The sequence below is a fragment of the Macadamia integrifolia genome, chromosome 4 (genome assembly GCF_013358625.1).
Source record: "Macadamia integrifolia cultivar HAES 741 chromosome 4, SCU_Mint_v3, whole genome shotgun sequence".
In the NCBI taxonomy this organism is placed as follows: Eukaryota; Viridiplantae; Streptophyta; class Magnoliopsida; order Proteales; family Proteaceae; genus Macadamia; species Macadamia integrifolia.
Window position 1 is genome coordinate 2,785,738 of NC_056560.1, and position 72,089 is coordinate 2,857,826.

The 72,089-nt window shown below is 39.3% G+C and overlaps 3 protein-coding genes and 1 long non-coding RNA gene across 4 annotated transcripts; 1 reads left to right on the forward strand and 3 right to left on the reverse strand.

Annotated features, from left to right (window-relative positions):
• The first annotated feature begins 17,850 nt into the window (after window positions 1-17,850).
• LOC122077450 (protein FAR1-RELATED SEQUENCE 1-like) lies at window positions 17,851-18,735 on the forward strand. The gene is made up of 2 exons (XM_042643402.1): window positions 17,851-18,387; window positions 18,451-18,735. The coding sequence occupies exons 1-2, from the start codon at window positions 17,851-17,853 to the stop codon at window positions 18,733-18,735; spliced, it is 822 nt and encodes a 273-aa protein (XP_042499336.1).
• A 16,548-nt stretch (window positions 18,736-35,283) lies between these two features.
• On the reverse strand, window positions 35,284-37,851 carry LOC122075656. Its single transcript, XR_006139316.1, has 3 exons — window positions 37,685-37,851; window positions 37,108-37,178; window positions 35,284-35,417 (listed from the first exon to the last, which is right to left on the reverse strand). It is a non-coding gene; the product is annotated as an uncharacterized LOC122075656 (long non-coding RNA).
• Window positions 37,852-40,306: 2,455 nt separating this feature from the next.
• On the reverse strand, window positions 40,307-47,128 carry LOC122075949 (putative B3 domain-containing protein REM15). The gene is made up of 10 exons (XM_042641179.1): window positions 46,901-47,128; window positions 46,719-46,775; window positions 44,282-44,357; window positions 43,801-44,158; window positions 43,627-43,724; window positions 43,278-43,495; window positions 43,017-43,161; window positions 41,335-41,549; window positions 40,923-41,043; window positions 40,307-40,800 (listed from the first exon to the last, which is right to left on the reverse strand). Exons 4-10 carry the CDS (start codon window positions 43,979-43,981, stop codon window positions 40,564-40,566), a joined length of 1,215 nt encoding a protein of 404 aa, XP_042497113.1. The 5' UTR covers window positions 43,982-44,158; window positions 44,282-44,357; window positions 46,719-46,775; window positions 46,901-47,128; the 3' UTR covers window positions 40,307-40,563.
• A 20,436-nt stretch (window positions 47,129-67,564) lies between these two features.
• LOC122077455 lies at window positions 67,565-70,134 on the reverse strand. Its single transcript, XM_042643405.1, has 3 exons — window positions 69,736-70,134; window positions 68,577-69,678; window positions 67,565-68,313 (listed from the first exon to the last, which is right to left on the reverse strand). The coding sequence occupies exons 1-3, from the start codon at window positions 70,132-70,134 to the stop codon at window positions 67,565-67,567; spliced, it is 2,250 nt and encodes a 749-aa protein (XP_042499339.1).
• Between the last annotated feature and the right edge of the window lie 1,955 nt (window positions 70,135-72,089).

A 72,089-nucleotide genomic window follows, 5' to 3' on the forward strand; every position in this document is an offset into this window, starting at 1 on the left:
CTCGAAGAAAAGAATAGTCCGATGCTTTGTGATATACAATCTGAAATGGAGAAATATGATTGGATGTACGAGAAGGCATCCGATTGATGAGGTACACAGCTGTATCAAAAGCATACCGCCAGAATTGCTTGGGAACAGATCTGTGAGCAAGCAGGGTTAGGCCAGTCTCAACTATGTGACGATGGTGGCATTCAACCGCACCCTATTGTTCATGAGTATGGGGACAAGACTTGTGATGGGCAACCCCAAGTGGGGTGAAAAATGTGAGTAAGGTTCGGTATTCACCACCCCAGTCAGTTTGAACTGATTTTAATTTACGAGACAAAAGTCGTTCAACAAGAGGTTGAAAATTTTTAAAAATGCCAAAGACTTCAGACTTGTAAACCATTGGGTAAAACCAAATATATTTGGAGAAGTCATCAACAAATATTACAAAATACCGATGTCCTTAAGGGGATGGGGTAGGGGAAGGACCCCAAACATCACTATAAACCAGATCCAAAGGAAATAAACTAGTAGAGGAAGAAAGATCTAAAGACAAATGATGGGCCTTCCCAAGTTGACAGGCAGTACACAAATGATGCAACCATGTGGACTGACACAGTAAATTATTGCTGTGAAGCATAAAACGAAGAAGACAATCGTGAGGGTGCCCAAGGCGATGATGCCACCCATCAATGGACGTTCTTTCGGCAATACTGACGGAAGGGCCGAGAGAACGTGCAGAGACCATTACTGCTCGGCCCGTAAAGAAGAGTCCTCTTGTGCACCTGATCCTTGACAAAGAAGTGAGAAGCATGAAACTCAAAGAATACATTATTGTCCTAACAAAATTTTTGAACAGAGAGTAAGGGTTTAGAGATATTAGCAACATAATATTAGATTACATAAAATATGGAAACCTGTCGTTGCTATACCGAATACGTAATACTGAGTCCAACCCAAGGGTAGTGAGGGGTGAGGAGAATGGGAGGATTGGGATGGTATAGTGAGCTATGGGGGCCATCATGGGAGGGTGTGGATAGGTGTGGTGATAGGGGTTAGGGTAGGCTTGGGGTTTGTAGAAGCATGTGGTGGCATTGTGGTTGGTGCGCTGACATATCGTGCAATAGAGACCCCCTTGAGAGGAACGACCATGACCACGGCCTGATTTGCCATGCCCCCCACGACCCCGTGAATAACCATGACCAGGGATGGTCGAGTCACCAAAGGAAGGGGAGGACCATTGAGCGGTATTGGCAGTTGGGGGCTTGGAAGATTTAGCAGTGTCAGAGACAGAGAGTTTACGAAAGGCCTTCATGCTTTCATGGCTAAGAAGCAAACCGTGAAGCTCATTGTATGAAGGGGTAACCACACGAGTAAGCAGGGATGGTACAATTTCCTGCATGTCCTCAACCAAACCACGAAGAACATGGATATTAAAATCCACAGGGAGAAGAGGCTTACCAGCAGTAGCCAACTCATCAGTAGTTGACTTAGCCTGGTGAAGGTACTGAGTGACGGTCTCATCGGTCTTTTGACAAAAATTGTGCATGCTAAGATTGAGAGACATGAGACGCGTGGAGGAGGTGGAGCCATAGGTCTCATTAAGGGTGTTCCAGATATCCTGGCTGGTTTCCTTGTCCAGAATAATAGGGACAATGGCCTCAGAGAGAGAGGCAACAAGGAGACTAACCAGTTGAGAGTCCTGTTGTTGCCAGATCAACGCTGCCTCTGAATCAGTGGGACAGGGAATGGCGCCATCGAGGTAGCCAAAGAGACGTTGGCCATGAAGGAAGGGGACTAGTTGTTTCTTCCAAAGAAGGAAGTTTGTGGGAGAGAGTTTAATGGAGAGAAGATGATGAGAGGAGGGAAAAGATGGAGAGGGCGATGCAGGTGTGATAGCAGTTGGAGGGGGCCGAGGGCAATTGAGGAGGGTTAGTGGCCATAGGGATGAATGGGGTTGTACCAAGAGAGCAATAGAGGGAGAGAGATAGCAGCATTGAGAGGAACACACAGAGAGGATCGATTCTGCTTTGTGGAGCAGGAAGAAGAAAAAGAGGAGAAAATCCTAAGCTTTTGATACCATGCTAACACAATATTCTGTAATGAGACTTTTTGTATTAATTTTTGAATTTCAATAGAGAATACTTATACATGGTGAATGGCCTAATCAACCAGCCACACTTGGCAATATTAGCAACATGCAAATATAGTTACACAATATTAGATTGCATAAAATATGGAAACCTGCCATTGCTGTACTGAATACGTAATATTGAGTTACCCAAATGGGTTGGACTCAATATTACGTCAATAAGGACCCATGTCTGTGGCGTAGGGGCTGCTCTCTGATAGAAAACTTTGTCCTATAATTGTATAGCATCACACAAGTGATGAGTTAACAAATATAGTTGACAAGGTGTCGCTAGGCATCCAAGAACTTTCTTGGGTCCAGGGTGACAACACGCCTTGTTTGATTCAAGAAAGGCAATTCCCTTCGATGCTAGGCTTAGCCTTGATCACCTTGGTGATGTAGTGTGGCATTGTGACAGCACACCTTATATTATATCAATTTCTTGACACTTCAAGAGTTCACATTGATATGTTTACAACATTGTTTTAATGAATATGCTTATATTATCACTTATGCTTTGTTTATTATAGGTTGGTTTTCTCATAGTAGGTCCTTACTAGCATAATTATATCATATTACATTGATATAGCTTATATGTTGCATATAATCATAATTATATGAATTTATCATTGCTATACTACATACATTGCATGCTTAGGGTTACCCTCCAATGCCTTAGCTTGCCCACTTGCCTTGACAATGAAGACAGTACTTTTTTGCTTTAAATTCTTTCATTTTTGTATAGTATCTATTCTACTTCTCAACTGAAGCCAAACTACAACTCTTTAAATATTACACTTATATTTATTTATTTATTTATTTTTTATGATAAAAGGAGTACATAAATTTATTTTTGAGGGGGAGGGAGAGTTAAGATTTGTGCTTTGAATCTGCCAGAGATAAGATTGTTTTATACCCACACAGGTGGCAGAAATAAGAAGAGATACACACTTCGGAAATTAGGGAGGGCCAAACTTAGATGAGTTTGCCTCCTCCACCCCCGGAAATTGAAAAAAAAAAATGTTATGGATCAGTTAATTCATACAAGATTTGGAGGCAGCTTGGGACAGGAATGGGTTTTATTTTTCTAATGAATAACAGTTTATAAAAAAGAAAAGGAATAAGTACAAGAACAAACACTTCCAAGAAAGAAGCAGAAGTCAGACCCTGGGTAAGACCCAACAATTGTAAATTCCTTATCCAAACCTTCTGTACATAATTGATATACAGAACTTAAAAATAAACTCAACCACAGATTGGAAAATGGATAATGAAACAATGTTTCAAGTTCCATACCATGCCACCCTTCATTCATCATATTTGAAAATGGATGATTAATAAAAAAACTAGTAAAAAACTAGTAACCAATGAGAGAGAGAGATTAACTCTCACCATTACAGATTTGTTAACGTTATGTTTCTCAAGATAAATCACAAAAAAAAGGATGTCTGGGTTCCATCCGATCAGCCAGTCGATATTGTCTCCCACACACATCAGCGTCCAACACCATAACATCTAAAAGACCACTTTTATGTCTGAAGCAAAGTCCTAACTTCTAATTCTAATCTACTAACCAATTATAGTTAGACTAAAGCACCCCTAAGGGGAGTCATGGCTTGCGCTAGACAGCTGGCCACGTCTCCCCTTTCTCACGCCATACTTCTAACAGTCAAAATACTGAAACAACACACAAAGATGTAGAGCAGGAGAGAGATACCATTGTTGAATATTTCAGGTTAAATCGCCTCACTAGAACAACAGAAGTATGCCTGGTCTTGGACAAGGTAGCATATCCTTCAGCTGCATTTTGTCCCTCAAAATGAACTGTGAAAAGTTTCCATAAGTGAATCATAAATAATGAAGGAAAACTGAGAGATTGTAAACAGACCATGATATATAGACATACCATTAATCTCTTCCACAACCATGGTCTTCTTTCCTCTTCTTTCATCTCCAGTGTCTCATCTTCTTTTTTGACATCAAATATTGGATACATTTTCTCACAGGCACTAGTGTTAAACACTATAGTGTCAAATACCAAACCACCTTCATGTCTGAACCACGAAATCCCCAACAACAAGATCATGGTCCCGAGCGAACTCTCCCCAACCCTCCTGAAAACGAAATCCCTTAACCTTCACATGCCAAGATTTCCCATGATGACTGTGGCTCTTCAATATAGCTTCTCCTTCCTCGCCATTCTCACCAATGAGGTGCTTGAGAAATGCACTAGGAATTGCCTGCAACAAGTTAAGTTGCATTGCTTACAATAAATAAATGTAGCATTGAATATAACATATTACCATAAAAGAGGGGGGAGAGAGAGAGACTCACAATTTCTTGAATTAAACCAGGTAGTATGGGCTTGAAGAAGCATGGTTTCCTCTTGAGTCATTCTTGTAACCACCATTCTGAGGAAGAATTCATCTTAGTCAGTTCTATGTTTTTGAACTCCAATTTCTGTTTCATTAATAGAGGGTGTTCGGAAATTCAAATCTCCCCTTAGGAAAGTCATCTAAGTTGCAATGTTTAATTGTACCAGATAAGTTCATAACTCTTACCATTAAACAGTACAATTAAACTCAACTCAATTAAGCCGTTTCTCAACTAAATTGGGTCCTCTAAATAGAGTATGTTTCACCATTCTACTCTTTTTAAAGTCATGTTAGATGTCAATCAAACTCATCCATATCTTTTAAGATTATTTCCGAAGTCACTTTTGACTACCCCATGCAACAACAACGGATACAACAACAACCATAACCTTATCCCAACTAAATAGAATCGGCTACATGGATCTGATATTGAAGTTAGAAAATAAAGAAGCCCAAAAGAGAGGTTAAAATGAAGAAAAATTGAGATAACAGAAGAAGGTAAAGCAGTAGAGAAAGATGCATCATGGGAACATCCCCAATAAGGGGTCGGCAACACAGGTCTTATAATATGTCCTATAACACTCCAAACCAGTGCATGATGTGGATTGTATATTATCAACATCTTATTTAGGGAACCCAAAGCAAGACAACTACAAACACAAAAATACATGCACAAAATCTTATTATTCACGCAGATACAATTATCCAACTAGGTCCCCCAACCCTTTTTCATCAGGAAATCTCAAGACAGCAACTGCCATTTCATTAATAACACATATATATGATCCACTAACCTTGAGAATTCTCTGTTTTTGTAGGGTTACAATAATAAAAGCCAACGTTTCCTGATCCTAAAAATTAGTCATGAAAGCTTGGAATCCCACCCCCATTAAATGTTGATGAAAACCCAATGGTCTTCAGGCTGAGTAGTTCAATAGTCTGGCCAATGCGTCCCATCAATTGGTAGCTCGTGTTGGAGTTGGATGCAGTTGGACATTATCTCTCTCTCTCTCTCTCTCTCTCTCTCTCTCTCAAGATTTCCTTCGTGGAAGAAGAAACGATTCTTGATTTGCACATTTATTTGTGCCATATATGAGATAAAAATTGACGTGACAAAATGACAATTTCCACCATTAGAAGTTTTCACAAGGAATCCGGATAACCATCTGTCATATTTTATTGTTATTGGTGAAGACCATCTCATCTTAATACAGGAATTAATTTTTTTTTCCCCTTGACAAACAAAAAGTGGATGCTCTATGATAGTGATCATAGCCGTCAAATTGAAGTCCTCATATGGCAAGCATTTCTTTCAAGATAAACGAGTGATAATGGAGTATGCTGACTCAAACCCACATGCAACTAGCTTACTCTTTCATAAGTGCAACTTTATACTTTTGGGGAATTAGGATTTTTCTACATGTAATGCGTCTTATGCATTGAGTGTGACCTCATGCCCATGAAATAGAATTAGAACCTAGGCTCTTAAATTGGCATGATTTAAAGATCCCAGAAAATTGGCTTTTGACAGACATCTTGTCGAAGACTGCCGGGGCAAGATACAAACTTAAATTTTTACAAAAGGAAAATACTGGAAGAGAAGAACATACAAGAAGAGAAAGGCACTATGTCGAAAATAGATTGTTCTCAAACTGAGGAGGTGGTCTCCTTTTATAGACTCCGGAATTAAAGTCCTCTTAAGTCTGTGGACTTCAATGTGACTTAAATCCATAAACAATATCTTGCTACAGTTCTGATAAAAGTGCATAGTTCCGGTTAATAAATGGTGATGTCATCATGTGAGTCATGTGTGATGTCATGATGATGGTTCTGTATGGTTGGTCCATTTTATGCTTCCATCATATTATCAATGCTGTGCTCAGTTATAGAATCAAAACTTCCTAGTGAAGAGTGTCCTCCATAACCGAGTAAGTCTTCATCCATTGCTTCTTGTAAGGCAATAGTGGATTGGACATCCAAGAGTAAATCCAATGGTGCGTCCAAAGGTACCAAGTCCATAATATTATCAAGAAATTTGCTTCAGTTTCTTACTGAGGTTTAACCATGTAGTCGATATGAATGTCTGTGCAAAACAATCGTCGACCATCAGATACTTCGGTAGTAAACCGATCTCCTGCTGCTTCAAAGGCTTTTCTTCTTAACGTTATTACGGTATCTTTCCAAATTTGTCGATGATCGCTATCTTGGATTATCTCAAGACAAACATCTTCTTCAATTTTGGGGGGTCCAATATATGAATCTTAGTTAATAGTGGTAAGGATCCAGATTTGGTAAGGCTAATAAAAGTGTTCTCTTTTCCGCCAGCCCAAAGAATAATAAATATCAAAAACCAATCTAGGACAAAACTTTCAATTTTTTAAAGTATGATAAATCATGGTTTGCATCATCATGGGTAGATGATGGGTAAATTCCGTATTGCTGGGTTGAAAAACAATTCGTTTACAAAGTTTCCATTTGATAGTGTGTATATCCCATGAGTCAGTGGAATTTTTTTGCTAAAGGTCAACAAAAGTATAATAATAACCATCAAAGGTGAAGTTGCAAATGCCCTTCAAGCCTCTATTCCACCTTCGGCATGGCCATCAGAAGAAGAGAGACTCAAAGCAAGGAAGACAAAGTAAATTACATAAATCAAAATCTAGACCTATGTTGAAGGTTCTAATCAAGCTCATAAGTCATAAAAGATGGAGAAGCATCCCAAATCTTTGAAGTATGAGTAGTAGCAGCATGTTTGGCTAGCTTTTCTGCTATAGTATTTATTTCTTGATAGCAATGAGATATAGTACAAGTTATGATGTCCAAATAACCTTTATAATACCACCATCTTTGTAAAAAGCACCATGGAATATTCTGTCTTTTGATGCAAGAAACAACAGCCTGAGAATCACATTCTATCCACAAATTCCTGATTTCCTTCAAAAATGCTTAGTGTATTCCATGGAAGAAAGTAGCAAATTCAGCCATGAAGTTAGTTCCAATTCCCGCATAGATCTCATAACAACCCATCTGAGAAGATGCACTGCGAAGAATACCACCTGCGCCTGAGCTGCCTGGATTCCCTATAGAGCATCCATCTATATTCAGTTTCTAGACACCCCTTGGAGGCGCCTCCCAAGTTAATTCCAAGATGTGATTTGAAGCTACCCTTGGGGTACTATGAATATCAAGCTTCTTTGAAATGAGATCAGCCGTTGACTTGATATGCACAGGAACAAGGAAGGAGAGATCCTTAATGTCTTTCATAATATAATGCACCACATAGCCTGTCGGCAAACTCCGATTATCAAACCTTCTTCCGTTTCTCTCAGCCCAAAGATGGAAAGGAATAATTGTGAGAAGAGGCATCCAGATCTTGCCATAACGGACAACATTCTCTTTCCTTTTCCACCATGAAAATAGATTTTCAATAGAAGAAAAGCCCTCCCAGCGTAGGTCAAAAACAACTAAGAATGAAGAACACAGTTTCACAGAATACTCACATTGTAGGAAGAGATGTATGAGAGATTCTTCATGCTTGTGACAAAAGTTACATCTTGAAGCCATAGGAATAGATCTCTTGGAAATCATATCATCAGTTGGCAAGCATCTATGAATAAACCGCCAATTAAAAATAGAGTGCCTCAGATGAGTCAGTGGAAGGATAAAAAAGAACTATAAAAAAGAACTCCAATAAAATTTTCTTGAAAAAACAAGTCTTTTAAATAATTTTGTAATATCTATTTAAAATGAAAAATATTATCTTCAATAATTTTTCTTTTGATGAATTTGAAGCATTCCTTGGGTAGTACATGCCTCGCCTTTTCATAAAGAGAAATTCTTCTAATTTTATGAAAAATGGATTTATTATGAAAATCAGTTAGAAATTCGGAAAGCTTGTGAAAATTATTTATTTTCTCATATTCAATGTCATCGTCAAAATTCATTTAGGTAATGATTTTGAAGATCAATTCTCGAAAACATTTTTGTTTTTTTAAATATTTAGCAAAGGTTGTGGAAAGAGTATGTAAATCTTGTTTGAAAGCTTTTTTCTTATTGCCACAGTGAGATTTCCATACTTGATTAATCAAATAGTAGACATCGTTGGGGAGTCCTTGATGTCTATGAAATTCAGCGATTTTGAATTCAGAGACTTTTGTAGGCTTTTTTGGTAAGAGATTTCGAAGTCGAATATCATTTTGCATCTGAGTCACTTGTAGGTAAGTGAGAGGGGTTTCATATGGGTTTTGTGCCCACTGAATTTGACAGTATGGAGTTTGAAATAATGGAGTTGTGTACATTGAATCTGAGATAGTGGAGTCCATTGGAACATTCCTGGTGTAGGAGAACATTGAAATGATCCGCTTGTGGTAGATCAATCTTTTTAGCATGTTTTGTGTACGATGCTAAAGATTTTTTCCCCAAAGGCTTTTGCGCCATTGGTTTGCTAGAAGATTCCTTTGCAGTAGGTCTGCTTTAGGATTCTTTTGCCTTACCTTTTCCTTTTATGGTTATCCATCCATCATTGCTTTGTTGTTTATCCATTGTCTACTAAGATAATCTGCAAGAAAATTTCTTGAGCTGTTAATATATTTTACTTCTAATTTATATTGACTAATTTCATTATACCAATCAATTCTTTTGGCATTTTCTTCACATTTTTTAGATTTCAAAGGTCGTGAACTACCTGATTATCAGTTCGTATTAAAAATCATTTTTCTGGTATAAGAAAAATTTTGAATTTTTGTAATCCAAAAAGAAAAGCTAAAAGTTCTTTTTCAAATATAATATAGTGTATTTTTGTATATTTGAATTTTCCTGAATTGTATCCACAAACTTGTTCATTTGTTGGATTTTTCAGAGGACGGGCTTTTAACACTGCCCCCCAATGCTCGTTGAAAGCTTCGGTTTCTAAGATGAGGAAATCACCTGGAGCAGAAAAATATATTGGAGGAAGGTGTGTTAGCTCCCTCTTTATTTGTTGGACGACCTGTGTGTCAGAATCATTCCATGTCCATTCACTGTCTTTGTATAGTTTTTTTCAGTAATGGTCCTTCTTTTTTAGAGAGGTCCTTAATAAAATTTCGTCCATAATTGAGATTCCGAGAAACTATTGTTTCTTATCATACAGTCTATCAGAAAACTCTTTTATTTTTCCTAAAATATGATCTTGTAATTGTAACATGTTTTGTGTTAGAATGAGTCCAAGAAAATTGATAGAAGTTTTTTCTAATTCAATCTTTTTTGGGTTTAAAATTATTCCATGTTGTTGGAATAATTGAGAGATTTGTTTGAGATGATCTTGATGTTCTTTCTTAGTAGAAGAGAAAACAAGAATATCATCAATATATACAGCCACAAAAGGTAGGTCTCCAAATATAGAGTCCATCCACCTTTGAAAAATTTGAGGGGCTGTATTAAGATCAAATGGCATAACTATCCACTGATAATGCTTATTAAATGGGACACTAAAAGCTGTGAGTGGTTTACTCTCGTCAGTTAATTTGATTTGCCAAAAACCTGATTTACAGTCAAATTTGCTAAAATAGTTAGTGGTTTTGGTCTTATGAATAAGAACATCTTTTCTCGGGATAAAGTATCCATCGTAAATATTGTTTTGATTAAGCAGTTTATAGTTGATTACCATACGTGCTTTTCTTCTTACTTGTTTAGCATGGTTGCGTACCATAAATGCTAGAGTGGTATGAGGACTTGTTGATGGTTCAATTAATTTGAGTTCTTGTAACTCTTTTAATTGAATATCAAATTCTTTTATATCCTCATCAAAAGATAAAATTGGTTTTACTCTAATGATCTTTTGTGGATCACCGAGTTGAATATGATAATATCGTGGGCTTTTATCCCATAACTTTAATGGGTTGTCACTAAAGTTATCAGATAATTCTTGGTAGAACCAATGAGTGGGTTCTAATTTGCTAATAATTGGTTTTGGTTTAAAACCTTTCTCAATGAAAAAGTTGTGTCGAGGAAGAATTGGTATCATAACCTCAGTAGAATTTAAAGTTATTTTAATAGAATGAGGTAAAACTATTAAAAGAAGATGATTTTGTAAAAATGTATTTCCTAAAATAAAATCACCATGCATGAAAGGAAAACAAAGGATTTTAGGAATAATAAATTGTATATTATTCAAATAAATTGGAACTTTATGAGCTTTGTACACCATGGACGTAGATTGGTTTTTTCATCTTTTCCCAATAGTGTTCATGAATTACGTTCCATTGACAACCAACTTGTGTCACTCCTGTGTCAATGAGCACATCAAGGCTATATTCTTCAAATTGTGGGAATTGAAAGATGTCTTTTACTTAAATATGCTTATTACCCTGGTTTAGGGATAATATAATTTATGATATGAAAGCATATTTGATTCAGCTTCAGATTGGGTATCTGAGTGTTTAGAAGACTGCGTGGGGTCATAGCTTCTAAAAAGTTGAGAACTGTGAGGAGGATATTCAAAAATTGAATTTCTTCCTTGGGCAGGAGAAGATGTTGAAGAGGATCCTTTGCTGGGGGTGGAAAACAAAAATCTTCTTTTGAGATATAAAGTATCCCCAGTAGCCAAAATATCAAAAGTTTGGGGAATTCTTGGCGGTGCTTGAGGTTTTGGCAAGACATCTGTCAAAAGCCAATTTTCTAGGATCTTTAAATCATACCAATTTAAGAGCCTCAGTTCTAATTTTGTTTCTTAAGCACGAGGTTCAAAGATCTCAACTATTCGTTTATCAGCTGGTTGTAGCTTTGTATAAGTCATATTAGTAAGTTCATGAAGACATTTCCATGAGACAATAAGATTGTGACTATCAGATCTCATTTCTAGATTTTGGGTTTTAATCTTCAGAACTACTGGATCATAGATTGCAAGGTCTATGATAGAGACAAAATAGTTTGGTTTAATTTTGAACCAAATATGGTCATGTACCATATTAGATTCCATACCTCCTATGAGAGCTTTTATAGGATTTTTTATAAATCTTTTGTCAAATAAAGTGGCAATAATTGGTAAGTCCAATCCTTGCCTAAATAAAAATGTAATTTCAATTTGTATTAATCCTATATGAAAATATCATAGCTGAGGGTGTTTCTTTTGCAATCTTTTTATTTGATTAATATTAAAAATTAGAAATTCTAATGTATTTTCATCAGTTCCCTAGGTAGTGGTGTTTCCACTGGCTTGATAAAAAAATCTGGTGGTCCAAAGATTTAGTTTAGAGGATTTGTAAACATCAGAATAAGAAAGCTTTTTATGCTTGTTATATATACAAGATAGTATAGAAGAATCATTGATGGTGACGTCTTCTCTAACAAGGTCAAAAAATGCGACAGAGTTTTGTTCTTATTGTGGAACTTCTTGTAATTCTGCCTCTTCAGGGGGTTGAGAAGCAGTAATAGTGTTCATCATAACAACATATTCGACATTTGAGTCAAAACAAGTAGAAGTCGAAGCAGTTTCTAATTCATAAAGAATGTCTTCAGAATCGAAAATTTCTGTTTCAAAAATAATATCAAATTTGTTTTGTTCTAGAAATTTTATCATTTTTTTATGATTATTTTTCTGGTTGGGACATTCATTTGCAAAATGGCCTAATTCATTATAGAGGAAGCAATGACATTCTTTTTTAGATTTACGTTGTCCTATGGGTTTGGGTTTTGTAGGTTGTTTACATACAAAACACCTATTTGAAAATTTGTTTTTTGGTTGAAACCTATTTTTCCAAGGCTCCCAATTTTTCCGTCTGAATTTTTTAATCGGCTTATGCCTTCTTGAAGGCTTATAATGAGAAGGTGGTTTACCAAACTCATAATTGTCCAAATAATACCTTCGACATAAAGCTGGATTAACTTTATGTTTAATTGCTTTAGCTACTTTAACTTTGAGGCAATTATCAATAATGAGGCGAAAAACGAAATTGATTCGATTTCCTAGGGTATCTGAACTTCCTGAACTTGTAAGATATTCAGGATAAGTTTTTACACATAATTCATCCCAGGGTGGTGGTAGTTTTGGAAAGAATTGTCGTAGCCAATGGTTAGAATGTGTGCCATCTAACAAATGATAATAATGCATGTAGGCTTTTGCAAAGTTTTCAAAAGCATTCATGTCATGAAGTTTTAATTTTGTTAAATTAAAACTTATATCATCAATATAGGTATTAGTGGGTTTGGTACCATAAAAATCTGTTTTTATTATTTTAGTAAATTATTGGAGAATTTCTTTCCAGCTAGCAAAGTTAGCTAGAAGTTCAACCTTTTTAGCTTTTCCTACATCCGTGTTTTGATATTTTTGAATAAATTGTAGAATATCTCCTTGTAAGGTTCCTGCAATATATTTTATGACTTTTTCTTTAGACCATGAATTCTTTTGATTAGTTATCAGGATACCAAAAATTTGTGCCTAATCATCAATTGTAGATTCATAGTCTTTAAAGGGTATATGGGTCAGGTCAAGATAGGTTCCTTTTAATGTAATATTGGTCTTGTTTAAATCATCCCTTCTTTGGGAGAAGGATGTTGGAGTTGGGTCATTTTCTTCCTTAGTAGTGAAGATGCTGTTATCTTCAAAATGAGTTCCAGCTCCATATTGAGGAGCAAACTCGGGATCTTTTTCGAGATGATCATCTAATGAAATTTGTGGTATAATTTTCTTCATCAAAATAATGGAAACCCTAATTTATCAATCTATCGTGGACGTATTATTAACTCCTAACAAGGTCCAATAACAATAACTTGACATTCCTTTATATCAGGCAACTCTTTATTAATCCATGCACACTTTTAGAAGTATAAATTTTTTTGAATATTTGACTTACCACGTGACAAACTTTGGTGAGGCTGGAATTTGGCAATTGAGCAGAAGACTTTTGAACCTAATAGTTTGTCATGTTTCAGCATCATGTGTTAGAAATAGGCCTGTGAGATTCTTTCCTAGTTGGACCAACTAGAAAACCCATTCCCCTAAAGAAAACATCAATGAAATGAAATCTTTTGTTTTATGAATTTTTATGTCGAAAATGCATGCAACTTTTTTTTTTTTTTTGGGAGAGGGATAGGCATGCTAGCAGGATACCCAGGTATCAGGTACGCTAGCATGCCTAGACCATTGGATTAGAGGTGAAAAATCTATACCATTGATTTAAAAATTGTATAGAAGTGTATACAATTAACATACCTGACAAATACACCTGCAATTACCTGCGAGAAAAACACAGTTTGTCAATTTCAGACTTCCTTTCTCATCATCTGTCTTCTTTCTCTTCATCTCTCTCCTTTTGCCTCTCTTTTCACTGTCTCTCTCATCTATGGTAGTGGAAGCCCACATACTTGAAGGAGAAACTCACTGGGTCTGCTACCGAAAGAAGGAACATATCGTAGTCATCAGAACCAAAAAGCATCAGAAGTCCAAAGACACAGAAAATGAAATAAAAGCAACGATGTCGTTCAAGGATATAGTTGTAGACGATGAGGCTGTGGGTGCAGTGGCAACATCGAGCAAAGCCCAAATACAGAAGAAATGTAAGGTAGTTACTCCTGATTGGGAAACGACGGTAAAATTTTTCATCTAAAGGTAGTGAGCAAGGTTGATGCTGCTGCCGTTAAGGGTTTTAAGGACTGTAAGAGATACGGAAGACGAAGGAAAGATGCAAATTTTTCCGTTGATGTAGAGGAGATCTATTGCATCTCCCTCGTAAATTTATTATAAAATTTATATCCCTTTTATGTTTTTATTTTTTTTGTATTTGAACTGTTTAATGCGATTGAGTTGTAATGTTGTTGGTGGAATGCATTAGATTTCGGAGCTCGGAAGCCAAGTTCTGTATCAATATTTGACACAAAGAGAGGAGAAATCATGAATTCTCGATGACCAAGGGACAGGACGAGGGTTGCAAAGGTATTCCACCCTATTTTTGGTTTCTTCTGCGGTTAATTGCATATAAGTGTGATAGGGTCAGTTTAGATTCATGGTTAACTAAATACATTGAGAACTCTCATGGAAATGAATAATTTTGATAGTGTGGATGTCCAGGTGGGTATAGGTTAGTCCAAGGATGAGTAAATTGAGAAGGTAGCGCTAGAACTGAAGATGTAATAATTGTGCTTAATCATTATTTGAATTTGAGTTTGATTTTGAATGGGGCAAAACATGAAATAGTATTTTCCATTTTATTTGCCTGGTTTTTTTTCTTGCGTTGCCTAGTTTTGAGTGGCTCATTATATGACATCCTTTTAAAATGAGATTTGTAGATAAGTAGTTAGTAATGCATGAATGTTGTGGGAAGGTTATGGTTGGTGTCGTGGTTAGTGATGCATGATTTGATAGAGTTTTCTAATTTTGAAATTGATGGAATTAAGCAAATTTGTACCGTAATCATCCCTTTATAGGTTCACAATATTTTATTCTTTAAATGTGAACATGGAAAGGAAAAATTGTTGATGAGAACTTATGAATCTAAGGGAGAATGCTATTCTCAGTATTGGATAGTACCTTGTCCAGCAGTGATGCAAAAAGAGGAGCTGAAGTTTGCTTTCTGGAGGTAGGACAGGTAATCCTTGGGCTGATTCTTGACCAAAGTGTGGTTGAAGATGCGTTGATATGAATAGAAATAAGAGAGGGAAGAATAGAAGGAAATAGGAGTGGGCAATCATAGTCGATGTTCCTTAGCAATAGAAGTTGGGACTTGTAAAAGACCACACTTGTATAGCAGGAAAAGCATACTGCAAAGCAATAGTACAGTGTTCCGTTACACATCTTGTTAAGAAACAACTTACCAGTTTGTATATGTAATTTAATAGGTCAACATTCAACATAAATTATTTGCAATCATCTTACCAACCAATTTGAGAAATGTACGTGGTTTGAATCCATTTTTTCTTGGTTAAACCATGTTACATGATATTTAGAAGCCTAGGTTTGGAACCTGCTTAGCATAATATTAATTTTTATTTTTATTTTTATTTTTATTATTATTATTATTATTATTATTATTTTATGTTTAGGTGGGAAACAAAAGATGGGAAAGGTGGAAGAGAATAACATCCCACTCCAATGTCAATCATCAGATTCGTTATAATTAGTAGTTGAAAATGTAAGATTATTGTTATGATGTTTTAAACTTGGTAAACAATTATAGGCTTGTAGTCAATTGAAAATTGGTATTTTTGGCAAACATATGACAATGAAAAAGTAAAATTCTCTCACTCTCTCTCTCTCTCTCTCTCTCTCTCTCTCTCTCTGTCTCTCTCTCTCAACGTTAAAAAATATACACACAGGCGCTAGTATGTTCCCCACCCACACCCTAGTTGTACGCTGTGATGAACATGTGGATGCGAATCAACTCAAGATCTATTGAACATTGTTTAGGTGGTACCCCTATTATTTTATGCTGTGTTGATTAGGTAAAGATTGCAATTTTGGTTCATTTGGGGGAAGATGCTAGGTTGGTTGTTGGGATATGTAATCCAGAAACATGACAGTGGTAAAAAGTGAAATCGAGCACAATCTTGAACACGTCCGACTTGTTATGGATTAATTTGTTTTGCATTAATTTAGATGCATGTTACAGCAGTAGAGGTTGCAGGTTAGGAATTTCCCTTTTATGTTATAAATGTGGTTTTCATGTTATTATTTATTTTATGTTTATTTATGTCAAAATGTGGCTTTTTATAGCATTGATTAATTGGGAAATTTCGGGCTAGTGAAATGTCTTAGGTTATTGTTGCAATTATTGTGCTTCTGGGATGCATTGATTAGCCTATAAAATTGGACAGTATTTTGTTGTGGAAGCTATGTACAAGTTGAAGCTCATAAGGGAAACTTATTATTGCGGCATCAATAGAGATGGGTGATGTGGTGAAAGAAGAATCTACCGTTAGGAGTACCTGGTTTTATATGGAAAAAGGTAAATTAATTGGATTAATAAATAGTTCTTGCAGGTGAATTCAGAAAAAATATTTGTGGTACAAGATGCTATTGTGTTTGATGCTTTTGACAGAATTTGTATATGGTAGCAACGAACAATCAGACTTAGAGCAAGTTACAGAAGCATATGCAAGGGAGATGGAGAATGAACTAGAAGAATGGGATGACAAGACAGAAGAATCTGTAGTAAATGAGGAAGGGATTGGTGTTGATGAAGGTATAGCGAAAGGCAATGGTGGTGGAGAAGCTAATGAAGAGAAGAATAAAGTGTATGTAGCAAGTGATGGTGCACACATAGGTGGAACAACCCCAAGAGGTACTGAATCAGCAGAGATTTTGCCTTACATTGGGATGACATTTGATGACCTAAATGTAGCCTACTCTCTCTATAATGAGTATGCGAGGAGGAGAGGCTTTAGTGTGCACATACATTGAATGAATTATTCAAGGATAAGGGAGTTAGATGGATCAAGATGGGTATTGCCAAAGAGGTTTGTTTGTTATAAAGAAAGTTTCTGAAATTTAAACCGCAAGAATCAAAAGGGCAGAGAGGTGCATCGTCGAGCAAAGGTAAGGGCTGGTTGTCCTGAATTTATTATGCTTGAAGCTGCTTCAAATGATTGGGTAGTTGAAAAGTTTAAGGCTAAGCACAATGGCCCATTGGTTGTTCCAGAACAAATATTCAGACTTGGCTCACACCAACAGTTATCAGATGAAATAAAGTTGATAGTTGGTAATCTCCAGAAGAGTGGTTTGGGTCCTACACAAATTAATGTTGTAATTGTAAAAATATTCAATGGTCAATGTAATATTAGTGTGTTGGAGGGAAAACTGAAAAGATTTATGAAGAGCAATGAAAGGCAGATGTGTACAGAGGATTGCCAAGCGGTTTTTGCATATTTTGACTCCATCCGAGCCAAAGAACTTGGATTTATATATTCCATTAAGTTATCAGATAATGGGATGGTAAGTGGAATTTTTTGGGTTTATAGTAGAGCGAGGTCTACTTATCGATTGTTTGGTGATGTTGTCGTGTTTGACACAACGTATAAGAAGAACAGATATGGGTGGCCATTTGGGTCATTCACTGATGTGAACAACCATGGACAATCTATTTTATTCAGTTGTGGTTTGATAGCCAATGAAACTAAGGAGTCATTTGAGTGCTTGTTCAGAGCATGGATGAATGCAATGGGAGACAAGGAACCAAGTGCCATTATTACAGATGAGTGCACTGGCATTGTATCCACTGTGTCAAGTGTTTCTCAAATGCAGTCCATAGATTTTGCTCATGGCATGTTGCAAAGTATGCCCAAGAACATCTAGGTCCCTTATAGTATAGATGTTCGGAATTTAAGTAGGAATGGAATCAATGTATATATCGTACATGGATGGAAGAAAATTATTTTAAGCGATGGGAAGCAATGGTTGTGAAATATAACTTGAAAGACAACTATTGGTTGAGCAATAAGTATGCCCAGAAGGAGCATTGGGTTCCATGTTATTTCAAGAAGCATTTTTTTGTGGGGATGAGCTCCACACAACGATGTGAGGGGATGAACAGTTACTTCCAAGATTGTTTTAAGGGAACAATGACATCGTACAAATTTGTCAAACAATATGAAAAGGCTATCGCTAGGCATAGAGAGAAGGGAGATGAGGTGGAGTTGAGAACATCTACCCAATTACCTCAATTGTCCTCACAATATCCTCTAAAAGAGAATGTGGGTGAGGTGTACATTAGGAGGATGTTTGATATTTTTAAGAAATATCTCATTTCCAGCTTTAACCTATCTGTTAAAGAGGAATCAGCTGAAGGGCTAGTGCGTAAGTTTAAGGTGGGGCCTTTTAAGATCCCAATTGAGCAAAGATGCATGGTGATATATGACTCATCACAGGAGGTCCAATGTGAGTGTCGTTTTTTGGAGTTCATGGGTATACTTTGTAAGTATGCGTTGAAGGTGCTCTAGTTATTGGACTGTGCTGTTATTCCATTAAAGTACATTATATATAGGTGGATGAAGGAAGCTAGTTCTGGCCTGTCCTCTGGTATTCCAGTTAACTCAAATGATGTTATAACAACGCGATCGCTATGGAGATTACGGAAAGTCCATTTGTCAATGATGTCCTTCACTTGCTCATCACCAGATGGCTATGTAGCTGCTATGAGAATATGTCAATGGTTCTATGACAATTTTCCCACCAATTTGCAAAATTTGACTGGTGGTTTATATGAAGATTCAACAAATCTTACACAAACTACTGTTGAAGCAAGGCTAGAAAGCCATGATCGTGTGAAGATACCATAGCATGTTGTAGGTCATGTCAACCAAAAGGAAAAGGCCGTGAAAAACATCCAATGGAGGAATGCAAAGAGAAGAGGAAGAACAGATGCAGTAAATGTGGGTTTCTTGGGGATAATAAGATAACGTGTGATTCGATAAGTAGACAGTTTGAAACAGAATCAAGTATGAGGGAAGATATCTTCGAAGGCAGTCTGTCAGATTTGTGAACTAAATTTATTACTTCCCGTAAGTTATGTGGAACTATGATGTCCATGTAATGATCTTATAGATTATATTGTTGTGTAAAATGCAAGTTGAATGACAGTGACCAAATGTATGTCAAACACACATTTGGCAGCTTGTACGCTTTTATGTGGATCCTTTTATTGGTAAGTAGTTGCGTAGACAACTGTTATATGGAGTGTGAATGGTTCATATTTTGATAAGTGGTGGGTAAGGTGTCTGGTTGAATGGGCAATGCGAAATGCAATTAGGTGATGACGTGCGAACAGAGTCATTACATGTAATTTGAGATTCCATTCTTTTTTAATATCTAGTGTATATCAGGGATACTATCTTCACTCAATACTTATGTTCCCGGATCAATTGATAGATTCAACGCCTTATAGAGCATCAGCGTTATAGAGAAGGTCCAACAAACCCAATTGTTACTTACGAATGGGTGAAAGTATGATTGAATGTTCGCTTCCACCCATAGGACATTAATAAAAAGTATATGTATAGTCCTTAAGGAAAAAATAAACGAATTACAAGCATTATGAGGTCGTGTTAGATCCCAATTGGAAACCATAAGATGTGGGTAATAAAATCTTGTAATGTAGCACCTGTCGTACAGTTGTTAATTACTCCTGATTGGCAAAGCATAAATATGGGGTAGTGTTACTACTAATTTAAAAAATGGAGTAAAACGCATTAAAATGTTGATTTATTACACGTTCGTTAACACTATATTGGGGTTTGATTTCATTGGTAAAGAGAAGCTAGTTTAGAAGAAGATATTTTGCTAGTCAACGTTGACAACATTTCAGTGAAATCCTTTTCCACTCCAACCCGAGGTCCAACCAAAGTTAGTCCATATACAATGTAGTAGTTATATTACTAGAAAATCATGCACAACACCTCAACCAATTTGAAGTCCATATATATTGAAGAACCATTATTAAACCAAAAGGTTTCCTGTTAGTCATTTGTGGTTGGGAAAAGAAGTTAGTAATTCTGTTCGAAAGAGATTTTGGCTTGGTAGGTCATCACACCTGTTATATCTTGATGTTCTCATTCTAGTCTAAACCAATATAATCACCATGATATTTTCTTGTTGAGATCCTCCTAACGCTTCCTAATCTCTCTATGTGTTACACCCGCGCCCTGACTCGGTCTAATTTGAACTGTTATGATAGGTCTCGGACCAGAGATCGAAAGTACGGTCAGATTTTGGCTCACGGCCGCCCATTGCCTAAGCGGGAGAGATGACCCTAAGTGTTTGTGCATCGTATGTCAATCTAACTGAAAGGGGTTTGTACCTTCCAATCCCAAATAGTAAGTGACCTAACTCCTCACACATAAATCTTGGCACATACTAAAGTTACCCAAAGACCATAAGTGTGGCTACTTATGGTCGAGGGCAACCACCCTTGCAGACCAACTATAGGGGAGCAAGCAGTCAAGACAGGACCACCAAAAATAAGCCACTAGATCCATTGGGGTTGAATCCGGTGGGCTATTTTCGGTGAGCCTAACAGATTGCCGTCAAGGTTCTGATGCCCGTGGGTCCCACCACTCGCATCATAGACAGTCTCCGATGATCCCAAGTCATCCTTCACACTTTCCTCGTGTCAAGAGCATCTCGCAGACCTAAGTAGTTGGGGTTCTCGGGCTCCGAAAGTCATATTAACCCAATCGGTCCGAATAGGGTCCAACCAAACAGACCCTAAGATTTTTCATTTCCTTAGTATCCAACATAGGAGAGGAGAGAAAGAGGAGAAAAAGGAAGAAGAAGGAAGGGTCTAACTTTGGTGCCTGCTACCACCTAGTCGTCGGAATCGTTGCCGGAGGTAAGTGCACTCACTTCCACCACTTTCTCTCTTCATTTTAACCTAGATTAAGCTAGTTTTGGATGGAATCTTAGTGTGCAAACCATGTTGAGGTCATGGAATGCCTATTCCACCCTCCCGGTGTTGTTGCCGACCTCAAACCAAGCCCAGTGAACTCCGGCAACAAGTATTGTCAAATGACCAACTACGATTTTAATCGTTTGATCGATGTATCTCCCAAATGGCTCGGTGGAATCAAGATTTTATTGGCTTAGAATGATGCTAGGACATTCCTTACAAACTCCATGGAACAAATCTCGGCGATCGGGCCCGAGCTAAAAAGCCCTAAAATGGTTGGACACTTCTATACCACCATCAGAAGCAAGCCACCAGATCCACTGGGCCTACTTTCGGTGGGTTGTTTTCGATGAACCACAGAGGCTTATGAGCTCTCTGTCACCACCACCAGAAACAACACTAATATTTTTGGTGAAAATACCCTGTTTTCGATGGGTGTTTCCGATGTCATTATTGTCACTGGGGAACCTTGATTGTTCCTTTTGGGGGTGACCCAAGTGGGCCTCTCCCGATCTTTTCGACACGTACTAATGTATGATTGCCCTTGTGTCTAGAACAGTGACACGCACAAGCTCCAAGACCAAGACTGAGTAGATTGGTCGATGGCCTTATTTGAACTCTAACACAAGCAAAGATCAACAAGGTGAGGGTTGATGTTCTATCACTTGCTTCATTTTTATGATTATGATATGAATTGTTTTGGAAATGTATGGTGGGATCCGGTGTGGCTAAGGTGGTACCAGTATCGTGATCGTCATATATTTGGTTGTATGTATTAGACAGAATCCGACGTGGCCGAGGTGGTACCGGTGCCATGATTGCTGTATGGATGTTGCATTCACGCATTGATTATGTGCATTAGAGTTAGTTGTAGTCATGGGCTACACTTTGTGACTGAGGTCTCACCGGTATCATGTACCCCAGGACTGCATTTGGAAATGGATACACTTCATGGCCGACGATTGGTATCGGTGTCGCGTAGTCCATACTAAACTGTTATATGCATGCTAAATTAGGTAAACAGTCACAAGTTTCACTTTGTGGTCGATGTGTTACTAGTATCTGTACCCGTGACTGTATTTGGAGATAGATTACACTTTGTGGTCGAGGTCTTGTCGGTATCGTGTAATTCATACGAATCGTATCATTATGAAGGCATATACCATATATGTGGTTAGGTATCACTCCCTATGCTATGAACCCTTGCCAATAGGGGAAAAGGTGTTGGATAACCCATTGTGGTATGTTCGATGTGCCTTTCTAGAATGCCCCACCCACAGTACGATGTGATTATTGCCAGAGGCAGAAATTTTTCAAGCGTGGCTAATGATTGGTATCGATGCCATGATAGTCAGGAGGGGGTTATCAGGGGTTTCTTGGGTGACCCATGGACGCATCAGGGACTGACAGACTTTTATTCACGGCTAAGTTTGTTTTCTTACGTAGTCGATGGTGGCTCCGAGACAAAGGATACAGCCTAATGTGCCGTAGTAGCATTTTACTAGACTTAGTTTGTATTGTTAGGTGGATAATAAAACAAAAGAAATGCATCACGAGCATCATGGACTATGTGTTTAATTTCCACTATCATCCATCATAAATTATTATTGCGAATGTCTTATTGGATGTGCTTGAACCCCACCCCTCACTAAGCGAGTTGGAAAGCTCACCCCACGTATACACACTTTTTAGATGATGATGATGCAAGTACGATCATGTCTGTGGCTAGTGACTCCTTTTTCTCCAAACCTGAGTAAGAAGTGAGTGATTGGTGGATGTCGGACACTGAGGAGCATGGCCAGGACTGTGCTTTTGACTTTTATGCATAGGAAGCACCATAAGGTGTTCAGTGTATTTTTGATTTTGTTGATACAGGTCTGCGAATATTATGTTTTAAACTTGATATATTTAAGTCTTGAAGGATTGTAAACAGAATAACTTGGTTATTCATATTATGTTTATTATTAGATAATTTCCCCATTTATTCTGATTATTCTGCTATTATACTCTGATTCTGCTACTTATGGTTGGTTTGTGATGTGAGATTGTGAAATATTAAGGTACTGCTATCAGAGATCCTGGTAGGTTCGTAAGACGGATACATGTCTTACTCACACCATTTGTATTCCTAATGGTAAGTTGGGTCTACTAGAAGTGGAGTGTGATAGCTATGGTATCAAAGGGTGAAGCTCTGCCTTAACTCACAATCTCGACTAAACTACGACTTGGGGAAATTAGGATATAAATAAAAATCTCAAGACAACAATAATATAATCGCACAATTAGGAGACAAGTATAGGTGTTAAAGTTGTTTCATTATAATAGAGAACTTGAATATACATCTTACACTTTTCATACAAAAATAAAGTACTAAAGGTAGGAAATCCTAACTAGCCTAAGTCTAGGAAATTAAACAACTAAAGAAAATGACAGAAAGTAAAAAGTTCAACTAAAACCTAAAACATCAAACTTAAATAAAGTATAAAGGGAAATCCTAAAAACTACAGTGGCAAACATACCACTATTCTTGCTACTGCTGCTGTTGGTTCTATCCTTGGCCTTGAGCCCAGTTCGGACATGCGTTCCTGGAGGAGGCACTAGAATACCAAGATGGAAGACCATCGCCTGCATCTATGCCTCTAAGGAGGCCACTCTATTGTCCATAAGACAATAGGTCTTGTCTATACTCTCGAGGCGGCCATCTATGCTCCTCATCAGTGATGTGGTGGTGTCCAGACGGGCTATAACATCATTGAGACCGTAAGGCCTTACACCCTTAGTGCCCCGAGATGTAGAAGTAGCTATAGAACCCATAGCTTAGGGGTCAGGTGGTGGAACACCTCCAACCCCAGTAGCTCCTCTCCTTACTCCATTGTACCTCTACCGATGCCTCCACCAACATCACTGGCATCTCCACCAACATCACCGGTACCGCCACCCTCTACCTCCATAGGCTGCTCACCCGCCTCTGGATCAGGTGTCACCTCCCTCATGTTAAGGGTCATCTTCCTCAGGGAGTCTTGGTTGAAATCTGTGACCTCATCACCTAAGCATGCTTCTCCCTCTAAATCTACCCCAAAGCAAAGGAAGATGTCATTCAGTATCCTTCCATAGCATAGGTTCCCAACTCGACGATCCTATCCCTCGGATCGAAATACCATGGCCCACATCAGAATATAGGAAAGATGTATGTGCGCCCCCATGTACACGCAGTCACATAGGCATGTAATACGGATACCTCATCGTAGTGCCCACAGGTGGGGAGGACATTCAACTGGACCGCACGATACATAACTTTTGAAGTGGCAAAGTAATTAACTATGCAATCCCATCCACTAGCCTCCTTGGTTAATATGTCATTAATCTCCTAAAAGGTGTCAGGGCTCTAGAAGTCATAAGCTGGAGTCCGAGGTGGGCAATACACTAGGTCACTGGCATTGTCAACCATCAGAATGTTGGCCAACTGCCTTATATCAAAGGAGATCTCAACCCCCTTCACGTAGGAGGTGATCAGCATCTCATTGGTACCTCGGTTCACACATTGCAGGTTGGAGTAGAACAACCTGACCAGTGTTGGGTAGTAGTACTTGTTGGCTTTTAGAATGCGATACCACTCATCCTCCTCAAAGCGTTGACAGAGATGGAATGCACGGAAGTCTCTTGTCCTCACCTAAATTCCTGGGTCCACGTTGCGGCTCTCAAAGAGTTCCCAATGATCTCGCTCAGCCACGGAGAAGAACAGGATTGGGTAGAACTAAGCGGCAGCGGCTTGCTTCTCTTATTCAATGAACGGTGGGTATGTACACGACATCCATACATCATTGCAAGATGATTCCTAAGGATTTAAGAGTGAGAACCTAGTTCAATGGCTGAAAGTAGAGCTCACAGAGAAGGAAATAACAAAACTAGGTTACAGAGAGAAGAAACGTACCTTTGGTGCGAATGCGGCACCGATCTATCACGAAATAGCAAGAGGAAGTGGGGAATGGGTTGAAAAACTCTCCTTGGCTGTTTCCACACCTTTTCCACAAGTTAGAATAGGGTTTTGTGACCTAAGACACAAACCCAAGCTATTTATAGGCGTTTTATGTCCACCGGAAACAACCCACCAGAAACACTAGACTTGCTTCTGGTGTCTGTTTCCAGTGACAGAAAGGGACCTAGATGGCTCTCTGTTTTTCCCACCAGAGATAACACTGATATTTCCAGTGGAGTAGTCCATATTTTCGGTGAAAACCCCTCTGTTTTCGGTGGACTAATTTGAAAATAAATAATTTTTATTTTTGAAATCTTAATATTATTTTATTACCTTAATTGTGTGCCCCTTCTTGATATGTGTGCAATCGGATCCAAATATGTGTGGACCCCACTTATGTATGCCCTAACCCTAATTTTTCCTATTGTATACGTGTGGGACCCACTATGTATGCATGTGTTCCAATTACATAAAACCTTGTATATGCATGTGAACTAATTGGATTCCTCCACAGGAGTCATATCACATCAGAACACTCAGTCCTGATCTCAGTCATGCCCGTCACCTCCCGCTTCCCCTACACAAAATAGGGGTAGACCCCGCAATGCACCCCCGGCTCCGTCGGTACTTACAACACATGATGTGGCATCCATCATGGATAATATGATGTGAGGAGTCGAAGAAAGACAAAATCAATTTATGGCTGGGTTCCACGATAGGATCCAAGTGGCAATGAGAGCTCGTAATGCACCGCCCGCACCACCTACTCCACAGATACCCTCTCCTATCCTTCAAACATCAGGTGGAGCATAAGTGCATGGGTAAGGGCATCCAAATGTGCATGGGTAGGTGCAAGACCCGATGTCGGATCAAGCCTAGGCTCATGTAGAGGGCTGGATGGACTTGATGAAGATGATGAAGTTCCAACGGCTTAGGCCCCATGCTTCTCAAAGGTGGGTCAAGACCCATTGTATCCATCAAGATTGATTGGTGGAATGGAGAAAGTATTTAGATTGATAGGTTGCACTTATGAGCAGAAAATTTTGTGTACGGGCTATGAGTTACAGAATGAAGCGGATGATTGGTGGAATGCCACCGAGCCTATTATGAGGGCTAGTAACCCGAACCCTACTTGGGCAGACTTCAAAGGGGCCTTCTTCCAGGATAGGAGAGAGAGTGAGTTCTTTCAATTGGTGCAAGGATCCCGATCTATGTTGAAATACCAACAACGCTTCAAGGAACTGTTTCACTTTGCTTCTGAGCATCTCCGAGGGGACAGGACTAAGGCCAAAAAGTTTGAGAAAGGGTAGAGGCCAGGTATTGGATCAACCATAGTTGGGTTGAAACTGCAGACTTATACAGAGGTGGTCCAAGTGGCCAAGTCACATAGAGATAATTTTATGGCCCAGAAAGGAATAGGAAAGAGGCCAATGGGATCTACTGATTCTAGGGGAGGCAGCAAACACTTCTGAGTGCCTTATATCAACCCAATTCTGGTGCAATTCTGGAAGCTTGAAGCTAGTCAGACTTCTCAGTCCTCCCGATCTAGTGTTGTATCTCATTCTATGGGATAGAGCCCTAGGTGCTTTCATTGTGATCAGCAGGGCCATATAGCAAGGATGATGCACCATACACTATGCCACCTAGGCCCCAGCAAACATATGCAGCCCCTAGACCAGCATAGCCCCCACAAGGCCAGAGACCACAGGGCAAAGTATTTGCTATGGCTGTAGAAGATGCCGAGGCTGCACCCAGTGTAGTGACAGGTACATTATTGATATCATTATTGCCTGCACATGTGCTATTTGACTCAAGAGCCTCGCATTCATTCGTGTCACCGACATTTGCGAAGAAGATGAAAATTTCACTCAAGGGACTGACTCAGTGTTTGGCAGTGAGTACTCCTACAGGTAGTGTAGTAGGTCTGAACTATGTGTATGAGCCTTGCCTAGTGACCATAGGGGAACATGAGTTGAATGCTCACTTGATCAAGTTGGATATGACCGACTTTGACGTGATTTTAGGAATGGACTGGTTGTCCGCATATAGAGTCAGTGTGCTATATGCAAATAAAACTATCATTTTTAAACCTCATGATGATGATCAATTTATGTTCCAAAGGGATAAGCCCAAGAAACCCAAGAGGGTTATTATATCTACACTCCAGATGAAGAAGTTGCTAGATAAAGGGTGTCAAGGCTACTTAGCATCTGTGATCGATACAAAGATAGAGATTAGGCCATTGACCGAGCTTGATGTGGTGAGGGAATTTTCTAATGTATTCCCAGATGACTTGACAAGTTTACCCTCGGACCGAGAGACAGTTTGCTACAGACCTACTCCCCGGCTCAGCCTTAATGTCGAAAGCCCCTTACCGCATGGCCCCCACAGAGTTGAAGGAATTACAGGTGCAACTTCAAGACCTTCTGAAGAAGGATTCATTAGACCTTATGTCTCTCTATAGGGAGCACCGGTGTTGTTCGTCAAGAAGAATGACAGAAGTATGAGGTTGTGCATTGATTACCGGAAGCTTAATAAGCTAACCATCAAGAACCGGTATCCTTTGCTAAGGATAGATGATTTGTTTGATCAGTTGCAGGGTGCCAAGGTATTCTCCAAGATCAATCTTAGATTCGGCTACCACCAGCTCAAGATCAAGGATAGTGATGTTAGTAAGACAACCTTCAGATCAAGGTATGGACGTTATCAGTTCTTGGTGATGTCATTTGGGTTGACCAATGCACTGGCTACATCTATGGACTTGATGAACTTGGTATTCCAGGATGTCTTGGACAAATTTATGAAAATGTATGGTGGGATCCGGTGTGGCCGAGGTGGTACCTGTATCGTGATTGCGTGTGTTTAGTTGTATGTATGAGATGGAATTCGACGTGACCGAGGTGGTACCAGTGCCATGATTGTCATATGTATGTTGCATTCATGCGTTAATTATGTGCATTAGAGTTAGTTGTAGTCGCGGGTTACACTTTGTGGCCGAGGTCTCACCGGTATCTTGTACCTTAGGACTGCATTTAGAAATGGATACGCTTCGTGGCCGACGATTGGTACCGGTGTCACGTAGTCCATACTCAACTATTATATACATGCTAGATTAGGTAAATGGTCATGGGTTTCACTTTGTGGCCGTTGTGTTACCGGTATCGTGTACCTATGACTGTATTTGGAGATAGATTACACTTTGTGGCCATGGTCTTGCCAGTATCATATAATTCATACTAACTGTATCATTATGAAGGCATGTAGCATATATATGGTTAGGTATCACTCCCTATGCTACGAACCTTTGCCAACAGCGGTAAAGGTGTTTGATAATCCATTGTGGTATGTTCGATGTGCCTTTCTGAAATGCCACACCCGCAGTACGATGCGATTGTTACCGGAGGCAGGAATTTGTCAGGTGTGGCTGATGATTAGTACTAGTGCCATGACAGCCAGGAAGAGGTTATCAGGGGTTTGTTGGGTGACCCATGGATGCATACGGGGACCGAGAGGCTTTTATTCACGGCTAGGGTTTGTATCCTTGCATAGTCGATGGCAGTTCATAGACGAAGGATACAGCCTAATGTGTCATAGTAACATTTTACCAGACTTAGTTTGTATTGTTAGGTAGAAAATAAAACAAATGAATTGCATCACGAGCATCGTGGATTATGAGTTTAATTTCTACTATCATGCATCATAAATTATTATTGTGAATGTCTTATTGGATGTGCTTGAACCCCACCCCTCACTAAGCGAGTTGGAAAGCTCACCCCATGTATACACACTTTTTAGATGATGATGCAGGTACAGTCGTGCCTGTGGCTAGGGATTCCTTTTCCTCCAACCTGAGTACGGAGTGAGCGACTGGTTGATGCCGGACACAGAGGAGCATGGCCAGGACTATGTTTGTGACTTTTATGCATACGCAGCGCCATGAGGTGTTCGGCGTATTTTTGATTTTGTTGATACAGGTCTGTGAATATTATGTTTTAAACTTGACATATGTAAGTCTTGAAGGATTGTAAACATAATAACTTGGTTATTGATATTATGTTTACTATTAGATAATTTCCTCATTTATTCTGATAATTCCACTATTATACTCTGATTCCGCTACTTATGGTTGGTTTGTGATGTGAGATTGTGAAATATTAAGGTACTGCTATCAGAAATCCTAGTAGGTTCGTAAGACAAGTATGTGTCTTACTCACACCGCCGGTATTCCTAATGGTAAGTTGGGTCTACTGAAAGTGGGGTGTGACACTATGAAAAAGGAATGTAAGGGAGTTGGTCCTAATAGATTTAGAGATAGCACGTATTAATGGTCCCACGCTATAAGTTTGATTTGAATTGGCAAGATACTACACATAATTCCTGAAAATAGTGCCATGTTCATTGAGGACATATTGAGACAACATAAAAGGTCATTATGTTTGATGCAGTCCAACATATTATATAAGTTGAGTCCTACAAATTAACAGAAAAACTAAATGCTCAGACCCTAACTTGTAACTAGTACCCATCTACTTTCAAGCTTTCTAATTTACTTAATAGGATAAAACTTAACACTATATACAACCAAAATAAAACGTCCTAACGCAACAATATTTTTAATTTCAAAAAATTGTTGCACTTAGACCTTCCAAACATTCCCAAAAAATTTGTTAAGTCCATTATGTTAGCAACACCTCGCAAACGGACCTTCCCATCATCGCCACTGCGCCTTCGTTACCACTTCCTATCCGACCACTTCAACCTCCTCTCTTGTTATCACATGTGGATGAAAATGGAATAAGAAGCCATCATCTCATAATAGGGTTGTTGCCCACCCTTCCATATTATGTGCTTTATATGCTAAACCACAGTGGTAATGGTAGGGAAAGTGTCAGTAGGCCCGGGGTTAGTCTATGTGTTGGTGCTAAACCAGTGGCCAAAATACCAAGTCAACTCAATGAACTCGTAACTAATGCTCCTGCTAACACCCATTTAAGTACAAAATAGTACCTTCCCAATTGAGTTTGCTAACCTTTACTGGACTTCCGTAATAGAATACAAATGTCTATTGCAAAATGGACATGAGTAATATGTCCGAAATAAGAGTGAACATCAACATATAAGAAAAGAAGGAAATATAGTAGTCCAGATAACACCAAAATTGCAGACACTCATCTAGTATTATTAAAGACTAAGCAGCACAACTTCACCACCAGGACAAGAATTTGAGTTACATGGAAAACAGGTTGTATGTTCTCCTGCTCACAAAGACGAAGATCACATAGTTGATCTAAGTCCATCCAATTACGCAAGAGGTCTTTAGATGGGTTTCCTTGCAGAGCCATTCTCCAAAAGCCCATGCTAAATTTTGGATGAAATTTGTTTTTCCGAAACAATCGCCACCATTGACAACAATGACGTAAGCATGCACACCTTTTATTGCATTAATTAGAATGGGTTAGTCTATATGTGGGTGAATAAAAGGGCATACAATCTTACGTGTGCTATTTCCTAATTTTTGAAAGGTTGCAGCACCTTCTATCCTCCGCTCAAGATAAATGTTCAATATAGAATGAGGAAAGAATTGAAGGAAGAATCGAATTGAAAATATTCCTATGCCAAAGAAAAATTTATAAATATTTCCTAATCTGGGGAGACAGGAGCAAAAGACGTGTTATTAATTTTTCTTTTCCCTTTTTTTTTTTTTTGGATTTGGGTACATGACTAGGGAGAATGTTTTATCTCAAGTAAAAGGTAGCAAATCCGTAAAATAGTAAGCAATAGCATTATCACGGGTGATTCTGAAACATTTCCTATTAGGTTATATGGTAAAGACCAGTACATGACATTCCATGTGGAAGAAGCCCATGGACGACAGAATGTACTCATTAAAAACATAGAAATGAGTTTGATATGTACATTAAGAACTATTGAACCCTCTAATAGGAACACTGAGTCAATCAAGCATTTAGAAAATGTGAGAACTGGGAAGAGATATTAATGGAGTAACCTATGGGTTAATTGCTCTAGCAGACACAACCGAAGAAGTAACGTATATTATCATTGGTAATACAAATTTTAGTTACCATTTGTAAGTAACCAAGGCTTCTAGACAACCATAATCCCTTATATATAAGGAAAAGTTGAAAACAGATAAGGCCGCAAATCAAAGGATAAGATTAAGAAAACCAAATTCATAACAGGAAGAAAGAGCGACAAACCACTTTCACCTGCTGAGCCTACAATCACTGCAACGAATCAGCGTAATATGAATACACCAAACGCACTGATTCTCTCATCCTTTTTTATTATCATATGCTGAGCCTTCAATTTTTTATTTGCCAGCCAACCCGGGTCTGTTTATCTTTCTGCTTCTCATTTATCTCAGTAGTAGTTCATTTGTTTCACCAGTTTTTTTGATGATTCGATTCAGTAGTAACATGATAAGTAATGTGTTGGAGTTGTTTGATTCAGTTAGGGTTTGTGAAGTTATATTGTTAAGTATCATCTACGGAATGCAATTCGTGTGAGTTGGGACAATTCAGGTAGAACAAGGCATGAAGCTCCATTTAAGAATTATTAAGATTCATTATAGCCTACTTGTGGATGTAAATACTTCCAATGCAACTGCTATGTTCCTTTCGTCAGAATAGTAAATAGTTAGAATGTCATTTCATGTCAGAGATTCTGTGAAAATTTACGGGATGGACGATGGATTCGAAGGTTTCTATTATGCAGCCAAGGTTCTTTCACTGGTTTCTCAGCAAGTCCTGGTGGAATATGAGACATTTTGTTAACCAGTGATGAGTCTGGTTGGCTGGTAGAGATGGTACCTTATAGTCAAGTTAGGCCACGTCCACCTGAAATTAATCCATCTCAGTTATAACGATGGGTGGTGGGTAGGGAAGATCACAATGATAGAGGAATCAACATATTACGTACCATATGAAGGCGGGGGCAGCGCAAGTGCAGATGACGATTTGAATTCTGATTATGAGGTGAGTGTTGCGTATTCATATACGTATTTGTGATAGTAGAAGTAGAATCAATGTTGGAAATAGTTTGCTTAGGCCATCATGACTTTACCATGCAGATCGGTAACCAACAATCTCCTTTTAAATTATTTTGTTTTGGATCTATTATTCAAATGGGTTTTACCTTCATTCCTCTTTCTAATTTTGTTCACTTTAGCCTAGTTAAGGTCCTCACAATTAAACTTTTCCACATTGACAAATGGAACATTTTTGTTCATACATTACAATCTTCTCCGACATAGGATCTCGAACAAAGACATTGTTGTGGTAGAATTTCAGACTTTGAAATTCTTGTATCCATGACCGTTTGCTACAGTTGTGAAATAGAACGGCTAAAATATATGGAGAAACATGGAGAAGAAGAAATAGGAAGAGAAATTTATCTTTGCTTATTTCTAATTTCTTTGTTCTTACTGTTTCACCCCTTCTTCAATCTTCCCTTCTGTACAGTAATTACCCGCACTAATCATGTAAACATACTTGGATATTTTGGAATTATCAACCTGAACCTTATGTCCATTGTTGAAGCTTTCAAGACAAAGTAATTATCAATTACTGGATTTACCCAATTATCTGGTTCTACATAGAAATTGGGTATATCCTTTATGAGATCCTATCCTTTATCTACTACCAACAAACAACCAACCCCAGGTGGGCGTTTCATCACTGTACTTCTAAACTGCTTTCCTTCTTTTTTTTTTTTTTTTTTTTTTTTTTTCACCTTTTTCTTTTCTCTTTTCCATTCATATGAATGAATAAATAAGTGGCCCAAAAAACACCCCTTACTCCCCCAGCGAACTAATGCTCTGTAAGCTTTGATTTCAGGTGAGGCATAAACCACAACTAGATCCTCTTTCTTCTTCTTATCATTCTCATTCAACTGTGGAAACTTTACGAATCTTTGACATTTTGAGATTTAGGACTTAAGAGTAATGTCCCATTTGTAGATGCTAAATTTTCAGGGTAAACAATTGAAAAAGAAAAATTATTTAAAAAAAAAAAAAGAAGAAACCACAAAAGGACACGCAACTGCAATGCAGAGGGATGCATATATTGAAATAGTGAGGTTGGTATTTCACTATCACAGGGACCATACTTATGTCATTCGTACTGAATCTGTCCCTATAAAATCGCTATCGGTATCTTATTGCCCAATATGAGCATTAGAGATGATCATGTGAGTAGATTCAACTAAGTTCTTTTGCAGAGATTGTAGAAAGCAATACCCATCAGCTTCAAATATTCATAAAACCCATGATGGTTGTCCTAGAAAGGATTTGAAAGAAAATGCTTCATACATAACCACGGAAGAGGATGTACATGTAGGAAGGCCTAAAAGGGACTTAAGTGCAATCTACGGCTTGGATTAGTTCTCATAATATCATCGGTGTAATTTAAATTTGGTGTTTATGTGTAGGGACGATCAAGCGCTGTTGACCCTCAACCGACTTTCTATGTTGTGACACCAATATTAAAAACAGAAGAAAGAAAAAAAATAATGGAAATGGTACATACACCATTACCATTACTCTTACATAAATGACCATCCATGTTTTCACTATCCTTCGACAATATAGTGCAAGTGTGCAACGTCATATCCTACCTGCTCATTGCTCCCCTCCATATAAATCAGTTATACACTCAAACTCTGTACTTACTACATGTTCAGTGTGACGAGTAATGTGTTTAATTATTTAATTCTTACACACTAAGCTCATTCAATTATCATATACCGGAATTCATGCAAAGCCTCATATGTACCTAGTCCTAATGCAGTAACTGAGCCTATCACCAGCATGGGATCCCTTCACATAAATTTTTAATGACTAACAGTAACATGCTTTTCTTACCGACTGTCATACATAGCATCGTATTGAATTTTACATAACAAAAGATACATAATTCGACCGTAATGAGGCAAGCCACAAAGCAGTTACACTTGACATCTGTATGAAATTGAACCAAGATTTTCCCAACTACTATGGTTCCATATCCCTTCCAACACTACCATGTTATTTAACACTTTACGGAACTTCCACTTGGAAATATAACATCGGATAAGATAAGGGATAACATTTTCCTGTTTCGAAGATATTTTTTCCCATTTTTTAAACATTATAGCCAACGATAGATCCTTTATCCCTGTCTAACTCACAACCGGTTATAGCATACATCTCCTGATGGAATATCAAGGACCATTGATCCTTCCACATTTCTCCACACCCCTCCCCCTCATATGTCCATATACTATACTATCTCAACTCACTTTTGGAATCCATATTTCCATACCACAGCCTTGTACCAAAACAACCTTCGATTACTTCAACCAAAAATACAATAAGGACTTGTGTTAACATCAAAAAATTTGTATCATTAAAAAAAAGACAGCGCAATTTTAATTCATTTATATAAACCGTCACAATTATGGCCTACAATAAAGATGAGAGCACAAAAGTCATCTACATAAGATACTCATTCATTAACGGGTGATTTATCATGCAATACATACATGTATCAGTGGGGAATATAATACCCAATAATGATTCTAACAGATACATAAAACAAGACATGAATCAAGGAGATCATCCCGCACCCAACACGTTTAGGGGGTTTATCTTCTTCGGAATGACACACTTGCAGGGATCTACGGCCCTTCCCCAAAGATTCAGTGACTTTATTAAAGTAATTCCCTTATGAACATCTCCGTTTCCTGATTGTTGTTTCTTGATTAGAAATCACGCCAATCACGTTCTGCTTCATGTAAAGTATGATAAGACGAAAACGCCGCTCCTCGATACCCGGTCACTTGGGCGCTGCATTCCACCCAAATCTGGTATATTCCTTGGTTGTGACCACTGTTAGTTAAAACATGTTTTAAACGCGTTTAAAAAGTGTTTTAAACACGTTTAAAATGCATTTGCGTTTTTTTGCCGTTTAAAACGCGTTTTCCCGTATGTTATTATACAATCCGAAAAAAAAGGGAAACGGCAAAAGAATCCGTTTTAAACAGCCGTTTTAATCGCGTATCCGTTTTTTAAGGGTAAAATAGGAATTTTATTAAAAAAATTAATTAATTTAAAAAACAAAAAAACCTATTAGTAAAAGTGAAGAGTGAAGACAATATGGTACTTGGTTTTTTGTTTTTAACTTCCATATTATCTATAGGAAAAAAATCTCATTTTCTTATAACCCATTGAGTAAGGAGAAACTAAAGCTAGCAACATCTCATTTTCTTGTAGCCCATTGGGCTATTTTATCTTAGGGCTCCTAGAGCTTTTAGAATATTAGATGCATGTATACAAGTAATAATCTCTCAAATTGCATGAGTATACTACCGTTTTTTTGGTTTCGTGTTTTTGAAAACTACACGTTTAATACTCGTACCGTTCGTTTCCGTCCATTTGCCGTTCCCTGTTTTTTTGACCTTTTTTTGACCGTACCGTTTATCGTTTTTATCTGTTTAAAACCCGTACCGTACGTTTCTGTTTTTTTGCCGTTCCCGTTTTAACTAACAGTGGTTGTGACCCTCAAAGACAACATAAACTTTCTTACACATCTTCTACTCCCACCCTACAAAAACATAAGGACATAATTGTTAATCATTTCACACACATATATCACAACAACATAGACGACTACTAGTCCCTGGTGGGTTATTTTGTTAAAATCCTCACTCAACTCCTTATAGAAAAATTACACCTACCAACCATCCACAACAACTCTAATTTGTTAAAGAATGCAGTGTGATATATACAAGATCCTCTCAAACCATCCCATGAAACTTCTTCAATGGGATTTATAGAATCTGAAATTTAACATGCTAATAAACATACCCTCATCTTCAATTCATAACATATATATTAAAGATGAATTGAAAAAACAATATGCTGCGGTCAATATCAGAATTTCCCTACTCACATTTCTGGTTTTGTCCATTACAGTTTTATTGCATTTACAAATATTAGTAATAGGTCGCTAAATCATTTACGGTGCTTTATATGACCAGTGTGGCAAAACTACTTCTCTACCATGCACTAACCCCTTTTATCGACACACCAAGTTATGAATATCCTCATTTTCGACATGCTTAATAACTCTCAAGAATGCCCTCTCTTTTCAAATGAGTGACAAAACACACATTTAAGCAACATTTAATTTCCCTTCCTCGACTGCTGCTAATTTATAGACTTAATCAAGTTCATGTTCTATCATCTACTACTCCAACATAAGGAAATTTTATGTGGAATTCAGCTCTTATCTCTACTACTATTTCACCTACAGATGCCACATCCCCACGTAGCGTTACATATTCAAACGGGGAGGTCGCAGTATCTGTTCATCAACAGACCACGCCTACTAAATTTATTACTATTTAACCAACCACATTTCACAAATATGTGACGGAAAAGTATGTCAAACAAGCATTGGCAGATCAGACCAGGTTCAAGAGTCGAGCATTTTCCAACTCTAACTGGTGGACAGCATTGTCAACAAATGCATCACAATTCTGGGGTTTCACAAATTATGATTCAATGAACATTGCATATCGATTCCAGGTTTATATTTTTACTCAGACTTAAGGTCTATCCTAATTATAGTCAACAGTCATGGGAAACCATCACATTTACAATTTTCCCCTTTTTTCACTCATCAAAAGTCCAACAATAGTCCTACCCACATAAATTTTCCTATTCCGACTGTTCTTCAAGACTTCACAAAGATAAAAATTTTCATAACAACATTTCGTTTCACTTGAAAACATAGGATCTCCTGATTTTTGTGGAAAATCTATCATGCTAATGCACCTCAAAAACATAGGATTCCTTTAATCAGTGGTAAATTTTTCACAAAAACGTTATCATGAGAAAAATAATAATTAACATACCAACAAATCAATGTAAGTTAATGAAAAAAAAAAAATGCAAACATTTGGGACTAGATCAGCCTATGGGACTTCCTCTTACGCTTAACAAGAATTAAGCAATTGATGCCAGTGGCTCCTTTCAGTGGCAGATGGCAGTAACATAGAAACATCACACTGCCCAGGTTTTAGAAGCATCAGTTAATACTGATTGGAATTGAAACAAAACCATGTTCCTCATCCACTATCACACAACAAACAGCCCTAGGTTTTCTGAAACCACTAAAAATTAATGAAAAATAAAGTCTACAGCGCTTCACTTGTCCACATATCAGTAGCAACGACAATACATAGAACCACACAAAAACTCGAACATAACTTCAGGAGACAGATAGGTACCAGTAGCAGAGAGTTTCGCAGCTTCTCCCGAGAGACGTTAATCGAACACCGTAGCAGCGGCAGTGATAGACCTGGATGGAATTGACAAGATATAAGCGTTTTCTTACCAAAAAAGGGAAAGTGCACAACACATACATAGAATCTGTTCTCCGGATATCAATAGCAGCGACAACAGAGAGAACGACGCAAGAACTCGCACGGAACTTTACGAGATATAGGCCCGTTTGATAACGTTTCAAGAAACGCGTTTTTGCCGTTTTTATTTCCAGAAATAGCAGAAACGGTGCAAAAAGCCTTTGATAAAACTGTTTCGTTTCACTTATTTTTAGAAATAGAAATAGAAATTTTTACTTATTTATGGTTCAAGAAACGACCCAGGCGAAACAAGTTAAACTTGTTTCGCTGTTTCTGGAAACGGCTTGTGGTAATTTTTTCACTGGTTACCATCGACATCTAAAAATATGACTTATCAAACACCTTCAATTCCGTTTCTGTTTCTAGAAACGGAAATTTATGTTTCTGCCGTTTCTTGAAACAGAAACGGGAGAAACGTTATCAAACGGGCCCATAGACTTACAAATATCAGACTTCCTCAAGTTCTCCCAACAGATCGAAATCAATGACTAGGAGAGCGACGTTAAACTCACCCAATAGCAAATGCAGTCAAGGATGTGGTGGTTTGGCCAATAGAGAAGCTTTTTCTTCGCAAAAGGGAAAGTTCTCCACCTAGTCAGATTTAGGGGATAAAGATGTAGAGAAAGGAAGTTTTGAAATCGACAAACTGTGTGTTTTTTTCATAGGTATTTGCAGGTGTAATTGTCAGGTATGTTAATTGTATCCACTTCTATACAATCAATGGTGTAGATTTTACACCTTTAATCCAACGGTCCAAGCATGCTAGCATACGTGATACCTGGGTATCCTACTTAGCATGCCTGTCATTTTTCCTTTTTCGTTTTTCAAGGTCTTGTAACCACCAAACATGAGTCAACTCTAGAGCTGAGGTCCTTTTAGTTGAGAAATGAGCCTCTATTAGAGGATGAGAGATAAACTATAACTTACCATAGAAAAAAGGGAAATCAAATAAAAATATCCTCTACCAAGACCCTAGTGGCGGTATCATTGCTATTAAGTACACAAACTACAGATTGCCAATCTGAGAAAGAATCAAAGCAATGCAACATTAGTTGTGCCATTTTTTTATTTTTTATTTTTTTTTGGGGGGGTGGGTGTTTGGGGGAGAAGGGGTGGGTAAATGGCATGTGCAAAAGTACAAATATCATGTAGTAATTCTAAGAGTTGGAAATATGATAATTGAATTGGATCACGTACATGTCAATTTCAACCCCAAATTCAATTATATATATATATATATAATGCATCATTTAGGTTCATTTTCTTTAACCCAATGGGGTAGCGTAGTTGGTGAGCAACGAACTTGGTACGAGCCGTAAACTCGGACGTCCTAAGTTTAACCTCGGTATGACCCGGTCCATGTGGTTGTAGGATTAATATGGGTCTGCGAGACTAGTTAGGCTGAAGGCCTGGATACCCATCGTTGGCCAAAAAAAAAAAGTTCATCTTTTTTTCTTTCTATAGTCTTGAATTTCTCAATGCATTTAGTTGAGATTTGACATGTGGACGGAGATCTTAGGATCTTTATGCCCACCAATTTTAGCTTTATCTAACTATTGCCATGTTATCCAACAAAAAAATAAAAAATAAAAAGAACTTTCCATGTGACAAATATTTTATGTTGACTAGTAGAAGTTTCTTAGTTGACTCAACCAACAAAATAATTCTAATTAATTAAAGTAAAAAAATATTATTAACTAATAAAATGTCACTAGTTAGGGAATTGAAATTAATATATCAGGCTATTATCTTGTGCCAAATTGCGAAAACACATGAATGGTCCAAAATAAGTGCTTATCTAACACATTACTGTAAGTCGATGGATTTGCCGAATCTAATTTTGATACTTCAAATAGTGTGCTCTATCTAATATTTACATATTTACATAGCATGTAAAGGCAAAACTATGTCGAATATAACCCAAAATCTACTTCTCTCTCTGCCAAAACTCCAAGAATGGATTTTTTCTTTTTAATCATATTTAACCTAAATCTAAAGTTTGGTGCAAATATGAAACCAAAGTATTGCTAGATGAAATGACCAAATTACCGCTGATATTAATTAATTGGTTCCAAATTTTATATTATATTATGTTCTATCATTTTAAACCATTTCCTAAACAATGGTGCAAAAATGGTTTGATTTAGCCTTTCTTTTACTAAAATTGTCCCTATCAAATTTGCAGCCCATATTTGAATATGTTTTTTGCCACATCACCACCAAATTTTTATATCATTGATCTTTCATTTCAAGACCTTTCAAATGACATCTGAAATGTGAAAATCAGACTAAAGGATTGAGGGATATCATGTTCACAAATTTGATGTGAAAAATGACCTTTTAAGCCAATCTTGAGGCACCACGTGGTGCCTTTTTGAGGTGACTCAGCAGGCCTCTGTGGTACCAAGGGGGTTCCCTAAAAATAGGCCATTCCCCACCCTTTCTTAGTAACTTAAAGGGAAGGGGGACTCAAGCTGGTGAATTGGGACAGGGGAGGAAAGAGAAATGGTGATTAACCTTAGTCCCCCAATAATGATTCAATTGCCAAAATGGTGCACGAAATACCATTCAGAGTTAAAAAGGTTAATTGGACATCCCTATTTCGCCATATAACCATCCCTTTGAAGATGCCTCTAAGTAAAAGAAAAAGACATCAAGCTGCATTAAAAAACCTAGCTTGTGCTGTCAAAAATGAGACCTAGGCTCATTAAAAATCCAGCATATTTACATTATTTTATTAAAATTGATGTTAAAGATAGCAATTTTGATCCTTTCTTAGTTTGTTGTGACTCTTCCCTATGCAGCAATTTTAGGATACACAGTAGTTGCACATTTAGTGCACCATACCTTGATCTACCTGGCCAAGCCAACCACTAGAGGGAAGTGAATATGAAGGACTGGAAGCAGTTCGACCCAGCAGTATCTCCAGTGCAGAGAAGGGGCAGAAGGCAGGGACTGCTCATGAAAAAGCCAATCCAATTACTACTACCTAATTACCTATAGCAATGACTAATTTGTTTTCAGTTGTAAAGTTAGTTTGGTTTCTACTATATATGTCAGCTAATGAGATCCAAACCAGCCAGCTCTCCACTAATTGGGTTGGAAACCTCTGTAACTGAAATTGTATAATCATCAGGATTTTGCCACCACTACAATAACCCAATAATCATGTTTGCTATGTAAAACATAAAAGTTCTGAGGCAAGGTAAGGAAGACATCAAAATACATAGCAAATCTTTGCAACAAGCAAAGTTGCAATACACAGTACCTACTGTCAACATGGGTAGCATTTTCAGAGGATTGTTTAACATCTCTGTGAGTTCAAAGCAAGCGAAGCTCCACCATCTTTCCCATCTTAAGAAGTTCAAAGGTGCAGAAATCTCCTACCTTGAAGCCATTTGCAACTGAGATTTTACGCCAAGAACCACATATACCAACCCTGCCACTGCCATTCCTGTGCTTTAGTTTCATCTGCCATGAAATGCCCTTTCGATCTGTGAGAGTCAACTCACAGCTTTCCTTAAGATCATTGGATCTCGTGAAGGACCCAGGAACATACTGTAGGGTCATCCAACAAGAACACTCTTTAATTCTTTTTGAGAGAGAGAGAGAGAGGGAGAATAAATATAAATTCTTACCCTCCATCAAATATATATATATATATATATATAAACTCTTACCAAACAAGACTGATCTAGGATAGAGGGCCTGATAGAAATTGTAAAGCAAGGTTTTCTGGGCTGAACATCCTTCATGTCATAATCCAACACAGTAACATCAAATACCATAGCACCATCGTGTCTGAAACCAAGGCAAAAAGGCAAAGTTAAAACAAACCCCAAAGTAAAGCTAATACTAGAAACTATTTTTCTTTTAGAAATCCAAGTAAATAAGTTTTGCTTGATAACTTCTTTTAAGATTTTTGAAAGACAAGTTGATAAAAATCATCCACCAAAGAGAAACATTTCCCCGGATTATTAGGGGAAACAACCCTTGGGAAATAAGTAACATTCCCATGAGTTGAAAGGGTTTTCAAATTTTCAGGCTTCAAGTTCAGGAACTTATAAAGCAATAGAGTATCCATGCACGAACATCTTTCCGGAGCTAATGAGCCTGAAAATGCAGATGTCTTCTTCCTTCAAGAGATTTGCAGCTGAAAACTCAAGCCAGCCAGCTACTATGTCAACTCCACAATACAACCTACTTTTCAGTTTCACTGGCCATGCCCTTCCTTTTTGATCTTTGAGCACCCCTTCAGATATTTTTCCTTTCAGACCACAAAATGTCGCAAAGCTCTTCGGAATATGCTGCACCATAAAACACCATCACCTTGACTAACATAACAAAGATACAGCCACCCACCCCCACCCAGAGTAAATTTAGCAAGAAACAGAGCATAATGAATTAACCAATGACCAAGCTCAAAAGTATCTTCAAGTTACAGGATGAAGGCACCTAGATCTTACCACATCAGCAGAGAATTCTATAAACAATAAAATTTCCACTGGTAGAGAGATTTCTAATTCATATCTCAAAAATTCATGCTCAAAGATCAAAATGGCCATCACAAACTGTAGTCCTAATGTAACAATGGGATACTTCTTTTCTTTTTGAAATAATAAATTGTATAGCATCACACAATTGATGAGTTAACAAGGATAGTTGTCAAGGTGTTGCCTAGGAATCCAAGCACCTTCTTGGGTCCAGGGCAATAACATGCCTTGTTTGATGCAAGAGAGGCAACTGCCTTGGATGCCTAGGCGTAGCCTTGATCACTTTGGCGATGATCTGTGGCCTCATGACGGCATGCCTTATATTATATCAGTTTCTTGACACTTCACGAGTTTACATTGATATGTTTATTGCTTTTTTTTTATATGAATATGCTTATATTATATCTTATGCTTTGTTTATATAGGTTGGTTTTCTCATATTAGGTCCTTGCTAGCATAATTAAATCTTATTGCATCGATATGGTTTCTATGTTGCATATAACCATAATTAAATAAACTTATCATTGCTATACTACATATGCTGCAGGCTTAGGGAGCCTAGGCGACACCTAGGCACCCCCCCTCCCAAAAATGCCTTGGGTTGCCCACTCTCAAAGATAGTAGTTGTTTCCTTTAAATTCTTCCATTTTTTTATAGGATCTATTCTACTTCTCAACTGAAGCCAAAATACAACTTTTTAAATATTCACAAATATTAGTTTTTCTTACTGATAAATTCATTTATACCAATACAGATGGATGAAATAAGAAGGGATACACACTTCACAAATTATGGGGTGTCAAACCTAGATGAGACTGCCCCTCATTTCAACAATAGCCACCAACCTGAAGAACATGCTGTCTCTCCAAAACAAACCACCCCCCCCCCCAAAAAAAAAAAAAAGAGTTTATGAATCAGTTAATTCATACAAGATTGGAGGCAGTTTGGATAGGAATGTGTTTGTTTCTAATTAATATCAATTATTAAAAAGAAAGGAAAAAAGTACAATAACAAATGCTAAATCCACCAAAGAAGTAGAAGTCGGACTCTAATTGGGTACGACCCAACAAGCATGAGTTCCTTGTCCAAACCTTCTCTACATAATTAACATACAAAACTTCTTTAAAAATAAGCTCAACCACAGATTGGGAAATGGATAATAAAACAATGTTGAAGGTCTCATACCATGTCACCCTTCTCTACAAAATGTTTTGAAAATGAATGATTAATAAAAAATTAGTAAACAGTGAGAGAGAGAGAGAGAGAAAGATTAACTCTCACCAGAACAGATTTGTTAAGGTTATGTTTCTCAAGATGAATCACAAAAAAAGGATGCATGGGTTCCGTCTGATAAGCCTGTCGATATTGTCTTCCACACATATTAGCATCCAACACCATAACATCTAAACAAATACCACCTTTATGTCTGAACCAAAATAAAAAAAGCCAAGTCAATACAAGCGTCTGCCAAGGAAAATATTAGTTGCAAGAAAACCAAAATCATCTACATATATCAGAGGACCAATAAGTCCATGGAAACACATTTTCCTGGAACAAATGAGCTTGAAGATGCAGACATCCTCTTCCTTCAAGCAATTTGAAGTTGCAAACGCACGCCAGCCACGTCCTATAGAAATTCGTCCATCGGCTTTCGAGAAGATTAGATTCACTGGCCATGTCCTTCCCTTTGGATCTCTGAGGACTGCCTTGCAGTTTTTTCCACTCAAACCATTGGACCTCACAAAGTCTCTTGGAATTATCTGTGACATATCACAACAATGTCACGTATCATACTGCAACAAACACACAAAGACATAGAGGTGAGGGGGGTGGGGTGGGGTGGGGTGGGGGTGGGGGTGGTGGGGGGGGGGGGGGGGGGGGGGAGAGATACCATCGTCGCATATTTCACGTGAAATCGCCTCAGTAGAACAACAAAAGAAGTATGCTTGGTCTGGGAAGAGGTAGCATATGCTTTAGCTGCCTTTTGTCCTTCAAAATGAGCCATGAAAAGTTACCTTACATGAATCATAAATAATGAAAAACAACTGAGAGATTGTAAACAGACCGCGATATATGGACACACCATTAATATTTTCCACAACTAAGGATTTATTGTCTCTTCTTTCAGCTTTCTCCAATGCCTCATCTTCTTTTTTGATATCAAATGTTGGATACACTTTCTCACAGGCACTAGGGTTAAACACCATAGTGTCGAACACCAAACCACCTTCATGTCTAAAGACCATGAAATCCCCAACAAAAAGATCATGGTCTCAAGCAAACTCTCCCCAACCCTCCTGAAAACGAAATCCCTTGACCTTCACATGCCAGGATTTCCCACGATGACTGTGGCTCTTCAATATAGCTTCTCCTTCCTCACCATTCTCACCAATGAGGTGCTTGAGAAATGCATAAGGAATTGCCTGCAACAAGTTTAGTGGCATTGCTTGCATACATAAATGTAGCGTGTACTATAACATACTACCATAAAAGGGGAAGGGGAGGGGGAGAGAGAGAGAGAGAGAAGAGAAGAGATCTAGACTCACAATTTCTTGAAATGAACCAGGTAGTATAGGCTTGAAGAAGCATGGTTTCCTCTGAGTCATTCTTGTAATCACCATTCTGAGGAAGAATTCATCCTAGTCAGTTCTTTTTGAACACTCCAATTTCTGTTTCATTTATAAGGGGTGTTCGGTGCTAAACTTGCAAATCTTCCCTTTGGAAGGTCATCTAGGTTGCAGCATTTAATTGTACTGGATAATTCATAACTCTCGCCATTAAACAGTTGAATTGAACTCAATTCAATTAAGCTTTGTTCTAAACTAAATGGGGTCATCTAAATAGACTATGTTTTATAGAAATGAAAACCTAAAACGATGTAGGAAATGAATGGAAACCGCAAACAAATAAACAATCACATAATGAAACACAAAGATTTATGTGGTTTGGCAAGATTCCCTACATCCACAATGAGAGGAGATCTATTCATTATCAACGGAGAATAGGGTTACAGCAGCCCGTCTTCACACCTCTCTCAAATTACAAAGAGTGAACCATCGCTATAAATTTATGCTGAAAGCTACATTGGCTAACATTACCGAATTCCCATGTGGCCTTAAGAAATTTCCTCAACACCCGCCATGGACCCATTAGTTCGTCTACTCCCCAGTAACGAAGATAACACAAAATATGGGCTGAATCCTCCAGGCCAACGCCCTTCAGGCCCTACGGCATCTTAATGCCCTTTAGAATCAACCCAGAAATCCATGTGACAGAATACAAGACATCGTACTCCCAACATGTTTTACTATTCAACTCTTTTTAAAGTCATGCTAGATGCAACCCAAAGCCATCCATATCTTTTCTCACTACTATATTTCGAAACTCACTCTTGACTATCCTTTGGTCTGTTACCCCCAATGATCCGTTATCATATCACTCCAAACCAGTAGGCTCAATGGCCTCGTTATCAGTGCCACTGCAGTCCCAACTCAAAAATAGAATTTTTATTCACCCCATCCAGAAGAGGCTCAATGTGAATCACTTGTGGCCATGTTTATTACTTGATCAGAACTGGCAGACTGCCATGGGTGGGCCAATGCAAGAATAATGATGTTTTTAAATTGAGAACAAGGTCACTAGGTAAAATAATTCTTCTTCGTGCACGTAAAAAATTAAAATGCACCCAAAAAAGAAATTAAGTCATGAACATGATAACAAACAAAATCAACTAAATTGCAACTGCAAAAAAGCAAAATGATGTGGAATTGTATATTATCAACATCTTATTAAGGGGACCAAGATGCACAAAGTCCTATAATTCACACATAATATTGTCCAACTAGGTCCCCAACCCTTTTCATCAGATGGAAAGTTTGTACAACTGTATGAAAGGAATTCAGAAGAAAGCAACTGTTATTACATTAAGAACACATATATACGATCCACTAAGCTTGAGGATTCTCCGTTTTTTCCCTCACATTATTTACAGATCATCAAAATTATTCTTAATACAATTGTACACAATAGTCCCGTTCACTGGTTACAATAATAAAAGCCAATGTTTCCTGACCCTAAAAATAAGATCAAAGATGTCGCTAAAACAGTTTTACCGGTAATAACTACACAAACACCAACTATTATTTCACTGTCAAGTTTTAAGTGATTTGAAACAGTTCTAAGGATCTGATTTCCTGCACATTTACTAAAATTCATTTGATACATTGGAGAAAGAATGATGCTGTAGACCACATCAATCCAATAAGTCAAGCACCTGAGAAGCTTCTCTTCGAGAAATTTCCAGGGCCAGACTGCCGGACTCTACGCAACTATCCTACAGCAAGGACAGAGTATCATTATAGTTCGTTGGGACATCAGATTATCATTTCCCATTTAGAATCCTTGTTCAATATAGTCTAGTTTAGGTTTGCAACATTTTAAAATGTGGTTTTGTTGATGATTAATGGTAAAAAGAAGCTAGTAACAGCAAGAAAACTAAGTAGGAATAGACTATTACCTAGACATACAAGTAATTTAGATTGTGAGGTGATCATAGTATCTGAACTCCACAGACAAGGCAAACTTAAAGCAAGTCAAAACTAAGTATCTGAGTGCATTGAATCAAGATATCCTCATAGTTGAAACCAATAAGCAAGGCAAAACTTACCTTTCTGAATGCAAAACTCAGATTAACAAATTTGTATAACAGAAATGTTCAAACCCACAATCAAATCAAACTAATTTACAAATCTAACTTCAAAGCTAAAAGAAATGCTTTCAAAGCCAAATTGTCCACTAAGGTTAAAGCTTTTTGTCCAATCGGTTATCTTCCCAGAAACTTTTAAACCCACAATCAAATCAAACTAATTTAACAAATCTAACTTTAAATAACTTCGATGGTTTTAGATTTATCAGATGTAAACTTGCAATCACTTCAGAGAAACTAAAGCAGGACAAGTAAAAAAAAGAGAGAAGAAAGGTTACCAGCACAAACGAAGGGAGAGTAAAGTCCTCTGGTTGGAACTTGAAACAGAGTTGTTTCTACAACATAAACAGGAAGAAAGGAAAACTCAAAGACTTTTAGCTCATATTCTGAATATTTTCTGGCAAATGTAGCTCATTCTTTTTTCTAAACGCAAATGTAGCTCATTCATATCGAACAGTACCCTTCTGTGTCCCTTTCTAGTCATGAAAGCTGGAATCCTACTTCCTAACCCCATTAAGTGAAGATGAAAACCGCGAGTTTCAGCTGAATCGTGGCAAAGCTTCCGAAGTCCCATCAATTGATTCAATCCGTTCTCTCTCTCTCTCTCTCTCTCTCTCTCTCTCTCCCCTATGCCAAATTTATTTCGTTGCAGACGCCAGATATGTTTTGAGGGAAAAAAGATTTTGATTGCACTTTGATTGACATGGCAATTTAAATTTAAGAGTATAATCTGGAATCTGGACTCTGGACTCTGGACTCACCATCAGCCGGGATTTTTTTTTTTTTGTTTTTTCTTGCCAAGGTAGACCCATCACAGGTCCCCAGGGGAAGTGGGCGCCATTGAGGCCCAAGGGGTGAGGGCTGGGGAGTGGGTGGGGGTAGGGGTGTCAAACAGTCGGGCAGGTCAGTCTCAGTCAGGCCTAACTTGGCTCGGCCAATTTCTAGGACTGCACTATGAATTTCGGTTTAACTAAAAAGGCCTAGGGCATAATATGATTGATAATCAGGCCGACTGATTGTGGGTTCTAATCGGGTTACCATAAACGGGCCTTAAACGGGCTACAGACCTGTTTAACTTTAAACGGGTCATTTTTAAAATTGGTCTCTTAAATGGATTGAAGTGGAATACCAACAAAATGATACCATAAATCTCAAAATGGAGTTAAAGATTGCTTAGTTTACTCTAATTTTCTTAAGACTATTGGGATTCTAAAATCATCTTCTAGACAACCTGAAAATTGGGGTTTAGAATCTCAAAGTTGTAGAGGATGTATGCATAGTATCTCCATCTTCCACCTCTAAAATTGAGATGAGCCACTATCTTTGTCATAACTCATAATAGTTTAGATTTGGGCATTTTACATTTTTTAGTGTTAGTAATTTAGTAACTCTAGTTTATGGGTAGTAACATAGTTTGGGCAAAATAGGGATTTCGATTAGAAATAAAGGGAGTCGGGCTAGTTATCAGTCAAGCCGTCGGGCACCGACGGGCTTGAGGGTTGCACCATGAACGCCCTTTTAATAAATAGACTGGGCCCAAGTCAAGCCTGACACATTTATTAAATGAGCCAAGCCGGGCCTAGAATCGACACCCCTAGGTGGACAAACTAGTGCACTTTCAAGAGGAGTTGATCCATTGACCAACTCTCAACACGCTTTTAAGTGAGTAGTGTCAAACTGCCAAGCTATTGCCCAGATGTGCCATCCAACTTTGACAACTTATCGTCTGTCCTTTTCTATCATGATGCAATTCCTCATTAATCCATGCACGGTCTTGAATGGAGAAATAACGCTACCATGCTAGCGCAAGCACACACCAGCATGAGGGTCAATAGGAGGGAGTGTGGGAGCATCTTCAACACATGGTGGGGGGCAACACAGTCTTTCCACACGTTTTTGTGCCTAGAAATAAGGGAATGCAAATGGGTAGCATTCTTTTTACCATCTTGAAATTATAGAATTTATTTTGGAGAAAATGACCATGCCCACTTGCATATCTCTATGCCTAGACACAAACAAGCACGAAAAGATGGTGTTGCCTCCTAGTTTAGATGCCTTCACAAGGCCACCCACTGGCATGCACACAGGTGCAATAGCCACACAAATGGACCCCTCTTGCCTTTTTTTTTTTTTCTATATTAAAGAACGGAATTTTTTCAATGCTTCATTTACCATAGGTCTAGTTTTCACAATGGGCATCGGTACCTTCGCATAACCAAGCATGGTTTTAAGAATCAATATTGGATCGGTCAAATAAGTCGAAAGTATATCAGTACAATTGTACAGATCAAAGGAAAAAAACAACAACAACAACAACAACAACAACAAAAAAAAAAAAAAAAAAAAAACAAAAACAAAAACAAAAACAAAAAACAAAAACAAAAACAAAAATAACAAAAACAGAAATAATCAATTTTAAATAAAAATATAGGTAAAATCGTTTGATCCCAACTAATATGAGCTAATCTGGATTAATATCGATAGAGAACGACATAGTGCCTAATACTATGAACTTAAACCATGTGGCCAAAAGGAGAGGTAGTTTCGACCCCAAACAAAGGGTAAAAGTTAATGTTGGGACTGAAGTCCCATCACACGTCCACATCACCGATGGTGAAGGGATTTTTCTGCACTATGATGAAGGAAAATTTTTACCTTTACCATGTGACAAATATTGTCAGGATTGGAATTTAACAAACAAACATGATACTTTCTAATCTATTTGTTCATCAAATTTCAAGCCATAAAACTTTTCATGTAGAAGAAATATGTCTATGAGAGTCCTCCCTAGTTAAAGTGACTAGAAAACCCACTCCTTAGTGGAAGTAATACCAAATAAATGAGAATACAGGACTAATCCCAATGGTTTAATCACTTGAAATAATACAACCATGAACCATGCACTACAGGAGAGCTTAATACACAGATCAAATTATGAACATTTGGAGAGGCTGAGTTGTGTCACTTGCCACTCTTAACTTGATTTACACACACCTATCACCATCTTTTTTTAGTAGAAACCTATCACCATCATTTATAAGAAAATCATTAGATATCAAAAAAAAAATCTAGTTTTTCATACTACTGCTTAGGTGATTGCCTTAGATCATATAGATTCTTTATAAGTTTACCTTATGTTCTTGTCAAAAAACACCATCATCTTTAGGTTGTTTAATGTAATTTTTCTCTCTTAAATCTACAATTAAAAATGCAGCATTTACATCAATTTGATATATAACAAGTTTATATATTTATATATGGATGCCTTGCCAACCAACACTCCAAACTTTGCCTAATGCGTTTTGTTTATTTTCTTAATTAATGGGTATTTAAAAAATAAAAATAAACCACTCTTGTAGTAATAATTCTTGCAATCGGAGAGAATATATCAAAGTAATTCATATTCTTTTTTCGTCTAAAGCCTTTAACTACGAATCTTGCTTTAAAGTTATCAAGTGATCCATTTAGTTTCAACTTCTTCCTAAAGATCCACTTAGTATCTAAAAGAGAATCAACTGAATCCCAAGTGTGATTAACTATTATCGAATCTCATTAACTCTCAATAGCTTATTTCCAAAAAATAACATCAAGAGATGTAACTATTGGATAATATAAATATATATATATATGTGTGTGTGTGTGTGTGTGTGTGTGTGCAAGAGTGCGCGTGCGAGAGAGAGAGAGAGAGAGAGAGAGAGGATGCTACCTAATCGCACACTCCTCCACCCAGACATAGGGGGCACATTAGGGGTGTCAATCTGTTGGTCTGGCTCGGTTTTAGTCCGGGTTGAGTCGGTTGCGGTGTGGGAAAGTTGAAACCGAAACCAAACCAATAAGGAAATTCCAGTTTCGGTTTCAGTGCGGTTTGGTTTCGGTTTGTCTTCGGTCTCTTAAATCGATTTGTAACTGGGTTGGTTTTGGTTTTTGGTCCAGTTTGGATTCGACTTTCCATACAAATGTTTACAAAACTATGCAAATTTTGATTTTTTTAATGAATTTTGGAGTGTTTCGGTTTCTTACCGATTTGGTTTTGGTTTCGGTCCGGGTTTTGAGCCGGTTTCGGTTTGGTTTCGGGTTCATCCGGTTTTCGATACGGTTCGGTTTGGTTTTGGGGTTGCAATACTCCAAACCGAACCGACCCAATAAGGCTTCGGTTCGGTTCGGTCTGTATTGTTATCGGTTCGGTCCGACCAATTTTACCTGTTCGGTTTAAGAATTGACACCCCTAGGGCACATAATGGCCACATCACCCCATTGTTGGATGCTTGGGCACTCGCTTATATTGGCCCATGCACTGGCACAGGAGCCAGGCGACCTTGAGTGAGTTCATAAGAGTTGATGAGGAAGCTTATAGGTAAGAAAGGTTATCCCTCTTCTTAAATACTAACTGGTTTGTAAGTCACTATTAAGACTATGTGCTTAGCTTTAAGATATGTTCCATTTTAGCCTGTTATTTACTCATCTACTCATAGTTTGATTGGTGCTCTTATTATGTTGTTCTATCGCTTGTTTCCATGCTTTCAATTTTATCATTGAATTGTCACGACATTTGACGTGCTTTGGTGCCCTTGAGCAAGGAGTCGATAAAATTTTTTTCACCTTGATGATTTGAGAGATTGAAAATATTACTTTTTTTACTTTCAATGTACAATATTACACGGCCTCAGTCAAAGAGAGTCATTCTATAGACACCATATTTTGTCATTCCATATGTTGCTCTGATGATGATGAGTATCTTCTGTGGCTTAGGGATCACATATTTGTGAATTTGGGAAGTTTACCACACTTCTTGTTAGGTTTGCAAACCATCTGTGAAAAATGATCGAAATACCCTTAGAGAGAAAAATGACGAGTGCAATTTTGATAGGAAAAGTTGTCAATGTGTGCAGATGACATTATTTCATAAGGCTACTCCCAATAAATGAGTAAAATAAAGGCAAACAAAAATATAATGTTACTTCCATATTTCTCATCGAAAGGAAATGCTATTAAATTATTATTTGAACAATTTTACATTTTAAAACACAAATACATTAAAAGGAAACTTAACTTTTATGAAAGTGGGATGAATTGTGTGAACAAAAAAATAAATTAAATTAGATGTTGCAACCTAAATAAATTAAACATATAACAGAAAGCATGGCAAACACTCCAACCATGTAGATATAGGTCAATTCTAGTAGGGGAGAATGATAAGAAAACATATTATATAATGCTCAAACCCTATGAAAATTAAGTAAGGAAGCAATGTCAACATTAGAAGCATCAATGGTTCAACTTACTTCTCTACTACTTGGGAGATCAATTTACAATGGAGATCAAATATTTTCCCATACCAACCATTCCCATGGAATGCATGATGTATAAATAGTGATGGTCATACATGTGAAGGTCATGGGTATAAAGATGGATACTTGAATACATGGTGTGAAAGTGGCATGTTGATGACATGGTCAGTGACATGCATGGGTATCATTTCATGATAACACGATGCATGCATGACATGTCTCTAAGTGAGATGGCACAGATAATGTACAAGTTTTACTAGTATTAGCTTTAGGGATATTTTGGTAATTTTAAATAGTAAATTCAGCAGAAGGTTCCTTTTCCATAGTTATAGAACATTTAATATTCTTTTTAATACAACTGAAATTGCCTCGATCTGATTTCGCTTGAGAAATTCATAATACACACTTTTGGGGCATTTTGGTCATTTCACATGGCAGCTTCAATCATACAGATTGTTCTGAACAGTTGTATAACATCGAGTCATGAATACAATGAAACTAGAATCATCTTGATCCAAATATGAATAAGAAAGAAATGGTCAATTTTGTATAGTCACTCTAAAGTGGAGAATGTGTTTCGAGATCATGCGGGCCCACTTGGTTAGGTGGTCGTGGTGATATTTTGAGTTTAATTTTTTGAATTTTGACTTAGTGACACAAGGCATAATGGAGGTTTTGTGGCAACTACTTTAAATGCAGCCACGACATGCAGCATGCAACACAATGCCAGTAGGCCACACAGCCTGGCATTGAGTGCATGTAGCACCCAAGGGCAAAGCCCCCCGCACGCTGGTGGCATGTGGGCAGAGGCCCCTGCGTGCGGTAACCAAGCCCCTTATGGTTTGGTCTAGGGGTGTCAATGGATTCCCAACCCAACCCAACCCTATTGAACCCTGATTGGGCTAGGCTTAACCCAATCCAGTCCAACCCAATATTATCGGTTACTTGGTTACTTGATCTTGATGCACTGCAGAGGCCAAAGACCAAAGTTTTTGTATATGTGTAGATTGTGGAAAACGAAAGTCCTTTTTCTATAAATACCCATCAATAATTATTAGCATATTTCTATGATTATATATTTAATAAACATGGTTGGGTTGGATTGGATTGGGTTGGGTTGGGTTGGGTCGGGTTGGGTTAGATTGGGTTGGGTTGAGACCTCAACCTAGGCCCAACCCAACCCTTCCTCAGGCCTGAAAATCTCAACCCTAACCCACCCTATGGGCTAAAATCTCAACTCAAGCCCTGTTCGGAGGTAGGGCAAGCTAGGGCTGGTTTGGGTTGACCGAGCTTTTTTGACACCCCTAGTTTGGTTTGCTCAAATCAACTAAGGGGTTGAAAGACCATAAATGTCCTCTACAGGGAAGGCCATCTGCAGTAAGGTGTAGTGAAGCACCTACCACTAGCATGTGGCCAATTGTACATCTACAGCTGAGAAGCTCCTATCCAAACCATGCCTATAGAGACCCAAGCTGGATATATTGGAAAACCCAACCAATTTAAGGAGAAGATATATGAAAGAGCCCACAACTACCCCTCGTAGCTCTCGAACCCCTCGACTTTCGAAATGATCCTCCTACCAGTCCCAGTCCGAGGATTCTCGAACTCCTTCCATATCCTCTTCAACTTTAAGCACCGAGCACTACATCAGCATAAGCAGGAACAACAATTCAAGCGCTATTTACACCACTAGTTCCATCAATAGGGGCTCCTTCGGAGCTTCGATCTCCAACAAAACATCCCTTTCAAGCATCTCTGAATCCTTGCCTAATAACCCCAACATCTATTATTTCTTCGAAATCTGCGTCGCAACCAACAACCTTTGGCTAAATACTTCACCACTTCGTCGGCCACTTGGCATTGCTCCCTCCATGACAAGGATGCCATCGTCTTCCAACACAGGTTGCGATGCTCCATAAAAGCTTCCAGGCTCCATGAACGGCTATCATTGATCTATAGGATCCGCCACGCCAACTTGATCAAACTACTCGATGCGTCCATCTCCAGCAATCACGTCTACATCTCTTCTCCTTAAATTAGGTAGATTTTCCAATATATCTAGCTTACATGGGTCGTTGTAGGCATGGGTCGGGCATGAGCTTCTCAACCGTAGATGTACAATCTGCCATGTGTTGGCAGCAGGTGCTTCACTGCCTCGCACCGCACCGCATATGGGCTTCCCTATAGAGGATGTTTTTCGCACCTTTTCAGTCTTTCATCTCTCTGAGACTTGGCATATGTTTATCTTAAAGTGCTCTCATGAGCAATTCATCTGACAGAGGTTTGAGATTGAGATTATAAAAAAAAATCAGTTGAGCATGTTAATTAACTCCCAAGGGTGGAGGGGTTTTATGTTATTTTTGAAAATGTGCTCCCCTTGCATGATATTGCATCTTAAGCGGCTAGATTGGTTGAGTGGTTTAGATATCATGAACCGTGATGCACTGGATCATATTAAGCACCTATAATTAGCACATGCAAATTGAATCACTTGTATGATTCTTTAATAACAAATCCTAGCTGCCCATTTTAAACGTCGTCCCATTCTTTTGTCATTTAAAATGTGAATTGCTAAATTTGGTTCAAATGAACAACAAAAAAGGGTCCAGTTGAGTTTTGTTGTAACATCCTTGTAAATTTTGAGGACGAAATTTGTTGTTAGGAGGGGAGATTGTAATACCCTAAAATCTAACTAGGGGTATTTTTATCTTTTGACCATTGTAGGGTCAAGGTGACTTAAAGTGGGGATACCAGACCATTGTGGGTGCATCAGTCCATGGTAAGTGCTAAAACTCTTCCATTATATATGTTACACTCGCGCCCTAATCCGGTTTAATTTGAGTTGTTATAACAGGCCTCGGATCGAAGATCGAAAGTACAACTGGGTTTTGACTTGTGGCTGCACATTACCGAAGGGATGGAGATGACCCCACATGTTCGTGCATTGCATGCCTATCTAACTGGAGGGGATTCATACCTTCCGATCCTAGACGGTAAGTGATCCGACTCCCCACACTTGATTTCTGGCACATATCAAAATTGTTGAATGGCCTTGAGCATGTCCGAGGGCAACCACCCGTGCGAGACCAGCCATGGGACAACAAACTATCTTGACCATCGGAAACAAGCCATCGAAAGCAACCTAGGCCTAGATCCAGTGCCTATTTCTGGTGGGTTGACAGGTTGTTGTCGGGGTTCCGATGCTCATGGTTCCCGCCACTAGTAAACCATCCTCCACACATTTCTCGTGACATGAGCACTTTAAGGACCTAAATGGTCGGGTCCTTGTGCCCGAAATTCATTTTAACCCGATTGGTCCAAAAGGGGTCCAACCCAAACAGACCCTAAGGTCCACTTAAGTTATAAGTTGGAAAATGAGGATTCATTTCCTCATTCCCCTTGTGCCCAACGTAGGAAAGGAGAGAGAAAGGAGAGGAAGGAAGAAGGAGAGGAAGAAGGAGAAAGTTGGAGGCCTACCTTGGTGCCGGTTACCGCCTTGTTGCCGGAGGCAAGTACAACCTCCCATTACCACTCTCTCTCTCTCTTCATTTTGACCTAAACAAAGCTAGATATGGGTGGAATTTTAGTGTACAAACCATGTTAAGGTCATAGAATGCGTGTTTTACTCTCCCGTTGTTGCTGTCGAGCTCGAACCAAGCCCGGTGAGCTCCGGCGACATGTATTGCCAAATGACCAACCAGGATTTCAATCGTTTGATCAACATATCTCCCAAACGGATTAGTGGAATTGGGATTTTCTTAGCTTTGAATGACACTAGAAACATCCCCTACAAACTCCATGGAACAAATCCCGACGATCAGGCCCGAGTCGGAAAGCTCAAAAATGGGTGGACTATCCTGGATCACCATCGAAAATAGCCCACCAGATCCACTGGGTTTGTTTTCAGCAGCATATTTTTGATGGACATGTGAGCCTTATATGCTCTCTGACTTCTCCATTGGAAATAGGACTAACATTTTTGGTGGAAATGCCTTATTTCGATGGGTATTTCCAATGACAGTACTGTCACTTAGGAACAGTGTCTGTACCCTTTGGGGGTGACTTGTGTGGGTCCCTCTAGATATTTTTGATACGTACTGATGTACGATTGTCCTTGTGTCTAGGACAGTGATGCGCACGAGCCCCGAGATCAAAACTGAGTGGATTCATCGTTGGACTTATCTAAACCCTAACACAAGCAGAGATCAACAAGGTGAGAGATGGATTGCGTTTATTTCTTTTTGAATGTTTATTATTATTAATTACTTATATGTTTAGAATTATATATTTAATTGTAATTGCTCAAATATGATGATGATATGTTACATTTGTTATTTTACAATCATGATATGAACTGTATGGAGATGTATGATAGGATCTGGTGTGGCCCAGGTGGTACCTGTACCGTGATCTCCGTGTGTTTGGTTGTGTGTGTGAGACAGAATCCGACGTGACCAAGGTGGTACTGGTGCCATGATTGCCATATGTACGTTGCATTCATGCATTGATTATGTGCATTAGAGTTAATTGTAGCCAAGGTCTCGCTGGTATCATGTACCCTGAGACTTCATTTGAAAATGGATATGCTTTGTGGCCGATGATTGGTACCAGTGTCACGTAGTCCATACTCAACTATGATATATATACTAGATTAGGTAAACGGTCTCGGGTTTCACTTTGTGGCTGAGGTCTTGTCGGTATCGTGTAGTTCATACTAACTGTATCACTTTGAAGGTATATAGAATATATGTGGTTAGGTATCACTCCCTATACTACGAACGCCTGCCAACAGGGGTTGAGGTGTTGGATAACCCATTGTGTTATGTTCGATGTGCCGTTTCAGAATGCCACACCCGTGGTACGATGCGATTGTTGTCAAAGGTGGGAACCTGTTAGGCATGACCGATGATGTACCGGTGTTGTGACTTCCAGGAGGGGGTTATCAGGGGTTTGTTGGGTGACCCATGGATGCATACGGGGATCGGAAGGCTTCTAATCACGGCTAGGGTTTGTATCCTTGCGTAGTCGATGGCGGTTTCGAGATGAAAGATACAATCTAATGTGCCGTAGTAGCATTTACCAGACTTAGTTCGTATTGTTAGGTGGATAATAAATAAATGAACTGCATCACAAGCATCATGGACTATGTGTTTAATTTCAGCAATCATATATCATAAATTATTACTGCTATTGTCTTGCATAGATGTGCTTGACCCCACCCCTCACTAAGTGATTTGGAAGGCTCACCTCACGCATACACCATTTTTTTAGATGATGATGCAGGTATGTGGTGCCAATGGTGGGTAACCCAATATCTTCTGGGTCAGAGTATAGTGTGAGCGACTGGTGGATGCCAGAAGCAGAGAAGCATGATCAGGACTGTGCTTGCGACCACTGTGCTTACGCCGCACCGTGAGATTGTACATCATACTTTGATCCTTTTGGGTATAACTGTGGATTGTATATTTTTTTGAGATTACATTATATGTCATGGATGAATGTAACAGAATAACGCGATTATTGCTATCATATTATTATTAGACAATTCCCCATTTTATTTATAATTCCGCTACTATACTCTGATTCCGTTGCTTATGTTGATTTGTGTTGTGAGATTGTGAAAATGTTAAGGTACTGCTATCAGAGGTCCAGGTAGATTTGTAAGACAGGTGCGTGTCTTACTCACATCGCCGGTATTCCTAATGGTAAGTTGGGTCTACTGGAAATGGGGTGTGACAATCTATATACATATATATATTAACTTATTATCCACATGGATAATTAGATAACAAGTGGATAAGGCCTAATTAACTACTAACCCTAACTAACTAATTATTGCTAATTAATAATTAACAAATGAAGGCTTTCTTAATAAATTTAGGACTTTTCTTTTGAAATTTGGATAGCCTTGAACATAAAATAAGTAAAATAATGTAGGAAAAAGTGAGAGAAAGAGTTGGAAATCAACTGTGACTAGAAGAGAGAGAGTTAGAGATGAAATAGGAAAGGTAGAGATAGAGTTAGAGATGATTTAGGGAGGGAAAATAGAAGTAAAAAAACATGGCTCTATTGTCTCTCACCCTCTATTTAAGAAAAATCAAAAGGAAAAAAAAAGGGTTTTATGGAGAAGAAAGAAGAGAAGGAAAAAGAAGAAAAAGGAAAAAAGAAATCAAGATTTAGAATGATTTTCAAGGTAAGAGTTATTAGCATGATTTAATTACTTTATTATGTTCTACTTGGGGGATTAATCATGATTTAAAGGTTTGGGATTTTGGATTATGGTTTTGAGGAGAGGGAAAATAAGATTTTGATATGTTAACAATATTATTTGCGTCAGATAGAACAGTAGTCCAAGATTTTTCATATTATTAAATATAGTTAAGTATTGTTTTATGATTTAAAATAATTCCTAGGAGTATAATCATGTGCGTAAAGAATCTTCTAAAATTTTTATTAAATACAGAGTTTATTTGATACACCAAAAAATTCATATACTCAGATAGGTCGCTGTCAGGGGAGTTTTCTATACCAGAGAATGGGAGTAGTGATGGAGGAATATAGATTTAGAGTTTTAATCTGATTTTTGTACCATAGAAACTTTCATGAGCTTTGTAAATCTCTGAAAAATGTTGGAAGTGATTTGAGTTTAGGAAAGTGGGTTAATGAATTTTTCAAATTTATTAGCCAGAATCTGTTACAATTTGAAGATCGTTTTTTAGAAAGATTAATACCTAACATAAGAGGGTTTTTTTATGTGAATTTCGTATGAGACTTATATATATGAATTAGATTTCAATAGTATCTAATTTTAGCTTATTTGTAATTCTAAAGGTATTTATTTTATATTTTATATGGTAGTAGATATAATAGGTTAAGGCAGAATTTTGGGAACGACATCAAGGTGAGTGGAACCTCTACCCTAACTTGCTTATTTTTATAGTGTTATCCAAAATAGAATTTTATGAACACTAGATCTATTCTAAACTTTAGATTTCATGATTTTTTTCATTAAAAATATAATTTTTCAAACCTAATGTTATATACATGAGAGAATGAGAAAACAAATTGAATTTTGTTTCATGATTTGCATTATATGTACATAGAACAATTTTCTAAATTGAGCATTGATTACCTAATGTTAGTTTCTAATATTATGTGTTTAGTTGCGATTATAATTTCATGGAATAATGTACTATTTGCATTACATGATTCTTATACCACATGGGTTTTTGTATGTACATATGTTTTTAAAAGCACTACCTTACATAAATTTACTATTTGATATATGATATGCATTGTTTGTTGTGATAATGATGATTTATATTCTCAACCTTGATTGAGGAGGGATGTGAGACTTCCTTGATCAATGCTTTGTTATTTGTAGTTATTTTGATGAATTTTTTATAGAAATTGAAACTAAAATTGATTCCACGTTCACATAGAGACCGACTAAGGTGGAATGAGAGTATTGATCACACTTGAATTTCGAACTTGTTTGTATATATATATATTTCGTTCTTGGATGACTTTATTGTTATTTGTTTCGTCTTATCAATATCGGCGTTATAATGTTGAGGTGAGAATTGGTTCATTAGACTTTTTCTTAGTGGACTTGCGGACTGCTAGATGATGTAACCTACCCTCGACAGAATCTACCAATTGTATGTTGAGTGAAGGTGATGTGGTACTATGACACATTTGACATTCATAGATGATGTTGTGAATACGTTGTTTAGTTTCTTTTGAGTCATCATATGAACTTATATGACGACATAAATGTAGCAATGTAAGTATGTGTGGTATACTTGTTCTTTTGTTTTCTTGAAATTTTTTATATTATACTATATATGTCTTTCTTGATATTAGTTTTATGATCATGATTTCAAACATGTTTAGTATCGTGGTTCTACTCACTAAGTTTCTTCCTAGAGGTTTACCCTCCTAACTTCCAGATGACATTGATGAGGACTATTATGGAGAGGACATGAAAGTCGAATCTATTTATGATCAGCATAAGGACATTGCTTATGGATTTGAAGAAGACAATGATTTTTATTTTTAAATGACGTAATTTAATTCAACTTTACTTTAAGTTTGAAAGTTGAATTAGATAGTTAAACTTTGAATTTTAAGATTATATTAGTTTAGTTAACTCCTGCTTGCACTTACGTTTGTGTGGATGCTACTCTGGTTCATTATCGCTTAGAACTTACAGATCATGTGGACTGTTGATGTCCAAAAACCCTAGGTCAGGTTTCAGGGTGTCACATTTGTTATTTAAACATGTTTAACATTCTATTATGATAAAAAAAAAAGGTAGTTAATTTTCACATGCTTATCAACTGGATTGTGAAAAGTTGGAGCAGAATCTATATCTTTCCCTGCTTGCGATTAAACTGTGAAAGTGGAAACAAAAATTTGATCTCAAGTTAACATATGTCATGGCAAGACAATGTCAAGGTCTAGTAATGAAATTAACTTTCCCACAAGAAATCCTAGCCGACAATGCTTTTCCTCCATAGACCCACTCACTTGATCACTAGTTGTACCCAAATACACACGGTAGATGCTCCAAATCAATAGGTATCCTTATTCAATGCCAAGTGCTCACCTAGTCTGTCCATCTCTAAAAAACTAGAGTGGATTAAGAGAATACTTTAGTCTCTCGATTCAAGTGAATTAATTGCAAAGCAATGGGCAACCCTTTATCTCACAGTCTTTGATGCTAAATCATAGGCATACTTTGAAGTTCAAATAAAGGGTTTTCCCTCTTAATTTTTTTCCCTTGTCATTTAGATCATGTTAGGAGGGAAATTTATGAAAATAGCATATGAAAGAACCAAAGATTAAATAGTTGAAGCTTAACACACACTCCTCCTATGTCCTCACCCTTTGCCTCTAGCCACTACCCTCAAAGTTTCAAGTTTCTAATTATTTAATGCTCCCCCGCTAATGAGAAGAATAATAATAGTACACCACAAAGCACACCACATTGGATAGGGCTCCTTTACAGTGCGACAGAGAGGCAAATCCATAGGTTGGGGTCTGTGCCCAAGTGCTGTCAAATGTACGCTGTCACATTTGCTGTGGTGTAAAGGAGCCAAATCCCACCATATTATTCTTTTTAGCTTAAGTGGAATGTACAAATATGACATAATAAAAGTACTATCATTTGACGATTCCTTGCCTCCTTATAAATATAGATAAAAACATTTTATCTGGTTTAACTTAATAATAGCTACATGAGGATGATTCTAAGCATCCAACAAATGTTTAAATGTTCACCATATTTTGTTGACCATCTAAAAGTGACATTAGATTGTGAAAATCACAAGATAAGATGGGCTTAAATTTAAACCAAACAATTTTTTAGGTAGGACTGTAGGCCTACTTATAGGACTCCATATAAATAGCACTCTAGCTCAGCTTGGGGTCATAGGCACCATCTATAGACAGTTCTAAGTAATGATGTTGTATTTACAAATCTATTCAATTTATATAAATCAAAAGGTGGTGTAGACTTTGGAAAGTGGAAACAGAAGCCAATATGAATCAGCTATGATTATTATATGAAGTCTTTTACTCTATTCCCCTGTTTATTGTTTGAAATCCATATTACATACTCATTTTTTTTTTTATTATATGAAATCCATCGTTTCATAACCTATTCCCCTGATTATCATATGAAATCCATACCCATTCCCGTCATTATTATATAAATGTCTCACCCTGCTCCTACTAGGATACCAGTGGTGGTAGGGGTGTCAATCCTGAGCCCACACCAGTAGGCTCGAACGAGCTTGACTAGCTTAAGGCCCGACCTGAACTGGCCTGTTTAATAAACGTGTCGGGCTTAAATGGGTGTTTACGATGTAGGCTACTAGCCCATCGGGCACCCGATCGGCCCAACTTGCTTAAGAAGCCTGCTTGAATCGAGCCATTTAGCCTGACTGGCCCGATCCCTTTAAAACTGCCTAAATACCTATTTTACCACTACTAATACAAAATAATAGTAAAGACTTTGTAATGAAAAATCTATGATAGATGATGTTGAACACGGTATTACATCCAACTTTGTAATAAAATAAAATAGGGTCTTTTGAGATGTTTTATAAGGAGTGAATGAATGGCAGACAATTCTTGTGGAGAACAATCACTTTGGTACTTGTCATAATCTCTCTCTCTCTCTCTCTCTCTCTCTCTCTCTCTCTCTCTTTCTTTTTTTTGGTCAGAAACAACCATAATCTCATATATGATTAAATGTGGAGAGTTTTTGGGTGACCTTTACTATGTTCAAATGGAAGATTTTTGGACATTTAATCCACTTCAAAAAAGATTTTAGGGGGAGCCCATTTAGAGCCCGTTTATACTTTAGTAGGTCCGTAACCCATTTAAGGCACGTTTAAGGTGGCCCAATTACAAACCGTACCATGCCCCCCACACCTAGGCCAGTTTAAGTAAATTGGCGTTCATGGTGTAAGGGTTTCACATCGCTGGGCCGGTCTCTAGGCCAGATCGAAACCGGCCCAGCCCGACCGATTGACACCCCTAAGCGGTGGGACGCTTACCCGTTATATATCTATATAAGAATCTCTGATAGCAGCACCTTAACCATCACAATCACAACATAACTGAACCGTGTAAAATCATAGTAGTGGAATCAGAGTACAAATATAAGCGAAATCATGTAAATCAATTTAGTGAAGAGCTAATGTTAAGTATACATTATATAATCAGGTTATTCTTCACCCCATTTACCAAAACATAAGTATAGTAATCCACAAAATAACATCCAAAAACACGACACCAAGAAGACGGCAGCTCTGCCCTCGGCTCAGGGTGCGGCATATGCATAAGTATCGTAAGGACAATCGGGATCGTACTCCTTAGGCTATGGTGTCCACCAGTCACTGCCATACTCAACCATAGAAGAGGATGTGTCATTGCCCAATGGCACAACATCACCTTCATCGTCATCTAAAAAGCAACACACATGTGGTGTGAGCTTCAACTAGCATAATGAGGGATGGGGTTCATGCAAACACACATATATAGGCATGATGTGAGAATGATGCAATTCATATTACTTTAACCACCTAACATACAATTAAGTTAGGTTCATGCTACTACGATGCATTGGTTTGCATCCCTGGTCCCGAAAATCACACATCAATCAACTAGTGATACAAACCTTAGTCGTGATTAGGAACCTGTCGGTCCCGAAATGCGACTATTGGTCACCCAAAAAATCCCTGATAACACCCTCTTGGCAATCATGGCACCAGAATTACCATCAGCCACATCGAACTAGATTCCACATCCGACAACAATCACTTCATATCACGAAAGTGACATTCTAGAACATACCACAATTGGGTTATCCAACATCTTACCCCTGTCAGCAAAGGGTCATAGCATAGGGAATGAAAACTAACCACAATATGCTATATGCCTTCCATAAAGATATAGGTAATATGGAATATTATATCAGAATCATCATCGACCACAACGCATCTGCCCAAATTTATCTAGCATATATATAGTTAGTATGAGATATGCAGTACTAGAATTACTAGCAGTCACATCGTGCACCCATTTCCAAGTATGACCATGGTGTACACAATACCGAAATTACCATAGCCACATCATGCATCTATAGCCATAGCTAGCTCTAATGTACACCTGATTCATGATGCAATCATCCATATGACGATCATAGTACTTGAATCCACCTCGGCCACATTGGATCCTGTCACATAATCAAAATCATATATACAATTCATAAATGATAAAAACACATTATACAATTCAAAAATATCATACATATATTTGAATTTCTATGACATGTTAATAAAGTTAAGACATTCCAAAAGAAAGTCAGACCACCACTCACCTTGTCTGTCAACTGGATGAATGAAATTTCCCAAGTGGGATACCCGATTCAAATCCCGCTGGGTCTCACCAAATTGTGATTGTCTCTGTCCTAGTTACAAGGGTAAATGGGCGTTAACACGTGCCAAAAGTATCTATGGGGGTCCCACAATGTTTCCCTAAAAAAGTTTCAGAACTGTCAAATTTGATAATTCAGTAACTTCAGCGGCAGCAAGTCACTGGCTACACACTATGTCCAACTGGTGGCCTGAACAGATGCCAATTTGGACCTCGAAAGTTTACTGGCTACAAACTGTCAATCCAATGGGCTCCTGCCGATGACCTACCCAGCAGTTTAGCAACTTCAAGGGGTTTTACTAGCCTGAGCCCATTCATCGGGGATTATTTTGTGGGGATTGTGGGTGGTCTTCCCACCTTTCATTTAATCTTAATTAATCGTATTTCCACCAAGCCGGTTGGGAGATACAATGAATAAACGGTTGAAACCCTAACTTCCTTATTTGATTAAAATGGCTCGGGAGCTTGGGTAGCTCACTTTGAGCTTGGGAAACCTATGGGGAGTGAAATGCGCACAACTCTAACTAACAGAAGTCATTGGGGTCATGGCGTACCCCTCCAACCCAGAAAATCCATATTTTACCAACCCAAAACCGAAAATTGGAAGGAAATGGGGTTCGAGAAGGTATGCACTTACCTTTAATGGCAACTGGCAACACTTGAAGTAGTCGGGAGCTCCTCCCCTTCCTTACTTCTTCTCTTTGTCTTTTTCCTCTTTTCTCTCCCTCTCCCACCTTTTTTCTGGGTGAGAAATGATCTACCCTTATATAGTGAGTGGCCATAGGGCTTGTTTTCCTACGCACTAGTTCGGTACCAAACTGGCTTAAGCTGATGGTGGGTCACACGGACCCATCACTTAAGACTCACAAGGTGTTCAAGTCATGGGTTAAAAGTTTCGTGTAGTGTGGGAGGTTGGTTGGAGTTGGCCACGATTCACATGACAGGTTCCATGGGCATTTGAGCCATTTCAACACAATAAGGGCCACCGTAAGGAGGACACCAACTGGAGGTGGTCTTGTCGGTGGGGTGCTACCAATAGCATTCCCAGTTGCTGTATTTTTTATCCTCAAACGTCTTTTGCCAATCATTAGGGGGTTCCTTAAGGATGTGTGCAAGGTCTTCCTGACCCATTTACTATGTAAGAAGGTTCAAGCGGGGAGGTGTTAGGTCACTTACTGCTTGGGCTTGGAAGGTTTAAATCCTTCCTAGTGGTTCAAGTAAGAACTGCATTTGCAGGTAGGGTCATCCCTTCCTTCACGATGGTAGACTGTCATAATCCAGAAGTACGAGTGTAACAATAAATCTCTAATTTTTATATGAAAGAATGTTGTGTATTTTTCTAATCCCCATTCCCATGTTATTATTATTATTATTATTATTATTATTATACGACATTCAAACCTGATTATCATACTTGAAGTTGATTATTATATGAATGTGGTTATTATTATATAAAGGAATTTTATTTGGGTGTTCAAACTCTAATGAATGACGGTGTATGTAATTTTTTCATGTAGATAATTGATAGCATTAGACAAAATGATGAGGTAGAAGGATAAATTTAAACACATCCAAATCGAAGCTCTAATAGAAATAAATTTAAGTACATCTAAGAAAATAAAGTGTGATACTATGGAAAGTGGAATTGGTTCTTGATGCGGAAAAATTTGACCGAACTATCTCTCCTGCAGTTCCTGGTGCTATGGCCGACCTGCACAGAAGAGATGACAAGGAGAGCCGGGCTGACCCGACGGGGGACTCTCTGATGCCTAAGTTAGACCTTTCCACAACAGATGCTCAAGAGAGCTTTACAGTATGAGAAGTGAGTAATCGATCCCCCTGTGATGGAGGCTTACCTAGGTATTTATAGACTGCTCATGGAGGGCAAGTGGGAGACGATTGTCAAGAGTCCTGCTTAGGCGTGGAGTCCTCAAGGAGAGTGGCTCTGTGATTCTAGGAATATTCCTGGAACATTCCCCTCTTAACCAGGAGAGATCAACCGTGTGACGTCATGATGACGTGTAGTGGATAGAGTCCTGACCTCCAGAATAGGCTACGTTCCTTGAATGTAGGGGTGGACGAAAACACGTTTCTGGAATCCTTGTTGTTGACGTCGGGCCGAGGTGGGAGCTCGGCCTTATGGAGGCCGAGGTGAAGCGCGGCCTGATGGAGGCCGAGGTGCAGCGCGGCCTGATGGAGGCCGAGGTGGAGCGCGGCCTGATGGAGTCGAGGTGGAGCACGGCCTGATTGAGGCCGAGGTGGAGCGCGGCCTGATGGAGGCCGAGGTGCAGCGCAGCCTGATGGAGGCCGAGGTGGTAGCACTGCCTGATTAAGGCCGAGGCAGTAGCACGGCCTGATGGAGGCCGAGGTGGAGCGTGGCCTGATGGAGGCCGAGGTGGAGCGCGGGCTGATGGAGGCCGAGGTGGAGCACGACCTGATTGAGGTCGAGGTGCAGCGCGACCTGATGGAGGCCGAGGTGGTAGCACTGCTTGATTGATGCAGAGGCAGTAGCACGGCCTGATGGAGGCCGAGGTAGGGTACATGCTTTAGCCGTGCTGAGGGAAGTGACATATTTTGCCTCATCACCACCCCCCGCTCTAGCAGTTCGAATCGACCTGCTAGAGCGTTTAACCCGATTCAAGATGCATTGCTCCACTTTTTCAGCCGAGGCTGATCAACAGTTCGATACATGGCTATTGCTTGTTCGAGGGCAAAGGTAGCAAAGCGCTTTTATGGGGGTAGAGAAGATATGGCCCGACGCGGCTGATCCCTTAGCCCAACCAGGAGTTGTTGGATGACGTTAACATTTCTTCATTTAAGGGCGGCTCAGACGATGTCATCTTGTTCCTTCAGGATGTGATGCCCGACTACAATCCGACGGACTATGAGCGGTGCGTTCCAGTCCATGCTATTCTGGTACAGCCCTGTGGCACGATTGATGTTAGTGAAGAAGTGATCCAACTCGGAGGATTTTCTTGTGCTGAGTTAGGCTCGTGGATCAGCCCCCCGAGATTAGCCTCATATATATAGATCCATATTTATGTAGATATCTCCCTCGGTAGTGATGTATTTTGAGGGCTCATGGATTAGCCCCCCAAGCTCGGTCTGGTTGCTGCCGAGCTAGGGCTAGGTCTTTGTGCCTCATTGGTTAAGGTCTTTGAGTCGCCAGACTAGGGTCTGGTCTTGGGGTGCCGAGCTGGAGCTCGTTCTTAGATGCTGCCGAGCTAGGGCTAGGTCTTTGTGCCTCATTGGTTAAGGTCTTCGAGTCGCCAGACTAGGGTCTGGTCTTGGGGTGCCTCATTGGTTAAGGTCTTTGAGTCGCCAGACTAGGGTCTGGTCTTGGGGTGCCGAGCTGGAGCTCGTTCTTAGATGCTGCCGAGTTAGGGCTAGGTCTTTGTGCCTCATTGGTTAAGGTCTTCGAGTCGCCAGACTAGGGTCTGGTCTTGGGGTGCCTCATTGGTTAAGGTCTTTGAGTCGCCAGACTAGGGTCTGGTCTTGGGGTGCCGAGCTAGAGCCCGGTCTTTGTGCCTCACTGGTTAAGGTCTTTGAGTCGCCAGACTAGGGTCTGGTCTTGGGGTGCCGAGCTAGAGCCCGGTCTTTGTGCCTCATTGGTTAAGGTCTTTGAGTCGCCAGACTAGGGTCTGGTCTTGGGGTGCCGAGCTAGAGCCCGGTCTTAGATGTTGCCAAGCTAGGGCCCGGTTTTAGAAGAATCAAATATTTGCGAGAAGCTTCGTAGTATATTGATGTGTGGCATGTACTTGGGACAAACACATTGCTTCAAAATAGAAACTATTTTGCTAATCTATTCTGCTCCATGATAAAAATTGAATAACTGCTAAGTAAAATCCCTAAAGGTGATTTCATTGCCCTCTACTGAAGAAAACTATCTACTGGAAAAATTTTCTGAGATTTTGAACGTTCCATGCCCTTGGTATAGCTGTGCCCCCCTGAGTCTGCAAATGGTATGTGCGAGGGTGTACCACTTTGGAGACTATGTAAGGGCCTTCCCAGTTCGCGCTGAGCTTGCCTTCACTTCTTGGGTCCGCCGCTGCTGCTTTCCTCAGCACCAAGTCCCCAACTACGAATCCCCGTGGCTTGACCCTCCTGTTGTGGTATTGCCGGACTTTCTGCTTGTAGGTTTCATTTCGAATAAGTGCTTCTTCCCGAACTTCGTCTATGAAGTCAGCGTTTGCTTGGAGCCCAGCTTCGTTCTGTGAGGCTTCAAACACTGCTGATCGGAACGAGGCTTGGGTTACCTCCACAGGGGTTAACACTTCAGTTCCGTATGTTAGTCGGAATGGTGTCTCTCCTGTGGGTGTCCGAGCTGAAGTGCGATAAGCCCAGAGTACACTGAGTAGCTGATCTGCCCAGTTCTTCTTCTCCCAGTCCAGCCTCTTCTTTATTCCATCTAGAAGTGTGTGGTTGGCCTTTTCTACCTGACCATTCGACTGCGGGTGTGCTACAGCGGTGTTTCGAAAATCAATATTGAAGTTGCTGCAGAAGTGCATGAATTTTCGATTGTCGAATTGTCGACCATTATCCGTGACCAGCACCTTTGGAACACCATAGCGGAATATAATGTCGTCCCTAACGAACTTCTCTACTGCCTGCTCTGTGATTCTGGCCAGGGGACGTGCTTCCACCCATTTAGTGAAGTAGTCAATAGCAACAATCAAGAATTGAACACCCCCTTTTCCCTTCTTGAACTGTCCTAGAATATCCACTCCCCACATTGCAAACGGGATCGGGCAGATCACTGAACTGAGTTCTGTAGCCGGGACGTGAGGTATTGGGCGTGCACCTGACACTTGAAGCACCGCTGTACGAACTTCATTGCGTCTCTTTGCATGTTTGGCTAGTAGAATCCTTGGCGTAGTACCTTGTAGGCCAGTGCTCTACCCCCGATGTGTCCCCCACAAATCCCCTCGTGGACTTCACGAAGTGTCTCCTCAGCTCGGTTCGGGGGCAGGCACTTCAGCAGGGGCCAGGATATCACCCTTTTGTAAAGTACTCCACCCTGAAGGGTGTATTTGGCTGCTCTCCTTTTGATTGCCCTTGCTTCTGCTTGATCTCCTGGGAGATGCCAGTCACGTAAATAGACCACGATGGGATCCATCCAACTCGGCTCGGCCCTTTGAGTAATGCTGCACATCAATTCTTGTTCATAGCTTGGTTGGTCTAGCACTTCAAAATATACAGAGCTTGCGCAGTCAGCGAAGTCTGCTGTAGCTAGTTTGGAGAGGGCATCTGCCAAAGCATTTTCTTGCCGCGGGATCTGTACCATCGCGAACGTGCCAAAGCTGCTCACCAGACGACGTACTTCCTTCAAATACATGGCCATTCTTTCTTCTTTGGCCTCGTATTGGCCATTGACTTGGTTCACGATTAATTGGGAGTCACTATGAGCGACCAGGTCGTCTGTCATCACCGCCTTTGCCAGTTTGATTCCTGCAATCAGTGCTTCATACTCTGCTTCATTGTTTGTTGCGGGAAATGCAAACCTAAGGGCATAATGTATCGTGAACTCTTCAGGGCTTTTCAGCACGAGCCCAGCGCCGCTCCGTGCTGTGGTGCTGGATCCATCAACAAAGAGCGCCCATTTTCTGTTCGGCTCGGCCTCAGGATCTCCCGGTTCTTCGGCTTGGGTACATTCTACCAAAAAGTCAGCCAGCGCCTGGCCCTTGATCGCGCTTCTTGGTTGGAATTCAATATTGTGCTCACTCAACTCGACAGCCCAACTTACCATACATCCCGCTACGCTGGGGCTGTGAAGTGACTTTCTCAGGGGTTGATCAGTTAGTACAGTAATGGCGTGTGCTTGGAAGTAAGGCCTCAGCTTTCTGGCTGTCACGACCAGTGCCAGTGCAAGCTTCTCAATCTTCCGGTACCTTGTCTCTGCTTCCAGGAGCACATGACTCACATAGTAGATGGGCCTTTGGGTCTTTGCCTCTTCTCTGACAACGACTGCACTGACGGCCACGGCTGAGGTAGCGAGATAAAGCTGTAGTTCTTCCCCAGTCTTAGGTCAGCTCAGCAGAGGGGGCCGGGCTAGGCAGGCCTTGATCTCCTCGAAAGCTGCTTCGCATTCTTCTGTCCAGCGAAATTGCTGTTGGCCTTTTCCTCCTTTTAGCAGCTTGAAAAATGGAAGGCACCTATCGCCAGCTCGGGACAAGAACCTGCTAAGAGCAGCCAGGCAGCCGGTCAGTTTCTGCACTTCGCGAATGTTTCTTGGTGCACGCATCTCGTGAATGGCCTCAATTTTTGAGGGGTTTGCTTCTATCCCCCTTTGCGACACTAGAAAGCCCAAGAATTTCCCAGAGGTTACTCCAAATGCACACTTGGTGGGATTTAGTCTCATTTGGTTCTTTCGCAGGACACCAAAAGCCTCCTTCAGGTCTAGCACATGATCAGTGCCTTTGTTGCTCTTGACCAGCATATCATCAACGTAAACTTCCATATTTCTACCGATCTAGTTTCGGAACATCGTATTCACCATCCTCTGGTAAGTGGCTCCGGCATTCTTTAGGCCAAAAGGCATTGCAGTGTAGCAATAGTTGCCTTGAGTGATGAGGAAAGCGGTTTTCTCCTCATCTTCCAGCTTCATCTTTATCTGGTTGTAGCCGGAATATGCATCCATGAAGGTCAGCATCTCATGGACAGCAGTTGAGTCTATGAGGGAGTCAATCCGGGGCAAAGGGTAGCAGTCTTTAGGGCAAGCCTTGTTCAGGTCGGTGTAGTCAACGCATATCCTCCACTTCCCGTTGGACTTCGGAACCATGACCACATTGGCTAACCAGGTCGGGTACTTCACATTCCTCACAAACCCTGCGGTTAGAAGTTTGTCAACCTCCTCGTTGATGATATTGTTCCTCTCAGTCGTGAAGTTCCTGCGCTTTTGCTGGACAGGCCTGTAGCTCGGGTTGACGTCCAGACTGTGCTCGGCTACGGTCCTGGAGATTCCTGGCATATCAGAAGCTTTCCAAGAGAAAATATCAGAGTTCTCGCCGAGGAAGTTCAAGATTTCCTCGCGACGCTGGGAGCTCAGCAGCGCTCCGAGCTGAACTGTTCTGGTCGGCTCGACCTCTGAGATAGGGATGGTAAGTAGCTGCTCCATCGGTTCGGCTCGGGCCAGGAGGCTCTCATCTCGGAAATCAACAACTTCTACCATACATGCTAGCCCCGAGCACAGTTTTTTGACGGATTTTATGAAGTTGGCATAGCATTCCTGGGATTCCTTCTGGCTGGACTTGCATTCTCCGACTCCATTGCTGGTTGGGAATTTAACCTTCATGTGCCTAGTGGACACGATTGCGCCAAGGCCGTTGAGACTAGGTCGGCCAAGGATTGCATTGTAGGGTGAGGCGATCTTGGCGACCATGAAAGAGACCATGGTTGTGGCTGTCTGAGCTCCTTGTCCGATGGTTACAGGTAGGTCAACAACTCCCTCTAGCTCAGCTGGCATGCCTGAGAAACCGTACAAGGGTCCGGGCGCTGGTTTTAAGGCTCCGGTGCCAAGCCCCAGTTTTATGAAGGCTTCATATGATATGAGGTCCACGGAGGCTCCTGTGTCCACTAGGACCCTGTGGAAGGGGTGGTTGGCCACCACTAACTGAATTACGACCGTGTCGTTGTGAGGCCAGTTCAGCTCTTCCAAATCTCTGTCAGAGAAAGTGATGGGTGGATCCGTTTTGAGGGCTTTGACAGGTTGTTCCGAGACACACACAAACCGCGCGTGTGCTTTGGCTTTTCTTACTGATTATGCAGTAGGTCCCCCATGATTGTTAGGATGGCCGGACCCACGGGCTGGTTGTCGTAAGTGACAGCTCGGTTCGTGGCTGGATCCGCAGTCGGTTCGGCCTTAGCTCGGCTCGGCTCGGCTCGGCATCTTCTCTCCTCGGCTCGGGCCAGTTCCCACCATATTTCTGCTTCAGATACTGGTTGAGGTATCCGGCCTTGATGAGCTCAACAATTTCCCTTTTCAGAGACTTACAGTCTTCAGTGTCATGTCCATGGTCTCGGTGGTATCGGTAATACCTGTTGAGGTTCCTCTTTTCTGGCTTACCTGCCATTGGCCTGGGCCAGCGAAAGTACTTCTGATTTTGGATCTCCAAGAGCAGGTTTGTTCGAGAACGATCAAGTTCACATCGCTCAAGTTCAGCTGTGTCCAGAGGCCGACTTGTTCTGTTTTTCTTCGGCTCACGAGAGTCCTCCCTATGTCTCAGAGCCCTTTTCTTCTCCTTCTCTGCCTGATCAACCCTGTCAGCTATTCCTCTGGTTGCCAGAACTTCCTCCATGTTGGCGTATTGATTGCACCGTCTCAACAATACGGGCATCGTTTCTGGTAAGTCGAGGGCCAGGGACTGAACCAGATCGAGGTGCCTTACCCCATTGCACAACGTGCTATACGCCACT

What these genes read in the sequence shown, in the direction of transcription:
- LOC122077450 (XM_042643402.1), top strand. Translation starts at nt 17,851, where the DNA reads ATGGTTGTGAAATATAACTTGAAAGACAACTATTGGTTGAGCAATAAG. An exon ending in TTTGTAAGTATGCGTTGAAG is followed by an intron (nt 18,388 to 18,450) that starts GTGCTCTAGTTA and finishes AGGTGGATGAAG; the next exon opens with GAAGCTAGTTCTGGCCTGTC.
- LOC122075949 (XM_042641179.1), bottom strand. Translation starts at nt 43,981, where the DNA reads ATGGTCTTTAGACATGAAGGTGGTTTGGTGTTCGACACTATGGTGTTT. An exon ending in ACGTGAAATATGCGACGATG is followed by an intron (nt 43,496 to 43,626) that starts GTATCTCTCCCC and finishes GATATGTCACAG; the next exon opens with ATAATTCCAAGAGACTTTGT. An exon ending in CTCATTAGCTCCGGAAAGAT is followed by an intron (nt 41,044 to 41,334) that starts GTTCGTGCATGG and finishes CCTTGGTTTCAG; the next exon opens with ACACGATGGTGCTATGGTAT.
- LOC122077455 (XM_042643405.1), bottom strand. Translation starts at nt 70,134, where the DNA reads ATGGAAGTTTACGTTGATGATATGCTGGTCAAGAGCAACAAAGGCACT. An exon ending in CAGCTTTCGAGGAGATCAAG is followed by an intron (nt 69,679 to 69,735) that starts GCCTGCCTAGCC and finishes GAAGAACTACAG; the next exon opens with CTTTATCTCGCTACCTCAGC. An exon ending in TTGTGGGGGACACATCGGGG is followed by an intron (nt 68,314 to 68,576) that starts GTAGAGCACTGG and finishes AATGGGTGGAAG; the next exon opens with CACGTCCCCTGGCCAGAATC.